The 72,089-nt window shown below is 46.2% G+C and overlaps 1 protein-coding gene and 1 long non-coding RNA gene across 2 annotated transcripts; both read right to left on the bottom strand.

Moving 5' to 3' along the window:
* Positions 1–1,982: 1,982 nt before the first annotated feature.
* Positions 1,983–17,312, bottom strand: LOC126537447 (uncharacterized). Its single transcript, XR_007600768.3, has 4 exons — positions 16,888–17,312; positions 15,076–15,181; positions 12,522–12,591; positions 1,983–5,167 (listed from the first exon to the last, which is right to left on the bottom strand). It is a non-coding gene; the product is annotated as an uncharacterized lncRNA (long non-coding RNA).
* A 13,400-nt stretch (positions 17,313–30,712) lies between these two features.
* LOC126537492 (major facilitator superfamily domain-containing protein 6-like) lies at positions 30,713–39,121 on the bottom strand. The gene is made up of 4 exons (XM_050184517.3): positions 38,973–39,121; positions 33,182–34,468; positions 32,579–32,731; positions 30,713–30,970 (listed from the first exon to the last, which is right to left on the bottom strand). The coding sequence occupies exons 1-4, from the start codon at positions 39,058–39,060 to the stop codon at positions 30,861–30,863; spliced, it is 1,638 nt and encodes a 545-aa protein (XP_050040474.1). The 5' UTR covers positions 39,061–39,121; the 3' UTR covers positions 30,713–30,860.
* Between the last annotated feature and the right edge of the window lie 32,968 nt (positions 39,122–72,089).

Below are 72,089 nucleotides of genomic sequence, written 5' to 3'. Positions count from 1 at the left end.
GAATACTATAAACATCGGTTTACTGAACAGGCTAGAGAACAGATAGTTTAGAACAGCGTTTCTCGCCTTACATCCGCTCAACGCAAGCACCTTTGCAGTATCTCACGGTGCGCGTCCCTTCAAGACAAAAGAGAGTTATAGCTCAGTGAGCCAGCAGGCCAGCGTACCCAGTGGGCTAACGTAGACGCCAGTGCGCATGCGTGGTACAACATCCGCAGTGGCGTCTACGCTGGCCCGCTGTGCCCGGTGGCTCGAAGACGCGAACGCAAACATAAGAGCGCGTTAGAAGACAGGGTGCCGTCTCGGGCCTCATGCCAAACTTATCGAACAATCTATTGCAACCATGCTGTCGTTTCTATGCAAGGAGGTTACATACTTCAACTTCTGCAGTGCCAGTCCCAGCTGCCGCCTACGGGAGTTCGTAAAGCCGCCAGCGGCCATATTCCTAGAAGAAAAAGAACGCGGCTCCAGCATATATGTGGCTGCGGTGGCTTGTGTATCCGCAGCGTAGTACGCTGCGGATACTGGGGTTCAAATCACGTGGCTTGTTTGCGAAAACACCTTTCTGTGCTCTCTGGTGATGACGAAGCTCCGAATGAGGCGGCAGCCTGACGACAACGGCGTGCCGTCGGCGTAACAGAATAAGCGGGCGTGGAAAGTCGCATCTAAAGCCGAAAGTGTATTCAGAGGTAATACAGTATGCTCCTATCGACAAAAAAAAGTCATGAATTACGAGTGCGGTTGCTGAGCGAGGTTGTAGACCGATAATGTCACCAAAGACCGGGTAGCGCTCCTATCCCGGTAATTAGAGGGAATGTACATCAACAGCATGTCAACTAGCGTGAAAGTGATACTTCATTAAGGGCGTTGCGTGTTTGCGTTGTGTGTAGCACTAGCGAGTAGTGTAAGAGATGGCAGTGAAGAGAAAGCGGTGAGTGAAGTCCGCTAAAGTAGTTGAGGATAGCCATATTGAAAGTGAGCGCCGTGTTGAAGAAAGTCTGCGACTTCACTTGCTCAGGTCGCCACAAAGCCTTGAGTGGTAGCATACCATTGGGCGTATTTGGTAACCACAGCGATAGACACACACTTTGCGAAAACGAAAAGAGGAATAGGGCAGAGTGAGTTGAAAATTAGAATAATGAGCAAACTCGTGTGGTATATAAAAGATTGAAGAAGACAATCAGGTTAGAGGGACGGACTTTTCAAGCTAAATAGTATATGCCAAACCAAACGTATCAGCGTAGTCATACACTGTAAACAAGAAAACACCCAGATGGGCGTTTTTTGCTTGTCCTCTAGCGCATTCCCTTTTGTACATCTTTTTGCTCCCATTGAAAGGGCGTACGACAAAACTCCCATTGAAGTGGGCATTAATTGGGCACACAACGGGGGTACCGTAATACGCCCACTTCACCCCCCCCCCCTATTTGACTGGGAGGTACAATGGGAGTATTGTGAAGGAATTAAAGGCATTTTAGTTTAGGTGCAAGCTCGTAGCGAAATGCATGGTGGCGCGGGTCACGCGCTTACGCAGTACCAGACGGAACACCGCAGGCCGAAATGTCGAACGCCGGCGATCAAGGCTCAAGGGAACTCGGCCGTCCGTGAGCTGCCACCCGAGCAGGCGTCGCACCTGCTCGGAGCGAACGCCGGCGTCCGACACCTTGGCCTGCGGTGTTTCGTCTGCTGCTGCATAGGCGCGGCGTACCGCCACGAAGCATTTCGCCGCGGGCTCGCCACACGTGGTCCAATCGACGGCACAGGGCCACCGCTGAATCGACCAAGTCACGCGCACACGTGGTCCAATGGCGAGTGAACCCGTCACCGCACGTCTTCATTTTTTTTTCCCTTTCGCTGATCACAGAGCCCCTCTTTGCAAAGCTTTGATACAGTCGTCCTAGCTTGGCAGTGCCTCCGAGGCCAGCAAACGCCTTCGAGAGCAGTTGCGACTAGCTGAAAAGAAAAATGCACGAGACACACACTGACAGTGAAGAAAATTTATTTTACACCAAATGTAAGAAATATATGTTCACTTCCGGGCCCAAAAGAAAGCACATTTCTGCCCCAGTAAAACAATTGTCTGGATTTTAAAAAAGAGCACTGTACATTGTAAGCATGCCAGTTGCTAGTATTCTACATGTCCTAACACAATGAAATTAGTAAATGAAAGAAATGCTAAGAAATCTTATCTCCTTTCATACTGAACTGTAACTACAGAGCCATGTGTTTGAACTGTTACTTTGTACTGACACTCCACACTTTTGCACAGACTATATATTGAGCTCGCTTGACTAAGAGTAAAACTTCATTTATCCTAGTTGGTACATAATTCTGAACTTAAAACTTACAGCGCAAACACCTAAGATGAACCGCAAAAGGCAGATATGACACACGCTGGCGCTAACTGACAACTTCTTTATTTCTCCGTCGTCGATGCATATATATGCCCTCGGCCACACAACTGCACAGGCGCACACATTACATTACAGAGATCGCCCAAATTATCACATATGGAAACGTAGGAACTCAAATTCAGATGGGTGCAGGGACAAAGCTATGTCACTGATGCAATTATCATTTTGCCTTTTTATGTGGTAGGCCTCTAAGGCAAGCCGCACAAGCTCATTCATGCTTTTGCCAAGAGTCGACGTCCCATCAAGTCGTGCCTCACAATTTTTGCAAGAGTTTATATGCGCAACAATGTGCACTCTTCTATCTACATTATCGTTTACTTTTTGTGCATGTTCCCTGCGCGGTCCCTTAAACACATAAGGTCATCTATCAACTCAAGAAAATTGCTTGCAGGCATAGTGTTCCTTTGGCGTTTTCTGCACCGAACAAGCTTCTAAAGCTATGCTCCCGCACCTGCGGAGAGGGCAGAGGAGGATGCCAAATTCGGCATGATGCTTCATACGTGTTGTGCGCGGTCGGCGTGGTTTATACCATTCACTCTCATGTGGTAAGACATAGCTTGGCTAGATAGGGCATTGCGTCAATGAGCGACTCAGGGAACATGCACTACAAGTAAACAAAAATGTAGATAGAGGAGCGCACCTTGGTGCGCATATAAACTCTTGCAACAATTGTGAGGCACAACTTGATGGGACGTCGATTCTTGGCAAAAGCAAGAATGAGCATGTGCGGCTTGCCTTAGAGGCCTACCACAAGAAAGGCAGGGCGATAATTGCATTAGTAAGATATCTTTGTCCCTGCATCCATCTGAATTTGACTTCCTACGCTTGCGTATGTGATAATTTGGCAGATCTCTGTAATGTAATCCGAGTGCCTGCGCAGTAGTGTGGCCTAGGGTTTATATTGCATCGACGACGAAGAAATAAAGTTGTTAGCACCAGTGTGTGTCGTATCTTCCTTTTGTGGTTCGTCTTAGGTGTTTGTGCTGTAAGTTTAAGTTGCTTGACTAAGCCATTCCTAATTAACAGTGGCTGGTATAATGAGGCCGATCAGTGGTAGTTTGCATGGACTAGCACACAAATATGATAAATGTCAAAGTACTAAATTAAGAAATTGGGACTCATCACACAAACAAGCTACATAATTTAGTGCTGGATTTCTGAGCAAGCTATTAAAAATTATTGTATTTTACGAACCAGAACCCACCTTCTGATTATGACACATGCCATAGCGAGTAACCCCGAATTAATTTGGACAACTTGGGGTTCTTTAACATGCACCTAAGTACACGGGTGCTTTTGCATTTCGCTCCCACTGAAATGCGGTTTTGTTTAAAACTACATTTACGAAAGTTCCAAACACAATCCCCCCTATATTTTTACAGTGGGTGCTCTTTAAATGGAGCCTCAAGGTGCCAGGGAAATTGGTTCCATTTACCAGGCATTATATTTACTGAGAGACATTGCAGAGAGCCAACCAATTACAGGATGGTGTCCTATTTAAGCGGCAGTTTCGAAGTGATTTTCGTTTATCGAGATTCCACTGTAGTCCATAATAGTGGATGAGTTGTGTTCTGCATGGACACATTAGCATGGCTACCATGTTTAGTTGAATATTGTGCAAGCAGCAACATTTCACTGTACCCAGTGCAATATATAAAGCCAGCAATGTAACATGTTGCAAATGCAGCCACGAACAAGTACCTTCCCTGATCATATCCAATAGCAGCATCTTTAGACGAAATTAGTCATGCTTTCTCCCATTTAAGTGCCTTGTTTTCAGAAATCAAATCCTCCTTATCACATTGACCTCCAATTGTGTCATTCCCCAAGCTGAGGTCATTTGAGATTGCATTTAATTGCCCTTCAAATAGCATATTGGTCTTATTTAATAGCACATGGCATCACAGTGACCACCTAGACATAGAATTCGAGCTGCAACACAGTAGCAAACATTCTGAGGTAGAAGCCTAACTATTCTTTTGAATTCGGATGCATGCTAAAAACACTGCTATGCAATTCCAGACAGGGCTGATAGTGTAGCAACCAGGACAGATTTAACAGACATAAAGGAGCAAAATTGTGTGAGCTTCGAATTATTATTCTCTCTGAGGAACCATGCTGTCCAATTATAAAACGGGGATCAAAATAAAGTAATTGGATAGCAAATCTGCATTTCATTAAGTAAATAAAATACTGTTCATGCTACCTTCCAGGGTGCACACTACATTCCCTTTCCTTCAATGTGAATTTGCTACCTTTCCATGGGTTGCCAAATGTATAGGTGTATTGTCGGTCAAGGGTGGTGGAATGGATATAGGTCTCAGGCTAGAGGAAATATTTCGAGAAGGAGACTTGCCAGGTTGCACAACGAATGTCTCAGGCTGGAGCCATTTGGTTCTCTTGCAAAGATGTTGCCTCCAGCTTGAGACTTCCTTTGTTGGACAACTGTTGACGACTAATTTCGCCATCTTTTCATTTACCCTCGTCTCATTCAACCTAATGCTCCACGCAGGAGCTGCACTTTCTTTAAAGAATAAAGATATTAATTAGCTCAAAGGCTTTGTGCATGGCTGCATCCCCAAGTGCAAAAATTTGTTTTCAATGAATGACAGAGTTGGTACCTTTCTTGAGAATTCAATAGGAAGAACCAAAAATTAAGCTAACAGACTGGTTATGACGACAAGTAAACATGAATTGATGTGGAGTGCCATTTCTTCATTTTGCACCAGGCTTGGGGCCAGCCAGACTTCTTCCTAAAATTGAGAAAATTTTTCTAATGAAATACATATTAAGAGTATTTTCTTCATAATCTGAAAATTTAAAAACATGGTTATTTGGTTATTCATATTTAGTTGGGAACAGTGCGAAGGACACTGACGAAGTAAGGGCTTATGCAGTAATGCCACATAGTGCTGGCTGAGAACAGATTCAATTCTAGAACAGACAAACAGTTAAGCACTTTGGAATGCTTCCTGAAAGCCATAAAAAACCAAAGCAGGAAGCAGTTGTACAAAATAATGTATGTGCATGAAAAATGAGTCTGATTATCGGTTCGCAGACATGTATGCCATTTGCTTGTCAGTTAACAAAACATGTGTTACAGTGAAACATTTCTCCTACAATTTGGCAATTCTGTGGGCTTTCATTATTGCTTGGGTCAGTTGGTTGCTGTTGTTACTGCTACTAGTGTACGGTGAAGTGTAATGTAGATGGGGAAGTGCTACTGACAACTATGAACATTGGCAAATTTTGCTGCACCAGGATAACGCATGCATTGTCCCGCTGCAGCGAAACTTTCCAGTAAACATTCACAGTTGTCTGTAGCACTTTCCCATCTGTCTCGCCTCACACTGTTCCATCTATAGCGCTTCACCATACTGTAATATGCGCCACCGACACAAAATTCTACCCTTCTGAAGTTCTTACTGCTACTTCGCAGTCGTCACATTCAGGCCGCCAGGCGTACTGAGCCCAATGTAGTATAACTGCATAGACTGGCAGCTCCTGTCATGAACTTATTCTGGTGTAATGGCACCACAGAAGCAAACGAAGACAAAGACATGCAGGACACAAGTGCCTAACCTCAACTCTCGCTTTAATAAGAAAACAGACATCATATACAACACATAGTGACAGGAAGTGATGTCATTAATTCAAAAACAAATTCTTTGTGCAATGTAACTGAGAATGACTGATGCATTTGTCCTTTTCGTGCTAATCTGCCAAAGCTTAATTATCTTATGTACATCTGCTCATAATTTCTGGCTACGAGTTTTGGTGAACACAGGAACAAACCAATCTATTTTGCAGTGCATCACTATGTGCGAATGAGAGTTATTCCACACAAACTTCATTAGCCGCAATCTCAAATTAATACAATGTGTGTATGCAATGCAAGCATGACTGGAAGGGAATGGCTGACTGTACATAACCTCCGTTGCACAGTGCACCGCCTGCAAATTGTGCTGCACGCAACAAATTAATTTGTTTTCCTGGCTTGTCTTTTTTTCTCATCAGAGCAAATCTCTCATCACGTTTCATACAGAAAAAAAAATTTTTGCCCGTAGAGACCAGCTACACAATTACCGATGAAAATTACAAATGCATACGAAACAACTGCAACCACGTTTTTACTTCATCTCATTCATTATATTCCATATTCATGCCTAATTTAGTTGTGCAAATCATTGTTTTCTCAGACCCTTGTTAGGAGAGTTTTGTGCTGTAATAAAAGGCAGAAGCCAAAAAAAGGAAAAGCTTGGTTGTGGTTGAAGCACAATATGCATCTAGTGAGCTAGGCCGCAAGCGTTGTGTAGTCTGCTGCCATGATAAGGCCGTGCCTACATTGGACAGATGGGATGCTCTATTAATGCGAAATCAGGGAAATTGAGGGAGTATGAGTCATCCGTGTGAAACAATCCTCCATCAGACAATGTTAAATACTGCAAAGAATGTGACTGCGGTCCTGTGTTCCACAAAACTGCGTTGTAGCCGGGTATTACGACCTGACAACATGCAAGGTAATTGTGGCTTGCAATATTTAAAAAGAATGACGAATGTATCAGTGATCCATTAGTTGCACTGCATAAAGAATTTCTTTTAACAGATATCATCACATCATGTCTCCACCTGTTATTAAATATTGCCTGTTTCCTTATTTTAAAGCTTGAAGTGAGATCCGGTGCTTGTGTCATGTGCGTACCTATCTTTGTTTACTTTTTGTGGTGTCATTACACCAGAATTTATATAACCAAATGGCCACACACTGCTTTTGTCACGTTATAGTGGTGCTTGCAAAGCCTCCCAAACAGCAGCCTATTTGGTCAAAACATGCTTTTGTACATATGCTCTTCCAAATAGAAAAGCTATCAAGAAGGTAAGAAGAATCAAGAGCATTAAGTTAAATCCACTGCAATGCTTTACTTTTTTGCCTTTATTCCTTACACCTAAGTGGATAAGAAAGAGTGTGAATGTTACAGAAATGCACTAAATAAGTTGTTGAAATTATGCAAAAATGTTAACGCAACTAAGCATAGATTTATGTGCAATAATAGACACCAGTCTCAGTTTCTTTCCTTCTGACACAAACATAGTATATCTTTTTCCTTTGGCATGAAGGACAGCATATGTAGACCAGACAAGCTTATATTTGAATGAGAGCCTTGACAATTAAGCACCACTATAATGTGACCACAAGAGTACATACACTGTAAACAGTGCAGATGACAGCCCAAATTTCATAAGTGCAACATGTTAGCGAAAGCAGCAACCATTAAACCAGAAACTAATCAAATCCCACAAAATAACAACAAGAAAAAAAAAGAATAATGTGTCAGCGCAGCACCTGTTCTCAGAAGTTACAGAAAAGTGGTATGCTTATTAACAAACCTGAAACCACGGCACATTTGTATCTGACCACCCCCTGCCTCTTTATGAGCTTTCGTGCCTTTGACAAGGCATTACTGGATATTTATTTGCTTGTCTGTTGCGAAAACACATCAATTATTAGTCAGTGCACAGTGCACCATGCCATTTATCCATGTGGACTCACTTTGTGTCCTTAGCACTGCTCTCACCTATTCAGAACTAAGGATTGCAAAAAGGCTTGTTCTACTTAAATCTACATGCCTTAATATGTGGGTTCTGCAGTTGAAATAGGGTAATTATAAGTAAAATGCATGACATGTTCTGATGAACTTTTTTATAATCTAATTGTTTATTTGGGCACATAACCAGTCAGATCATTTGTACTAAAACAAGAAAACAAATTCAACACACTGGTTTATACTGGTTGGTGCTCTATTGACTTTAGTACACACATTGAACAAACGACAGGCAGTGAGAAATACCAACAACCACTAACTTCCACACGGCATTATTGGTCCCATGTGCACGATATAGCTACAAAAACCCAAACGAAAGTAGACAAAGAAAAAAGTACATTTTAACAGAAAAAGAACAAGACAAAAAAACTTCTTTTGGTAGCTAAGTCACAAGCAAGGTGTAAATGACAGCTATAGTTTGGCAAGCACACATGTAGTTACTTTGCTCAGTTCCTCGATATCCCAATTTCTTGTTTGACAGCAACACCAACGGGACATCTACGCATATCTATTGCACATGCCATTTTTGCTCGCTCCAAAATCCTTTCGTGGTTATTCATTTAGTGCCTGCTTCGCCTGTACTGGCATTGCAGGGGGGGTATGCATTCTGTGTAATGTAACTTACATTCAAATCAAGCACACAAAGCAGGGAGGGAATTATCTTTGAAAACTATGCAAACAATTGCAGGCTGAAAAACCTTGCAGTCCCTTTGGTCCAAGGAAAAAACAATGTGAGGCATCACCTATAAGTAAAAGGAAATTAATAAACCTTTTTAGTGTAATCTCTTTCTTGTGAGGTATGACGATAGCCTGATATGAATTTCTCTATCTCTAGATGTTTGGAACAGTATATGCTTGAAATAATTTTAACTGAAGAGATTTCCCAGTCTTTTAAATCCTGCCATTGCAGCTTACCCTTACTCTCAGTAATACAAAGCCTTTTAGTATGACTTCCTATTACAAATCTAACTGCCATATTTTGAACATTTTCAAGCAGACCAGCTGACTCAATATTATGGGGATTCTAGCAAACATGTACTTATTTGATTAGTGAATGCACATAAGCAAAATACAGCTGTTCTTTGAGGTTTTCGGGAAGCCAACAAAATGTGTATGGGTGGACACACGACAGCTACTACACCGATAAGCATCGTGGCCAACCAAAATTAAGTTTATTCCTATGTGGGTGGGCGCGGCGGAGTGTGAGCAGACAATGGTTGGCTTTTTCTGGAGTCATATACAAAGGAACCCCCACATAACAAATGCATTAAAATCAGCAATTTGGTTTGTTGTACTCAGATTCGCCCGTTTAGTCAAATAAGTACATTTGCAAATGGATTGTTTTCCCACGGAAAGGGCTGCAGTCAGAAAACACAAATCTGAGTGAGAAAAAAATTTTGAATTTGAGAGTCAGCGACCAAAGATACGGTTTCACGGTGTGTTAACGATACCTTCACATAGGTAGCATGAAGCAAACCCAGCCTTGCTTTCGCATCCACCCTGTCCTCTTTGATACTGCCACACACAGTGGAATGACACTATCATGAAAAGTGCTGGCAGTGGAGGCGAATGCTTTGTCTGTCTCAAACTTCAATGCATCTCTGAAACTACAGATTATGCAACCCCGTGTACTAAACACGTGGGAAGACTGCACACAGTACCACGCCATATCAGCACGTCTAGTCTTTCCACACGCAGCAGGTCACCTCTAGAACAGGGTGTGCAGGCTGCAGATGTGCTCAGCTGCGCTCACAGCCATGGCGCTAGAAAAGAAGACGCACGAACTGGGCCCTTCTGAGGGCCCCCTTAAAAGCTCAGTTTGTCATTTTTTGTTTCTGTAATAGGCTAGTGATAAAAGTGAATTTGCTTCATGCCTATTAAGAAATGTTGTACACATGGTAGAAAAATTATGAAAGTAGAACATTTTATTACTTTTCACCCCTCTCAGTTGGAATATCGTACAAATGCATAAGCAGCCATTTTTGCCTTGTTTCATCTAAAATGTTTTTTTCATGCTGAAAGAAAGGCATGTGTTTGAAAAATAAGCTTGGTTGCAACATGTAAAGGAATTGTGTAATGTCACAAGGGTTCCTGAAATCAAAATATATTTGTGATTTCTTTGCGACTGGAACACTCAAAAGGAAAACGACCTTTTAAACAGACTAAAACAAAGCCACAGCACATGCACCCATACTAAGCCAGGGACTGTATCAAGCTGATATGAGAAGACTTTCAAGAAAGAATCTTTCCCGGTTTGGTAAAATTCTTAAAACAATGGTTAATACCTGGCCCCACGCCTTAAATCTAGAAGGAATAAAGTTCTTAAGCTACTCTGTGTTCTTTCTTGAACTTAACAAATGTGCCTAGAAAAATGGGTCAAGTCTACATCTTGCCGCATCTGTGGCAAGGTGTGAACAAAAAACTCGCTTTAGCTGGCTGCAGTGCTCCCTGCGATGAATATTCAGGCAGAAAATTGTTACCCTAGTGTGACTGTGCACCCAAGAAAACAAAATGTGGTAGACTACATCAATGCAAACGGAAAAATCTTTAGTCCATGCTTGCTGGCAACCTGTGTCTGTATTGGCCTCTAGGAGAATTGTGGCCCCCACGTGCTGGAATATTTTCGTGGTATAGAAAACATTGTGTGATACCAGCTATCAAGTGCTACCATCAAGTAGCTACCAGCTATCAAGCTATCAAAAGAGCTATAGGCAATTTTGCTGCAATAACAGTACTGTTTTTATAGCATTCGTTGTGGAGAGTGCGGCTTGCCCCTTTTGCCGGAGTTCTTGCTGAACGGCGATTTATTATCAGTTTGTTATATGTGGAACTTGAACAGCTTATATTTTTTTCTCCTCAATCCACACTTCTGCTGCATTTTTGCCAGCATCTCTACACAGGGTGTCTTGACTGAGGCCATACCAAGTAAGCACGCTACAAGCCTTGTGTGCATCGTTTTCATGACTCTTTCGATGACCGAATTTCATTTTCAGTGACTTTATCAACTAAGTATCTAGCGGCAGCTTCAACATGGGTACTCATGAGAACTCGCACCAGGCTTGGTCAAATACGTCCAGCACTGCAGCACTGAGCAGTGAACCATGAGTTGGCAACTAAATTGCCACCTTGTGATTGAAACTTTTCATCCTTACAATCAAGGCTTCAATTGCCCAGCCAGCGAGCTGCAGCAAAGGTGTGAACTATAGTCATCTGATGTCACATTCTATGTCATAGCGATAGCAGGTGATCCCTCCAGTGGTGGCCCTCAAGGCCAACAGGCATCCCTTTCTATGCACGTGCTTGTGTAGGACTGGGGAGATGGTGCCAGTTTGTTCTTCAGCATTAACACTGTTCACGCTGTATCAGGAACACATTTTCTTACTCAGTGCAATAGCCCTTGAACCTACATAATTGCTAATGAGTCCTTTGCCGACCAACCTTTCCTTTGCCATGTCATTTGCTTCTGCCTTGATGTCACAGCAACTTCAGCTATATGAGGCAATGATGGTGTTTGAGTACCCACACAGCCTTGCAGCTTTCCAACCTGAACACTGCTTCATTAAAAGCTGACATGATTTGGTCTCAGCAGACAGATCAGAGTTAAAAAGAAGCCTTAAACTTCTTTCAAAGTCATTCTAACCTTGTCAATAATCCCGTGCCTTTTGATGTGTTATTCAGCATTGTCCAAAGCAAGTCGGCTCTTAAAAATCAAAATAACAACTTTGTGAGGCCACCTACTAGGCTACCACTGTCTCTTCAGCCAGCCTGATGTGTCTTGCAGCCATCAAAGCTGGAGTGCAAAAAAAAAAAACGACAAAGAAAAGTGTGGCAGACAAAATGCTCATGGAAATCCATATGTTTATGGACTGTTACACTGACTGAAAAAAATGGTGGCTTCCCAATACAGTCTTGATGTACGTAGCTGTTTCAGTCACGAATAAACAGCCAGTTGCGCAGTCCTGCACAAGCACAGTGTACAGATGCCCATGGATTAAAATTTGTTGTGTGTGCATGTGGTACAGTGTACCACATTTCATGTTCCTGAGGCTGCAGTACACTGGGAAGACTGGTTGCAACTTCAATAGTAGGCCCTTAGAGTATTGCAGCCCTTTGTTCATATTTTGCTGCAAATTGTATCAAATGCGAATGCAAACCGTTTTGCAGGACACGTCAGTTCAGTTCAAGCAATTAGACAGAGTAACCCAAGAAGTAGTTTAAGCCTCGAAAAGGTCTTAATACAGTCCCTAGTTTAGTACAGGTTTTCGCCTGATGTTTTGGCTTCTTCTAAGGTATAATGCTGTTGCTTGCTAGGTACTGGTGGTGTGATGTGCACACTCTCTTGTGTTGCTATAACGACAACTTGTAAAAAAGATTTTCCTTCCTAACAAACATTTGGATAGAGTGCCTGTGAGCTTATCTTTTAACCTGTTTTTCATTTGATCTGTGCATTTACATTGAACGTAAACTAGAAAATATCAGTACTGAGAATCACAAAAGAACACACCTGTGTAACGATTCTGCCGAGATCGTTGGAGTGGTCCAGCCACAGGATGCAACGCAGGTAGAAAGGCCTCCTGAGTTAAAGCAAAATAACAATCGTTGTAAGATGCGAATAAAAAATTTTATTCTGTGAGGCTTTCGGCATGTATACTAATTGCCACATTTGTATGTAAAATAGTTTTGCATAATAGCTGAGCAAGGTTAATGTCTCGCCCTGTGACTGTCAGCCAATGCTACTCATGGCAGTGGTGGCAAATATGGCACATCCTTTCAAATGGAACTTTTGTGGGCTACATGAATTTAAAAGAACTTAGGTTTACATAATACATAACACCTGTGGTTAGAAGGATGTCTTGCATGCAGCACCAATGCCACAAGTGGCACTGCTTAACACTTCCAGGGCCAGACTTAGTATGTAAAAAATACAAATGTGCAACAAAGTGAACAGGTGGTTAGCTGCTGCTATAACTCAAAGATTGCATGCATCATGTAGATGTGAATGCAGCTCCCATCAGGAGCGAGTTGCCCTTTAGTGCACTTCACTTCTCTTCCTCTTTTGTCTTCCTTGCATGTTGGTGCCATATGGTAATAATGAACAAAAATTAAGCACTTCAGTTCCCATTCTTGTTTTACTACATGCTGTAAAGTCATCTAAGTTCGCTTAATACTCTTAAGAATGTACTTTAGCCATTTTGTCAATATTTTTCGCTTGGCTTCACTACATTTTAATGTAGTGCAAATTCTAGACAATGCTTACAAAAAAACCTACTCCACACAATAACACCTCCAATTAAGAGTACACAGTCTATGGCTTCGTGATGTGTACATACATAATTTATACATGGTTACAATGAAAATATAAGTGGCTGTTCTAATACGCACACTTAGCATACTGCATAACAGTCACCTGATTCCAAAATGGCTTTTTGTTATCACACATAGGACGGCCAGAACTATATATTTAATTCTGGCAGTAACTTAAGCCACGGCCAAAACCTTCATAGTGCAATCAATGAAAATTTTCGAATTTAGAGCAGTTAGACATAAACAGGGCAAGTAGTTTTAAAGTGTTAAATAATGAACTGTTATGGAATATGGCGGTAGAAGGCCATGCGCCTGAAACATAGGTACTGTTTATCATATAAGCACATTCTTATATTTTTGCTTACTTTCCTAGGCATTGCATCAAACAGTTTGCTTGCGTAAATATTGCTACATGGCTGTATCATATTAGCCCTTATCTTTTCACATTTGGCTTACTGCAGCTTTATGCACATGCATAAAGCTACTACTGCTACCACTTTCTACACTACTACCTTCAGCTGAAGGCCAAGCACTATGCTGTCCAACATACATGCATTTAACAACACCGGACAGTAGACAGAGAATGAGCAACTCTTTTAAAAAGTGCAGTTCTTTGGATACACATTGATATATATCTGGAAAACAGATTTTTGCTAAAATTATAACTGAATATAATTGGTACTGAGCATAATGCATCTTGCAATAAACTTGCATTTACCGGACACCACTATACACACTGCGACCTCTGCAGCTTCTCCACAATCTGGCACAATGTGCTCAAGCTGCCTGTAAACCCTGGAAGGGGTCTATGATAGTTTAAGAAGCTTAGCAAACATGAGAAGGACCTAAAATGAAGGTCAGAGAAGCAAAGCAAATTTTTAACCATTCCTCTCTATGTTGCTATGAATGTCAAGGTTCCAGCAAATGATGTACTTGAACTGTTTTTAATCGTGCAATACTAGAGAGCACATTTTTGCAATAATAATGTGACAGAGAAGAATGACAGAAACTAACTTAATGAATATTTTTCTAAACTTGCATGAGGTTTTCGTCATTATGCTGATGCACACACCTGCATACCTCTACTGTGAAGTCTTGTTTCAGTTTATTTCATTCTCAAATAGTAATTTACACCATACACTTGTCCTGAAATACATCACGTTGGGCTCCTTCAGTATTTTTTTTCTTACTGGAAACACACATGCCTATACAGGGCAAGCACTCAATACATGCAAGACTGCCACGGGAATGGCCACTCGAGGTCGACTGTTAGTACAGCGCAAAAGACGAGGACTGAAGGAAGAACACAACACAGGCACTGTCACACAGAAACATACTCAAGGCACTTTGCGAGATTCTCAGGCTTCTTTCATGCTCTAAAAACACATAATGTAGCACATATTGAGCCACAGATAGCTGTACTGGGAAATTTTCACGATGCTCTACAATTTTATAATTGAGACTTTTTATCTAATTACATTTGAGAAGTTGATTAATTGATTAAGACTAATTAGGTAATTAGGCAAAATGCAGCAAATCCAAGTATTTCCAAGAGACAGGAAACAACATTACATAGGTTCTGTGCAGCTAGGTGCCATATCCATATTTTTAAAAGTTTGCTAAAGTTACGTGGGATAACCTGCATACCTCCTATGGAACAGGTGTCACACCAATCACTCTAAGTAATGCCGCTAAACTAGCCATTGCACTCAAAACATACAGGGTAAAAAAGCAAACTCTAGGTAAGAGCATACCAAGGCCTCTATTGCTGAAAAGGGAAACTGATGGGAGGCGCCCGATCTCCGGCCATGAAGCTGCTTCATCCTCATAGTTGGCAATGAAACGACCGCAGCCGCAGTCCTGAAATAAAAATGAAAAATTTGACACTACAATGATCACACAGAACACAAAAAAGCTGGTCACAAGCTTATCTTGGAGAACATCTGCTGCTACATTAGGTTTTGTATATTCGTCAGCTTATTGTTAAACTAAGCTTGCCAATATTTTATATCTTAATAGCTTTGCTCTTTACAAACCAATACCTTTGCCCAACTCATGCACATATGCACTACTTAAGCTATGAGATGTTTACTGATCCCTTACAATGAATGGCTTCTAAGACAAATTATTTCACACAAAAGGATGCATAACTTATGAGTGTTACTGACATTGAATACCAAGGTAGTACTTTTTTTATACACAATGGCGGACTTGAAGCACATTTTTCTCACAGATACAGGTTACAGGTTGATCGGTCTGCCTTTTTTTTTTCTCACCAGCAACAGAAATTTTGTTATTAATACTCGTGCAATATAGGATGACGCTGTGATGTGTGATATGACCCTGAGTTGAAAAGCGCAACTTCTTTGTGTGAATTTGGCACCTAGAATTGAATACTATATATCTGTACTCAATACGCAATGGCACAGCAGCAAAGTAATTACACATTAAACAAGTTCAGGTATCCAGAGCCCAGCTGCAGCTGTTGAATAACAACATTGCACAAGCATCGACTATGTAGATATAGCGTAGTAAGTGCACCGCAGGCGTAGTGGCGGCCTCAGCAAAGAACACAGGCATGGAGCGACGCGCCCGTATGACCTATCACCGGCAATGCTACCGCGTAAATTGATATATCTCGTCACGGCACGGGCACCGTTTTCTGCCCGCCAAGGTGCCGCCGCCACTGGTACTCACCTGCTCCGGCCGCCGAGGTTCAAGTGACGGCGTATCCAGTAATCTGAACCCAAGCAGGACACCTGTTACCGCCAAGCAGTACGCTAACAATAAAGAGGTTCTTATACTATGACCGGCAGCTCATGCGGCGTTGACCCGTGGTGCCGTTGGAAGCTCACCACACGCTTTTAATACCACAAACGCGCCGCCGACATTTCACGCCCGTAGATCAAAGTCGACGGGCGCAGGCTCTACATGCTACGTGCCGCAGTCGCGCACTGCCTGCACAATCAACGACGTGGGCGCGAAGAGACACAGACGATAGAAAGGAGCGTACTGGCAAATCTGCACAATGCGCGCTAAGTGGGCGACCTACTGCACACAATCACACGAGCTAGGGGATTGGCGCCACGTACGCGCCAGCTAGCAGATACCGCGCACAAAGAAGCGCCGCCGGTTCTCGCTCAAATGATCGCTGTACAAACACTCACACACGCGCACCGCAGTAAACCCTTAACGAGCCGCCACATTTTCAAGCCGCGGCTAGGCGGCGAAGCTTAGCTCACCTCGCACTGCACGTAACTATTATGCTAGTGGCTTGCGCTTCGGGGATCATGTCGAATGCTCACATCCGCCCAATTAAAGACGCGGCAAAGTCCCTCATTATATAAAATCCTAATTTTTAAGTACACTCGCTTGACTCTGAGCACTCAAGTCGCCTCGATTACGACAAAGCTCGAAGAAACACAGTGATCGTGCAAAATGGTTCTGGACGGCCAACTGTCGCGCCATGTTGTACCGAGACCTTCAATAAGTCATATCAGCGCGTCTCCTCACTTATAACACATGCACACTCATAGAACATGTAATAATCGTTCAAAGTCACTTACCGTGGAGTCTTGGGGGTTCAAAGCAGTTAGAAACATCAACCACGGTAGAAGAATGTCCCGTCGCTGGCAAATGGCTGCTCGACCGCAGCCTTCAACGCGCGCGCGCGCGCTCCGAAGGCTGGTGTTCCTCCGCGCGTAGTTCCGACTTCGGCGTCCTCTGCAGCACCAAGGCGCAGCTACTCCGAACAGAAAAACAGCGCCGACACACATTGCGCGGGATATTTCGAATCTGACTGCAGAAATAATCCTACTGAAATTGTCGCTGCGGCTGACTGCCTTGTTGGTCATGGCTGAGTTATTCTTTTCTCTGTTTGGCTCGTCTCAATTTCCCCTACGCCACCGTTATTCCTTGAAAACCCCCCTTTTACAACCACAATGCCCCTTCAAATGGGGTCGGGGGTACAATAATGGTTCTAGCTTATTTTACTTCTTCTCGTGGGAGTACTCATTTTAAGCTAGGGGGGGAAAATGGCATATCAACTGTTAAAACGCCCATATGGGCTCATTTGTGTTTACAGTGTACTTGCGCGACACGCCATGGTTGCCTGCCACCAGGACATCATGGAGTTACGGCGATGACAGTTTGCAATGGGTGCATGAGAATGAAAATGAACACGTCAGAGTCGTCCGAGGGCGTTTCTACGGTACAAGATCACATTCTGAAAAAAAAGGAGCTTGCGAACAGGGAGATCAGGAAATCGAGTACTACGGCCCTTGTTGATTTTGTTCAGCATGACGTCAACGTTTTATTCAGCGCTATCTTTGAGAAAATGAGTTCAAGGTATGTTTATTTGCATTACAATGGCGGGCGTAAGGAAAGCATTACAGGGTGCCTGAGTACTCTGTGTAGATTACGTTCGACAATGATAGCAAGAGAACATTATAAGAGAATATAATTCTAAAACAAGTTCACTTCTTATTACAGTGCAGTAAAAAGCAAGTGCCTCCACAGTATACCTGTGGATGACGAAAATAATGTGCATACTGAAAAAAAAGTCTTGTACGTGTGTAGTAAACGGGATCGACCAATCCCGTCTTGGCAATGGGACACTAGTTACTCCTGAAGGCGGAAAGTCTAGTGGGCAAATCGGACAGTTGGCGCTCGCAGTGATGAAGCCCCGCAAAGGACGCGATAACGCCACGACGACACGCGACATTACGCCAACAAAAAAAGCCTTTTTTTTAAAGCAAGGCTTTCCGTGCCTCCTCTTTCGACTTTTCCACTGCTGCTGCTGCTGCCTAGCACACCACGTTGGGGGGCGAGGGGTGCATATACATGGAAGGAACGGGGCAGGGAGGAATGGCGACGCGAGAAATCCGTTTGAAGCTCTTCATCGCGTCACACGTGCATAGTGCTCTCTGGAGCTCCCTGTACGTCGTTACACTAGCCTCTTTACAGCTGTAATTATATGTGACCCCCCGCAATAACATAAACTGCAGCGCTTACCGGTCTACTAACGTGCAAGTCCTGAGGAGAGCTAAATAGAATGGTAGAGAGGGAGCAAGGAGATGAGGCAGAGAATGGGTAAAACCGGCGCAATCGCGAAATGAGTGAATAACAGCCTTGCCACTATTCGCTCGCAGTTCCCATACAGGAGGGAAGGTCGTGACAGGTAAAAGGTTACGTTAAGGAAACAAAGAAAAGGAAAGGCTGCTATTAAAGACACGACAACAGTTGCGGGCCAAATGGAAGGTACGGTACTGTACGTCTCTGCTTTTTCTCAAGAACAAACACCATGCAAATTCGTCCAGCGGACTATTCACGCAGCGCGTGCTGATGCAAAGCCACATTAAATCACCGTAAGGTCTATGAAAGACTAAGGAAGAGGTCGCACGTCAAATTAACGTTTCTGTGCCCGCCGCGGTAGCTGTGCGGCTATGGCATCGCTCGACGTCGTAGTTTCGATCCATACCGCGGGAGCTGGATATCGACGAGAGCGAAATACAAAAACAGTCGTGCACTTAGATTTAGGTGCACGTTAAGGAACACCAGGGTATGAAAATTATTCGGGAGTCCGCCACTACGGCGTGCCTCATAATCTTATTATGGTTTTAGCACGTAGAGCCTCATAGTTCCGGCAACATGTCTGCCGCTATGCGATGTGCCATGTGAAGCAATGACAGTGCTCAACCCTCTCGTATATTATAAACAATGGCGCACAACAACGCCTCGAGCGAACGCGTCTCACTGTGTGTTGTGTACTACGCAGACAAAAGATAGTGGTGAACGCAAGGTAACATTTTCCATCAACTGGCTACTCTCGTATTGCACTAAACGCTGAAGAAATTATACATTCGCAGTCAGCATTACCGCTAATTATCGTCAATAAAAGCAAGCAACACAAAAGCTTCGCTTACATCGATTCCCACAGTGCTTGCGATCCGCGTAATTTTTTAGGCTGTGAATTTATATGCTTAAGAATGGCGCTCATTAATACAATATTTTCATTCACAGCGAGGAAAAGCGGGCTGAAGTGTTCACGGTAGAACGGCTTCAATCCCATGGCTATTACATCATCGCCAATTTCCGTGGGATCGTAGTTGTCAAAATGGGATATAAGTGACAGGGAAATCAGGAAGTTGATGAATGGCAAGAAGATTGAAGCTTGCACAACACCCCAGCAAAATAAAATGACTTTTTAAGCAGCATAGTCAGGGAGCTGTGCTTAGGTTTCAACGTCTATTAAAGATCTCCCAAAATATGACCAGAGGCCGACAAAACTGCAGGCATTTTGGGAAAGGTGAACCCGCTGGCAATCTCTGCACAGTACTAGCTTACATATAAAAGATGACTTAAATATAAAAAAACTATAAAGTTGGTAGCTGAAATTCCGGGCAATTAAGTTGACTGTTGAAGGAGTTCAGCCGAAACCCGATGGTGCGAAATAAGGCGAGAATGTCGGCAAGTGTTGTAGAGAGGTCAAGTAGGTCCTTTGGGACTTTGGGACACCAGCGCCCGGCAACTGTCAGGCGACTGCCCATATAAGCGAGATGTCAGGTCGTCAGTCATTGCATGGTGATTCGGGTATAAAATTTTGGGCGCGGGCTATATCACATTAAACACAATGCACTCTACGGTCATTCTCCGACGGCTCGTACCGATTCTCGCACCATGACGATGCAGTCAAATTATGTCACGCGCCGATGGTCACCTTCCTTGAACTGCCAACATTCCTTACCCGCCGCAGTTGGACGAGGTTGTAGTGGATGTAATGTTGGGCTGCTAAGCACGAGGCTGCGAAATCCAATCCTAGCCACGGCGGCCGTATTTTAATGGGGAGGTAATGCGAAAACCCCCGTGTACTTAGATTTAGGTGGACGGTAAGGAACCCCAGCTGGTCCAAATTATAACGGAATCCCCCACTACCGCATGTCTCATAATCAGATAGTGGTTTTGGAACGTAAATCCCCATAATTTATTATTAACCGTTGCTTAAGGATGTCCTTGAGAGTCGCACAACTCTTGAATACAAGTAAGTGTCAGGAGTTGTGCGCGAGGTCTTTGAGTATGTGGGTAAGCATATGGCGTTCGATATGTGCTAGTCTACATTGCGGCTATATTATATACAACAGACAAATCCCACATATATTACTGCACAGTAATCTTAAATAATGGTCTTCTTTCACGCACATGGATAACCGTGCAGGACAGTACTTTCACAACTAAACGGAGGTACTGAATCTCTAATGCCCAAAGGTGTACCTGGCCCAGTGGCCAGTAAATGGGACGTAATATTGTGAGCAGCTTCGGCCATAGCATGTTAACGGACGACCACACAGACAGTTTGTACAATTCTTGTGTCGTGCCTTTTGCCTAAAGGTGCAAAACCAACTTATCCATGTATCAATCTAAATAGTTATCGACATCTCGATTTGCAACTGCTGCGGTAGCCCATGAGTGCGGATAGCAAAATCGCTAGGGAAATAATTGGGGGCACCTTAACGAAATCGCGAAGTCAAAATCAAAAGCAGTTCACAACGGTGTCTCTCGGATACGCTGTGCAATGTTCGGACGTTAAGAATGTGTGCCAACTGAAGAAAGGCTGCTGCGGGGTGCTTCCGACGATTACCCTATAGCTTGTTTACTCCTTAGTATCAAAAAAGAAAGGAAAAGAAAAAGAAAACCGTGTCAAAAGCCCCGAATCGATCGTCGCCCTTCACGACTAAACGCTCTTAGGATGATAAGATATTTCCAGGTGACGAGCGGCTACGCTTTATCAAGAACACTGATAACGCCGGCGCGACAAGCATTGGGGTGAAGTTCAATGCGCAGGGATAGCTTCTAATTATTTTATTTTTGTTTTGTTAACGTCATCACGCGTCACCGCGGGAAGTTTGAAAAGTTTAAGGTCAGTACACCACGGGGTGGCACTCAGACTAACTAAACCCTCGTGTCCAGAAAAGCTGGATACGTTTACGTTATTGCTAACACAGAATACTTGCAAAATCGCGCTTTGCGATTCACTCTAAATACTCAACTTTCACTAGCGTCAGCGCTCTTAAAACACGCGCTGAATTGTCTCAATTATACAGGGTGTCCAAGCTAATGTTATCCAAGCTGTGTAACGGAAAAAAAAATTATTAGAAGCACGGCGCAAGATTAGATTTTTAGAACTACTGTGTTCGGTTGTCACACCTGTGAACGCAGTAGGTTTTATAATTCTATTTTGCACCGTCTGTTCTACATTTTTTGCCGCTCAATAGCATGGCTAACATTAGCTGGGACACACAATGAATATCGTGTCGCCACGAGATTGCTCGCATTTTACTCCTTCACAAGCTTTATCATCATCTAACTATGCGTTACGAAACCTACAGCCACGTTTCCACGCCAACATCACCCTTTTAGAATCAAACGTGCGAGGTACAAAACATTTCACCTTCGCATGTCATATATTCTCGGCACTATCACTGAATGGATAATCTGCCGCCACACATCGCCACTTAGCCTAACTTCATACGATTTCAGCGACTAACAGACGTTGTACGACGACTAGCAAATGTTTACCCATCAATCTTCAAGCTTGAGGCGGCATCGTGCAAGTTTGCGTTGTCGTAGAGCGTTTTCTTATACTTGTACCGCATTTTCCCCCCAAGTACACGTATAGCTGTACGTCATGGCTGGCTGGCCCCCATCGCCGTCACTCCGTCGATAGACGGGCCAAGCCAAGCCAGCTCAATGAAAACGAAGGCGAATGCAGCGCCACTTTTCTACTCACTACAAACGAAGGCATATCAGCGAAAAAGTTATAACAGAAAAAGAGTGTACCGCGTTTCAATACTAATAAGAAAGATCAGGAATCGTGTACTCCAATTGAAGGTCACGTGAAAGACCTCTTATTCATCGTCATGTTCTTGCCGCGTGGGACGCCCGAGATCATTTTTCGCGACGTTTAGTGAAAAATAAAAAAAGATATTTATATAAATTCACCTTTAAAGAGAAAAACATATGTCTCATTTTATTTAACCAGTACGATAGACAATCTTTTCCACCATCGGAGTTACCTTGTCTGTCCCTTCAAATTTAGTCAGCTTAAATATTCGCCTAACACAATCGTAATTTGAGTTACAGCCACGCTACGTTCGAGATATTCTTGCAACAATCTCCTGAATGATGCATGTTACTTTGGAGCACACGTATACATTCCCGAAAAAAAAAGGCCCTGTTACAAGCAAAATATAAATATTCAAGCGGAGACACAGATATGCAAAAGGTAACGCTTGAATGTTCAAAAACAAAAAGGCTATTGAGTGCAAAATCTCCTCGGCACTCATACCAAAATAGATGCACTCGGGAAGAAGATATACATGGTGTAAAATTCTTTGGGAAACGAAAACTATAGCTTATTGTAGACACTGGTCGCTACGTTCACTGTGTTAATACTTTAAGACGGTGCTACTTAAGAAGTAATTATCCGCGGTAATGTGCCTACGTTTCGCTAACAAGTGTACATGAGCATTAAAAAAAAACAGACTCCTGTAGAGCTCGAAGTATATCACAAATACGTATTTTCAAAACAGTATAAGAACAGTAAAAATTGAGTTAAAGCAATATCCAAACATGTGTTTGTCGTAGAACCAATACAAAAGCTGCTATTCGCAGTCAAGATCAGGACGAAAACAAGTAAAACAGTATCTAGCTCAAAAATGTAATAAACGATCCAACTTGGGTCATTTTCGTTTTTTATATGTAGCTCAAGAGCAAAATGAGTAAAGTGGCTGACACTTCAGGTATACCACAAATCGACCCCACAATAATTGTAAGCCCAGATTTCACGGCGACACATTTTGAAATACAACCGTGCACTAAAGTGCTCTAATGAAAGGATAAGAAAAACCGTATGCACAAACTCCTGTTTTCTTCTTAAAGCTGCAGGTATTGAAAAAACAAGCGATAGGACAAATGAGATTCTGATATCGGATCCTGTCAACCACCTCTGACCAAGGCAAGAATATTTTTTTCCTCAATCTCTTTGAGATCACCTCGCCTAGAACAGTAGCTGCTCTGAGAACGGTAGTTGCTCTGCTGTACAACAAGCCCGACGAATGTAACACACGACGCGAGACGAGCTCAAGGCATGCACTTATACGTGCGCGTTTCGTAAGCTTCATCGCCTCGTATGTTTAACGATCCCACAACGCCGGCTGCTTGGCCACGCGAAATGCAATCGGGAAAACTAAGTCTTAACTGCCACTTGTGCCACTTGAAAACACACATAGCCTCACTAGTCGCGCAAGAGCTGCGCGCTTTTATATGGGAAATACGCGCTTAATGAAAACGCGCAGTGTAACATTGCGGTGGCCAACGCTAAACAAGTGACAGATCGTGCGCAGCATCGTTCTTAAGCGCATTTGGGCTCAAGCAAAGGTGACAGCCGTTTCTTAAACGAACTGTGCATTTCTCTTGCGCACATCAGTTATGTCAAAGGACGGTTTCACTTAACTTATGCTCAGAAGCACCATTGTTCAGGAAATACGATTGGAAGAAGATAAAATGAATTTCAGTATCTAGACATGGAAAGACATCGCTCATTTCGCGGTGCTAAGTTAAAATATGTTGAAGATGCTTAGAGTAGGTGGCACAAGCTTTATGTGCGCGGAACTCTAACGAGATTTTAAATAAAGCACTTTCAGACAGTGAAGATAACCATGCCTGACTCAAGCCGCAGCTACCGATATTTCTGACGCTTTCCGCAGAGTGTTCTATCGACAACGTTGATACACGGCACCTTCACATAGTACGTTACGCCAATACTTATCAGCTTCGCAAGGCCTGTCTTGAAGAAGCACGAACACATGGCACATACACCAGTGCGGAGTTACCGACGTTCAGTCTACAGGCCTCCCAATGGCTAAAAAAGCCGTGAGATCCCAGTTGAAAAACACAACAGGAAATTTTAACAGTCTGTCGTATTTTGGGACGTTGTTTCTGTAGTTCTGTTGCCTGTAGTTCTGTTGCCTGTAGTGTGACGTCCTGTAGTAGAAAGTTCTGTAGTTCTTGATCAATATTTAATTAAAAATTGACAGAGACGTCCGTAAGGTTATGTAAATTTGTTAGTACAAAAAAGAAAAAACATAAAAGTAAAAAAAATTTAAAAAAAAAAAACGTCTTTGCCTAGGCTTCGAACATGCGACCTCACGATTCCGAGCCCGACATCTTACCACTGTACCACCCCTGACTTTTTTTTTTTTTCTTTCTTTCATGGTATTTATTACAGTAGCAACCACCCGATATTCACCAGTTGTGCAAAGTCAGAGAATGGAGAGCACACTGAAAGTCACTCAGAGAAAAGGCATCGTGCATACTGTGGGTAGAAATGTGGTTCCACTTTAGAAGGGTGGTAAGGATAGGCACCTCACCAAAATGGGGTACCAGTCCGGCTGGGTATCAAGTTCATCATAAACCTGCTTTAGGTGTAGGGTCATTTGGATGAAATTCACCCTTGTAGGTACAACCGTTTCGGCGTTTCTGTCCATCATTCGCGTTTTCCACAAACTGTGCATTCCGATGAGAAAAAACATATCAAAAGGGGCACTATTATCAGCGGTCGGCAGCAGGTATCGCACAGTATGAGCGTTGATGTCAAAGTCTTTTTGTAAAGTCCGTTGGAGGACATCCCAAAATAGTATGGCGTCAGTGCAGCTAATAAAACAATGTTCAATCGTCTCTGGCACGTCACAAAGGCGACAGTTAACAGAAGAGACAAAGATACCCTTTTTCTGTAGCCATGTTTTAACCGGTATGGTTTCACTATGTAGTTTATAAAAGAACGTTTTGCAGCAAGGGGATACATACATTTTACGAACTAACTTTAGAACATCGTGACCTGGCCATTGAATGTATAGTGATCGGTAAAATGGAGGCGGAAAAAGCATGCACAATAGATCTTTGTATAACGTTTTACGCGACGCAGAGTACAAGTATTCAGTGGAAAACCGAACTGTCAGGAAACGAATCGCCAAGTAAACTTCTTGCATGAATCCCCACAAGCATAAACGCGAAGAAAAATTCGAAGAAACAATCAAGTCGGGTAACGCATTAACAAGTGTGACTTGCATGAATGACCGAAGTATAGGATGCGATGTATCGCGAAAAAAGAAGAAACGAGACACTATTTGCCGCACATAAAGATGCACTAAACCCAGCCCACCTTCACTAACGGGTCTGAAAATATTGTCTCGCCTCATGGGCTCAAAAGTTGAAGACCATACGAAGGTTGCAAAGATTCGGTGAAAGCGTTGGATGTAGAGCCTGGCACAATGTATAACTTGCAATACATAGTAAATTTTTGTTGCCAAGAACTTATTGCAGGCCTCGGCTTTCCCAAAAATAGAAAGTCGGTGTGGAACGAATGTCTGGGCGTAACTTTGCAGGGCCGAAACTTGTTCTTTCCAATAGTGTGCGCTTAATTTATATGCGTCTAGCGGCACGCCGAGATACTTTGGCGGGACACCGGTCCAATTAACGCCTGCAAACTGTTCTGGTGTATAGCACCATGAGCCAAACCATAAGCCTAAGCTTTTTGCGGAGTTCATTCGTGCTCCTGATACGCTGCCAAATTCCTCTATTGTTGATACTACCTTTTCAACACTCGACTTATCCGTGCAGAAGAACGCTAAATCATCTGCATAAGCTAAGACTTTTACTTCATGACCCAGTATATTGAAGCCATGGATGTAACTCGACTGAATAACACTTAAGCATAGCGGTTCCAGATAAAGGGCGAATAGTAATGGGGACATAGGGCAGCCTTGTTTTACCGAAGAGCAAACGGAAACGGGTTTAGAGAGTTGGCCATTAATAACTAAACGAGTAGTACAACACGTATAACAAAGCTTAACGCCTTTAAGCACAACGGAGCCAACATTGGCATGCTCCAGAAGAGTAAATAAATAGGAGTGACTGACACGATCAAAAGCTTTAGCAAGGTCTACCTGGAGCATTGCAAGCTGCTCAGTGGAACCGTAACAGTATTGAAGGAGTGTACGGGCGATATGTATGTTGGTTTGAATGGATCGGCCCCTAATTCCACACGTCTGATGGGAACCAATGAGAATTGACATCGCAAATTGCAATCTATTCGATAAAACTTTTGCAAAAATTTTATAATCCACGTTTGACAATGTTATTGGTCGGTAGCTTTCAACAGAACGCAGTTTCTCCTTATCTGCACTTTTTGGAATTAAAACTGTGTGGGTTTTGCAAAAAGATTGCGGAAGGGCGTCTACCTGTAAACTTGTAATAAAAATGTCCAATAATATGGGGCTGATAATTGGTTTGAAAGCTTTGTAAAATTCACAGGAAAGTCCATCAGGGCCGGGTGTTTTCGACATAGGCAGCTGATCAATAGCTAGTTCAATTTCTTCGATCGTAAGGCTACCACTCATAACTGCACATTCATCATCCTGTAATGGTTTTACAAGAGATACAAAACTCTCTAAAACTTTTGCATCGTGATCATCCGGAGGGGCACTAAACAACATAGTGTAGAAAGTTTCGAACTGAGAAATTATGTCATTAGTATTTGTTAGAAGACTACCTTTGGAGTATATTTCCGGAATTACTTTGGAAACAGCGTGACGTCGCTCGTCAAGTAAAGCTTGACGTGTTGGTTGCTCAGATTGCAGAGCGCGCATGTTTCGAGATCGAATTCGCGCACCTCTGTAACGCAGTGCGTCATACTTTTGCAACTCACATTTAAGATTTTCTATGTCAACAATGTAAGTGCCTGGCATTTCGCATTCCATCTGATAAAGGTTGTGTAGGCTTTTAAGAAGTATTGTTTCTTCATTCTTTCTATGGAATGCTTTCAGCGATCCAATTTCTATAGCCACTGTACGAACCTCTTGTTTAAAGAGTTCCCAAGCTGCAAATAACGGCAAGTCAGTAGAAAGAGAATTTTTTAGGGTCATGCGCACGCGATTAATAAATTCCTGATCATTTAGGAGCTCAGAGTTAAGCTTCCAGAGTGCCCACTGTGGTCGGAAATTAGTTACAGATTTCTCACCAATTTTTGCGATAACCATGCAATGATCAGAGAACGAAACTGGGATAGTAGTGCAGGACAGTTCCCGGGAGAGGAGGGATGAAGAAACATAAATCCGATCAAGGCGGGCGTAAGAGCGACCTTGAATTCGTGTATAAGAGCGAGCTCCCTGTCCCGACACTCCTATATCAATGAGCCCTGCACTTTCTAATAGGTTAGATAAAACTTCACCACTCCTGTCCCGCTGAGTGTTAATGCCGCTTCGATCGCACGGATCACATACACAATTGAAATCTCCCATTAACACAATGCTACGATCACAGTCCATTAGACTACGCACAGTATCAAAGAAGACAATTCGTTTTGCAGCGTCATTAAATGCATAGACGTTGACTAATCGCCATGGCACACCCTGCAACACAAAATCACAACATATATATCGACCTTCAGTGTCTACATGGTAACTAAGTGCTGAACAAAATAGGCTCTTTTTCAGAAACAGGAAACAGCCCGCGGATAAACCAAGAGCGTGTGAAACGCAGACGTTATATTCAGACAGAAAAGGTCGCAAAGCCCTTTCTGTCTCGTCATCACTCTCAATCTTCGTCTCCTGCACGGCGACGAAGTCGAGGCGCTTTCTAGACAAAAGCCGGCGAAGCTGCGCCTGTTTCTGCAAAGACCTAAGGCCTCGCACGTTCAAAGTTGCGAAGAGAAGTTGCTGGGACAGGGCCATGGTGACTACCCACTATTTAGACTTGATTCTCTATGCGGTCGGTCCTAGAGGTTAACGGCGAGGCTCCCTCCGAACTCTCACCAGGCCTCCTGGACCGTGATCGCCGGCACTTTCCTGAATGTGTCGATGTTTTGCGCCGACGTGCTTTTCTTGTGGTACTGGCCGTCTGGTTGTCCGTGCTTGACTCTGATCTGTTAGTCGCACGGCGCTTCGGAATTGACGTATCCGCGCTACTTCGGTTGTCCTCTGCCAGCACAGCGCACGTGTTGAGGTGCTTCGGTGCAGCAGATGAGTCATCAGCGGCTGTCTCATTCGCTGGCTGGGCGGCAACTGGCTGCGTGGTAGCGGGCGCTTCTTTCTCTTTGGTACTTTCCTTTTCCACGGGCAGTTCTGCGATGTCATTCTCTTTAACATGTAGAGGGGTCTTACTGGCACAGCTGGTATCCGCGCAAGAGGGAACGTCTACCGTTGCATCAAGAACCTCAGTAACATCCATTATGTGTTCCTGCAAGCTTTCTTCTGGAGGCCTTGTCCTGTGCCGTAACTTGTCGGCGTATGTCAATACACATTCTTCATCTGTGTGACCAAAGCGTCGGCAGGCTTCACAACGTGGGGTTCTGCAGTTTCGACGAATGTGTCCAACCTTGTTACAGCGGAGACAAAGCGGGGGCCGGCCTGGGATCAATACAAGGCTCTGCACTCCACAAACGTGTAGCAGATGTGGAACGTCGCCCACGCCGACTCCATCGGCAAGAGTCAACACCACGTCACGATTGAGGGTACGCATTTGCTCCATTTCCGATACTCTCCAGCTTTCTACTGATATGGACTTCACTTTCCCGTAAGCCTGGAGCGCATCTCGAATGTAATCGTCTTCCAAACGCTCAGGAAGCCATAAAAGCTTCATTTTTACTTCCGTGGGCTGACATGCTTTTCGAGTGTACGTTTTGGCCATGTGAATAGTACGACGTGCTGATGCGCTGATGTTTACATCTGCATTTTGAGAGCCAAGATCCGCTATCACTCCACCGCGTCAAGTGCCGCATCTCTAGAAGAGCAAGTGTGTTCGTACCATCGACAGGTACATCGTGCAGTGCTAGAACATCGATTTTGATGTACGATATCCATATTAAATAAGGAATCCAGAAATAGACAACGTTGACTTTTAGGGTTATTAGTGCTACTTTCGACAGTTGTCTCTCGTTCTTTACACTTTTGAGCGCGCATATATTTCGTGTGTTCAATGCAAAATAGCCACATAAACATTCGTGGATGAGAGTTCTTTCTGACAGCATACTGGCTTCTCACGGCAGCACTGTACCAGATTAATGAGACCCGAGTGAGACAACAACCCAAATCTTCTTTTCCGCTTCGCATAAGCTTGTGAAATATTCCTGGGAAATTAACTAATGTGTCAGTGTAACAGCACATGTAAGTCCGCAGGCCTGTGTGCCACATCTTACCAAAAAAAAACGGATACGCAGCCATTCCCGCAGATGGTATGATTTTGATGAGCGGCCGATTTTGAGGAGGCCGGTAGGGCGTTGCTGGTGCCGCGTCGTCACGGCACAATTATAACTATTCGCCACGTCGACTTTAATACCGGTGTCGGTGCCATCAGCATTGCCGGCTTCAGAGAAGCGCGATTGAATACCGCGCAAGAGAAAAGTACAGTGTACACCACCGATGCGAAAACATACAATATTAAAGGACCGCGACGGAAAGCGCTTCTGTTGCGACTTCGGAACTCTTGGCCGTCGCGACCGAATGTTTCTGCTGCGACGTCAGAATTGGTGTCGTAACGTCGGAGTCGCTGTCAGGATATAAAGCTGTTGTTCCGACTTCAGAACTCTTGTCGCGGCAGAATGCTTCTGTTGCGAAATCAGAATTTCTGTCGTAACGTCAGAAATGTCTCCCAATTACGAAATGTCAACAACTTCTGTCGTACAACAGAATTTCTGTAGTTGCGACAGGAATTCCTTTTGTCTTTTTCAACCGGGCACTACAGAAGCTTGTCGCATCACACAATTTCAGTGCACTTCTGTTGTCATCATTGGGTACATGCTGCGGCGATAGGTTTCCGTTGTGGAACAGTTCTCTGTAGTACAACAGAAGTTTGTCCATTACTTCAGGAACACTTCTGTTATGACAACTGGGGGCCTGTTGCAATGATAGGTTTCTGTCGTACAACATTTTTCTGTAGTACAACAGAAGTTGATCGCATTACTTCAGGAACACTTCTGTTGTGACGATTGGGGGCCTGTTGCCACAATAGGTTTCTGTAGTATTTCAACAGCTCTCTGTAGCACTACAGAAGTTTTTCGGGTTACTTCAGGAACATTTCTGTTGGGACAACAGGGTGCCTGTAGTGATGACAAATTTTTCTGTAGTACTACAAAAATCTGTTGTGGAGCTTCAGCTTTCTGTTGTAACAACAGACATACAACAGACTGTACTTCTGTAGTAGCAACAACAAATGCCTGTTGTACATCAGAAAAGTCTGTCGCTCCATCAGGAATCTGTAGTTACTACAGAAAAATCCTGTTGCACAACAGAAATTTCTGTAGTACTGAACACAACCTCTGTTGTCATTTTCAACTGGGATTGGCAGGATTGAATGTCACTGAGTAAGGGTAGGTTCTTGTGGTGTCCTCGAAGATCCGAACGTCCCTATGCGGGTGATGACTGAGCGGTCGGCGACCTCTTTGCAGCTGTGCTCCGGGAAACCAATGTGAGCAGCAACCGGGGAATTCTCAGAAGTAAGTGCACTCGGTGCATTCGTTCTTGGCAGCACTGTCACACAGCCGGGCATCCTGTTCCTTGGCGTCCGTCAGGCCGAGCTTCTCCGATCGGGGAGTAGCCCCTGCGGGAGGAATCTGACGTAAAGAAAATGCTCGTCCTTCAACGTTCGCTAACTGCGATTGGTGAACGGGTACGCTGAGCCTCTATGAGCCTGAATGCGAGAACGAAGTTCATGAAGACGTACGACTGCGATCGGTGCATTTAAAAGAAAACGTTAAAATATAGCGACTGCAGGAAGCCGACATTTTTATTTAGGCCAGCAGATTGCTTTTTTAAAAAGTCTTAACAATTGCAAAATTACTGGATAATCAAGTATTAAGTGTGAAACTAACCCGGCAATGAAAAACGATATCAATATGTTGTAAACTGCGCACCATAATACATATAAAACGGACGAAATTGATGCAATATACGCCACTCTGAAATATACCAGTGATTTGTGAGTAGGGATATTGTGAAACCCTCCTAATAAGTTTATATTAACGTAGGCTGCTTTATCCAAATATCAACTTTGTCCGCTTGACATGGATATTCTAACCGATGCAGTTTAGAGAACTGCGACATATGTTTTTGGTACATAGTTACTGCTTTGTAAGCATCGCCCTTTAGTTTTCTTTGTTGAAAATTACTCGATCATTTACGGCATTTCTAGGTTTAAGAATCGGAAATCTTAAACAGACATTTTGAATTGTACAGTTGCTAAAATACAACGTTTTCTCTGAAATAGAACACATTTCATTCAAGTCGGTCCACCGTTTCTCTCAAAAGCATGTACGCGTTTTAGACATTTGAATAGTTTACAGGACCGAGTGACTATCTGCGATATGGAACACAATTGTCAGTACGTCGGTGATATGAACAGTGGACTTTCTCTTTTACCAATATATTCCTCTCCTTTCCCCTTCCCCCGGTGCAAGGTATCCAACCGCGCCTAGTCATGGTTAACCATTGTCATTCGTTCATCCCTTTTCCTTTCTCTTTTTAATCGAATAGGCAAATTGTAGTGGCCTTCGAGCTAAAGCTTCCTCTTTAGCAGATCTCAGCGTTCTTGAGCAAGGCTCCACAATGCCTCCCGTGCAGGCAACGTTTTTGTCGAGGAAGACATGACGGAATGACTTTGTAACGGGCTAGATCTGACTAAGAATTAGGAGTCATTTGGCCTACGTCTAGGAAGACATGATCGAAATCTCACGTGAAACCGACATGAAGCTAAAGTGAACACCGAGAAAGGCCTTCAAAAATGCGTACTCGCGCAATGCTCGTGGTTTGCTCAGTTCACGGCTTTTGCTCTGACTTACTAGGTTATCTCCTGGCGTAATCCTTATATCCTGTTTGCATCGCATGCAACTTCCTTGTCCTTTCACAATGCCCGACAGGGCGTTAAGAACTTAAAAGAGGACAGCAATTATTTCCCACTGACGTCATTCGGAATTAGGCAGGATAAACTGAACAGAACAAGGACTCCCTTGCCATTTACAGCAGCTGCATAAAGCAAAACGATAAGTGTTCGTTACACGACGGTTTAGAAAGTAATTTCAAACTACAAAAGCGTGCACGAACACGTCTTCCTTGTTCATGGCGTTATATAATACCGTCTTTTTGCGAGAAAGAAGTGTCTTCATTGTGGAAGCTTACTACCTATCCACCCAACTGTTAACAGGATGCTCACCTATACGGCCATTGCCCAGGTACCGAAGACACAGGTAGGTCAGAGTGCACAAAATTGCGCATCCCGCAGACAAGTAGCCAAGATAGCGGAATGTGAGCCGGGCGCCGATTTTGTCGATGCTCATTCCGCCAAGCAGGTTCCCGGCGGCGATGCCTGGAAAAAAAAATATGACAGGTCAAGGCTTCCATTTTTATCGAGCTACATCGCTCTGTTCCTTCGAACACTAAGTAAGCTACTCATGAACTACATTTGAGTGACAGTAAAGTGATCCACCGGAACAATACAAAAACACGAGTGCTCATTTGAGCGCACTTTCTAAGAAAAGAAAAAAGAAAAACGTAGAACAATGCGATAGGGAAAGGCGCACAACGTTGATCGGCCTATTCAGCACTGTGTTGGCCGATTTCAATGATGCGAACGCTTCCAGGCTCATACCAGTACATCGCCACACAAGTGGCGTTACCAAGGAAGTGTTATACAACAATGGTGAGCCTATTTTCATATCTACGTTTGGCCAAAGCGAACATGAAAGACTAAACACTTTCATACGGCCTCTAAAACGTGCTAAAGAGAGGCGCACAAAAGAGCAAACACACCACTCACCCAGACCTTCCAAAGTCGAGCCCAAGATGCACATCATCGAAGCAGCCGTCCCAGGAGTAGCCGCCCGCTTGGCGAACACAGTCATGGCGGAGTAGGCAAGGGGAAAGATGGTGCCGCCCGGGATATCCACGATGAGCCCGTACCAGGGATTGACAAGATACGAATAGCCGATGAACTTGATTGACAACGCCAGTAAAGCCGCCGAGTAGGAAAAGTAGTACCCGATGCGCTCGAGTATTGCCTTGGAGATGAAGAAGAACGGCACCTCCACGCACAAGCTCATCACCGTGTTGGTCAGGCCGATCAACAGCTTAGAGGCGTGCAGGTCTTCCAGATACCATGTGCTGAAGGACCATACGACACCCATGAGGGCGCCAACTACGAACGTCCACACGATGAACAGCACGATCTCGGCGTTGCAGAACAGGGTCGCGATGTCCCTGAGAAAGTTCACGGACAAGTCTGCCGTACGCAAGCGGGGCATGCAGAAAATGAGGAACACGTCCAAGGCCATGAAGGCCGCGAAGAGATAGAAGCCCGGCTTGTAGTCGGTGTGGGTAGAGTCACTGGCTTCGTCGATCATGAATCCGACCAGCGGGCTCACAACGCCCCAACTGATGGTGCCCCAGAGGCGTTGGCGCCCGAAAGCGCTCACATTGTCGCCCAGCAGCTCGCAGACGGCAGCATCCGTGACGGTGTACAGGGTTACCGAAGACGTCCAGGCGACGACGATCGAAATGGTGTAGATCCAGAATTTGCCGTCGTACTGAGTGGCATCGCATGGACAGCGCAGGGCGGCGAAAATTTCACTGGCAACGCTCTCGTTAACCATCGCATTCATGCATATGTCGGACAGGCCTCTTAAGTTAACCAGGGTGTGCGAGGCACTCGTGACGTTGACGTTCACTGAATAGTCATCTTCAATCACTGTCAAGTTGCAGGAAAGTGGGGCACTTTCGCGAGCCCCGGCGAGAACGCTAGAGGCCGAACTTGCGTTCGATACCGTCAGCTGACTAGAGTTGCAGTTTATGTAACCGGTGGACAAACTATCGGCGTCGGCTTTGAAGCTGGGGCTGAAGAAAACAACCCCATGGGAGACGACCAAGACGGCTTGAAGAAAGCCAATAACGGCAGTGGCGTTTTGCGTCCGGTCGATGACAAATCCACACAGCGGCTTTATGATGACGGCGGCCAATGGTGTTATGGCGAAGATGACAGCGATCATGGCAGCGTTTATTCCTACCTGTCGCCCGATCACGGCCAGGTACGGGGACACGCATGCTTGTCCTTGGGAAAAAGAAAAGCACACGAAAAGAGAGAAAATTCGTGACATCAGACGATGTACAACTCATACTCGACGGTTAGCCAACGCGATAATTTCATATCGTTGTTTTAAACGTATCGTCGAGAACGAGGCCATAAAAGCATTCAGTAAGAGCGCGATCGCCATTCAAACTACTTAGTCTCTAGTAACAGAATTAAGTTAAGAGGTCGAGAATCTCAGAGTTTATCGCATGTTTCTCTGGCAAAGACATTGGGTCTTCTGCAGGGATTCGGTGGATATGGCGCCCTGCTGCCAAGCCCGATGTCGCGGGTTCGATCCCCGCTGTGGCATCCGCATTTGAATGGGGGCGAAAAGCAATACGCTCATGTAATCTGAGATTTAGGTGCTCGTTAAATGGCCCTCAGGTGGTTAAAATTAATCCCGACCATTTTACTACTGTGTTTCAAAACCCAACGTGAAGTTTTGGAACGTTAAACTCCACAATATTGTTATGGTGAGATGTGAAAAAGGATTTATCCGCAATATTTACACAGTGGCAGCGAGTGACACAACAACAAAGATGGCGGACCGGGGCACAGCTCGTCCTCTTTCTCGTCTGCTATGCAACATCTTAGTGGGTAGGCGCCATCCTTTGTGAACGAAACGAAACGTCTTCTTTGTCCTCAGGATAAGTAGCTCGTAACAATTTCTTTAAAAGACATTATCAAGTGCTGCTTACTACTAGGTGGATCATATAAGTGAGGCCCCTGCGCCCTCAGCACCATGCAAGGGATAAAATGGCAGAAGCATGCGGAGGAGCGAAGTGATACAGATGTCTGGGCTGTCTGGAAAACAAATAATGATAACTACAGCGAACTATCAGGCCATAATACCTAAATGACTTACAAACACTTCCAATGATATTACGAGTCTTCTAGTTCCGGAACCACTGTGCACTGTTAGGACGTCGAACTTATGGACCTTGTGTGTGAGCTACACTTCCCGATTATGATGGCACACAAAGCCAACAAGTGAGCAAGAGGTTTTGTACGAGCTTCTCACCTTTGTATAGGGCTATGAAACCAGTTGTCAATCACGCCGTCAGAGAACAGGTTACCCGGGTATGCAAAGCCTACTTTCAGGGCTACAGCGATCGGTTTAACGGAAATCTGGTTGCTGCAAATGTGCTCAAAACCATCATCTGAATTCGACTCCCGTGGAAATTACGTATCTACCGTAAATGTTCGTTTCTGAAGGTCCTGAAGACCAAGACAGTGAGTAAAACGCGGTGTTCAGTCATGTTAGTCGCACCCGCTCTCCTACATTAAGCCAATGCTTCGTAGACATTTAGAAAGCATTGGTTCAGTGTTCGTGTTGTGTCACAGAGTCGTTTTCAAAGCGCTAACTTGATGGGAAGGCACAAGCTCAACCGCTGTCATGTTCACAAATGCGCCCGGCAACCGCGTTTATCCTGTGCTTTTTTGCCAACGAATGAAGCCGAGAGAAGACAAACCCGGGGTGAGAAAAGCGGGAATGCATGCAGGGAAGTGAACCAGAATACAATCCAACCTGTCTGCGCTGAGATTGGGGAACGGGGCAAAGAAATGCAGACACAGAATTATAAAGCATGGCAGAAGAGAGAACGAAAGAACGATGATATGACATACTCGTGGGGGGCGGGGGCTCCAAGTTTCCGTAAAGGCCGCACAGACTGAAATTTGGGGCGGACGATTCTAGCCGGTTCCGTGCGCCCACAAATAACTCCGTTGTCAGAATTTTCAGCTAAGAAATTGCGTGATCTCGGTCTAGCACGTCTATAGTCGCAATATTTCACCACATTACGTCAACTTCCAAGTTAGTTCGAACACAAGTTTCAACGGAAATTCAATTAAATGCCACAAGTGTCCTTCCTTAAAAAAGAATCGAAGCGCTGCGGTCATCGCCATGCCCACCGTTTACAGGTGTGAGCCCTTTCCGTCACCACTACAGGCGTCTGTCAGAAAATAGCCGCTTCTGGGCAATAGGGGCGCCTGTAAAACATTTCGCAGACCAGCGAGTTACCAGTTTCAGGCCCACATCGAAGTCTCACAGTTTAGCTCAAATCGCGTAGCGCGAATACAGGGCCGCAAATGCGCCGCGTTAAGGGCTGTACATACGACACGAACGTCGATTGCAGGGCCGACGTATATCATAAGTCAAACAAGGAAGCTGCGCATTTCCATCCGTTGTTATCAGGAGCACGGCGGAGTTCCATTAGTGCTATCTTTCAATCGCGTGGTAGCGAATTCCTGCGAAATCGAAAGCCAACCGTATGCAGGGTTGTGCGATACGCGTTCGCAACTGTGCTGCCGTGAAAACGATCCCCTAACAGCTCTGCGTTTCTCATATAGTCACCGATGCCGCTGAAAGCTGTCGCATACCTCTAAACTCTAAGCTACCCAATGACGATGATTGGGGCTTATTGGTGCTGTAGGTTACCCAAAATCAGCAGCCAAAGATTTGGTACCAGCACTTAGTGCCTTACAGCAGATGGCACAGCTGTGAGGCGAAAAAAAGAAGCAAAACGAGCTGCGCTGAACATGGCCAATACTATGAACATTTTTTGAAGATATATAGGTCACTAGAACGCTACGCGCAGCTACATCAGCAAACTCTTTTAAAGATGAGATAAACGAAGTAAACCGTCATCGTTCGTCATTAATTCTTGAAAGGGTCCATGAAGACCTGGAGGCCTTCTGTTGATGCACTTGTGCAATGCCATATCTCACGGCTTTTTACCAAGCAACAGCAAACGAAACGCAGCTACTCCCATATCGTTTATGCGTTATGCTATTAGAAAGGTTGTGATGGAGATGGACCTAGCCGGATGCTTGATTCGGCTCAATCTAATAGGCTGACTGATGCAGAGAGCAAGACACGTGCTACTACGGCATGGACAAAGATGAGCTATTCAGGCAGCATGTGCTCTCACGTACGACTGAACAATACCCATGCGCCTTCACAAGCCAGCGAAATCGATTTAAAAAGCTGATGCGTGATCTCGTCTCTTCATCCCGCGCGACGGTCAGTGCAGTCAAGGTGACGTAATGACGACCAAGCCGTCTAATCACGATTAGAAGCTATGGAGATGCGGTCAATGACCAAGTCGACGGATGCTAAAAACAAAAACGTTTCGGAACCTGGTTTCTTGATCACGCTAAGGCCACTTCAACAAACCGGCAACGTCAGAGTGCCACAGAACCACAACGTTTGTTCGGAACAATGAGTAAATGCTACCGTTGATGAACGGAGAGGCTACCTCCGGAATATTGAATAACTCAGAAAGAAACAGGCTCTATTAAATGTACAGGCAGGAACACACGGGCAAGGCTAGACTTACAATCAATATTTTCGCAAATCCCTGCGCAAGCCGTGCCTAATGTATAACACAGTCACACGCTATATGACAGTAAAGAAGGCAGCGCGTGCCACTCGATACAGTCTGAGGAATCTGGCGAGTCAAACTACCAAGTCTTGTCTGCCTTAATCGAGGAAACCGCCGAGGCTCCGAAAGATCTCGTGGTCAGCAAGCCCATGTCATCTTGCATTCTCAAGGCCAACTTGGCCTGAAAAGCAGCTCGGGCAGCATGAAATTTGAGCGCATCGAAGATGCAACTAACCCGGATGTTGCCACAAGACCCCTCTGCCACGCTAATTACAGCAAAACGATTCGCATACAGATTGTGGAGCTTAATTGTGCTGAAGGATTAAGAAGGTGATCAGCACCGACGGAAAGCTTGGAATCAACCACTTGCAATCAATAAAAAGTCTGATCGAGCACCATGCTGGAAGTAATAAATGTAAGAACCGAAGCTCTGAGAACGATTAAAAATATCACACAATGCGAAATAGAAGACAAAGAGAATGATACATACATGTTTTGGTTAAGAGATGTCTAACTACCTTTGCGACGCGAAGGCCGCGCCAGCCGCGTTTGTTCGTTCTGGCGTGCGCCGTGTACGAGACGTCCACCTAAGCTGTCGTGCGCCGCTCGCGCGCGCCGCCTATGGCGCAGCCGGCGTGTTTCCGGTTGACCCGCACGGCGTCCTATAGTCTAGGTGAAGACACAGGCTCAAAGAAAAAAAGAAAAATGAGAAACGAGAACGCATATTATAGTTCAGCGATCTCCAAGCTCCCCTAAACTAAATGTGGGCGCTCAGCAAGCTGCATAGAAGTTCCAATTTAACCCCACATGACCAGCAACAGATTTTACGACATGAAGCAAGGCTGGGTCGATGTTAGGCTTTCTAATGTGTTCGCCATCCCAACACTGTGGACTTCATGTACAGCTCCCGTTCACTTGGGATTGCTTCAGCAGACCCGCCACTTCACATGTGCCTGTAGAGCTACGCTGACTAAGGTATCTCCACGAGCATCAACAGCAGCGTCAGCATTAGAAGCTCACACAATAAGGCAGCGACCAAAGCGAACGGCAGTGGCCCAGCATACGCACTCTAAAAGAGGAACATTACACACAACAGTGCGTACCAGCAAGGTAGAGAAAAAAGTGGGCCTTCAGCGGCAGCAGCTGCCTATTGACGGACGTCGGTAGGCATCGGGTCCAGCATGATTCCATGGCCGCGGTGTGCTTGTCTTTGGGAAGCGAATGAAAACCCGGTCTACTTAGAACATGCGCCCGCGGCGATAACACGAAACATAACCGAGAGAGAGATAGAGAGAGAGCAAGGACGGGAAAGGCCAGGAGGTCAACCAGACGAGCATCCGGTTTGCTACCATACACTGGGGAGTGGGAAAGGGGAACAAAAAGAGGAAAAAAGGTCAAACAGCTCCGCACCTGAGAAGGTAACTGTGCTAGCGAGGCTCGAACTATCCCAACTGCCCATCGACTGCTCAGGCCGAAAGCCGACCACCCTCATACATATTACGGCTGGCGCGAAAAATCTTTAGGCTTTGTTCGCCGGTCGAGCGTCAAGCATGGGCGCTCTGACAAATGCGCTTGCGGGCTCGGCGGAACGCACGTGGTCGCTATCGCTACTGCGGCTTCCTCATGCTTATCACCGCTTGCTCGCATCGCCGCGTGGTAGCTGACGGGCGCTAGGCAACAGCGTACAAATGCCATCGACAAACAATCGAAAAGATAACAAGCAAGGTATATGTAACAAGCGGAAGCCGCTGTCGGAATCGGTGAATACTCTGGTGCAAAGCTTTGTAGATGGTTCGTGTGACGTACGCGGAATCCGTTAGTCGGAAAAGGCTCTGACATGCCGCTCCGCAGCCGCCTGCGCTTAGCTGCTCTGCCTGTCGCGTCAGTATTTAATGAAAGTGATGACATACTGTAGAGCATTTCTTCATGATGCACGAAATCATGATCAACCGTTTCCGAGCAAACAATACACTCTTAAACAAATGTACGCCTTTTGGTCGTATCTTGCCACACAACGATAATCGTCATCTGTCTTGCTTGCGTTTCCTTTCTTGAAACCGCTGCGCTCGCTACTTTCCTGTCGAACATGCTCTGTCATGCTGATAACGCGCATGCCGTTTGTGACTTGGAAGTACTGGGCTCACAGCGTCAAAGAAAGGAAATGCGGGCAAGACAAATGACGATTATCGTTATGTGGCAAGATAAGGGTAGCCGCTCGTCGACAGCCGCTAGCTGTCACCTTCTTTTTTTTCTTTTTTTTCAATAAGCTCTTTTGTAACATGACTGGCCAGAGCAACAAGAATTTTCTGCTGCGTGCGCATGTTGATTAAAGGAGTGCGTGTATGCACGGCACGCTGAAGAATTAAAATAAAATTCTGGGGTTTTACGTGCCAAAACCATCACGTGATTAAGAAGCACACCGCACTAGGGGGCTCCGAATTAATTTTGGCCACCTGGGGGTCTTTAACGCGCTCTCAATGAACAGCACATGGGCGTTCTTGCATTTCACCCTTGGGGGCGAAATGCTTAAATGCATCGAAAAGCGGTCGGCGCGCACGCTGTGGAATGCAGCTACAGAAGTTGACAGCTCGTGCCAGTGCTTTCTCGAAGCGCATCGAATCAACGTGGCAAAAGCAAGCTAACAGACGCACTACGTGAAACCTTCTGGTTCCAGAAAGAAATCCTGGGCCTCCGTGAACCTTCACTTGCATGTGTAGCCGGTGGAGAAGTGCAGCTGCGTTGAGCCAGCAGCTAGAAAAGAAATTTCTCTAATTACGCGTTGAGTGAACCAGCAGGGGTAGTACCCTGGTATCTGAACTGTACCTCGTCTCAACGTTTATAGGTTTCGATTGATTGATTCACTAGCGCATAATTTCACAGCCTGCTTAGTTCATTCATTTCTACCATATTCTATACTTTTTCAGCACACAACGTGCTGAATGTCCAGTTCAACCGCAATGTAAGTGCTTCGTGACCAGGGCCTTCAAGATGGCCTCATCGAATCCAGCAGTTATAGGATGCATTAAAACTGCTCGATAATAAAATGCGTCCTTTCTGCTCAAAAAATAGGTAAAGTCATTCGACCTGCCCCTAATTTTGAGTACACGAGCGTTTTTGCATTCCACCCTCATCGGAACGAGACCACCGTGGCCGTGATCGTGAATCGAGCGTGCAACCTGGCTCTCAGCGCAGCCAGGGCGTGGCACACCGGGAGCCTACTTGACCGCCCCCCCCCCCCTCCCCTTGCCCATAACCTGGAACAGATGTCTGGCTACGCAACTGGTTCTACTGCAATACTGTCGGATCGCTTTGGTGGTGATAAACTTTATTGAAAAGGGGGAGGGGGAAGAGGGGAGCTGGCTGAGGGATCGGGCTCAATTAAGGCCCTGGGCCTGCCCAGTCCACCAGTTTAAGATGTCGGTCGACGTCCCCAGACCTGAGCCAGGTGGTCCAGTCAGTGTCGCTGTTGACCGGGGGATGAGAAAACGGGAGCGAGGTGCATTCCCACATTATGTGTGTGAGTGTCGCTGCTGTGAACAGAGCCTACAGATTGCTTTCGCTGCCAGAAACTGTTTACAGACAAGTGTGCAAGATGCACTTGCTGCTTGTAAGTTATCAAATCCAGACCAAGGATACTACTGACACTCACAAATGTCTCGTTGTTGCCGAATTGGGTAATGCCAATCGCAGAAGTCATAGCGGCCCTCCTGGCCAATCACAACTGACCAGGTTGCAAATTCGACAATATGGCGGAATTCGACAATGTCCAGAATAGTACCCCAAGGAACGATCACTTTCGCGAGATTTCGAAGGAGTCGCTACTGGGCACCTGCGCACGAGGGTTGGGCAAACGCAAGAAAGAAGCTCCGTTGGCACTCATAGGCTGAATCTCGCGAAAGTGATCGTCCGAGAATGCGCCACCTGAACGTACTGCATAGAGAGAGCAGGAAACACAACGCATATGGAGTAAGGTGGTCCAGAGTCACTCATCTGGCGGCCTCACCGCATATGTTTGAACTCGTTGCCAGAAAGTGGCGGATCATTTTCTCACCTGAGAATGCACAATTGTTACTGAGCGTCGGATCTAGAACAAAGAACTAAAAAGCCCGTTTTTGGCACGCATATCTTGGATCTGTAACCGTGTTCCTGCAAGCGAACCGTGAGTGCCGTGCTTCAAATACGGAATGTGGTCCCCGTGCCGACCGTACCGTGTCTGTGTGATGTGCCAGCGTGGCTGAGGCACACCGTCGCCGGCAGGTCCGCAGTGTCGAGGCAACGAAAAGCGACGCTTCGCGCCATAGAAATGCACGTTTTTCCGGACCGACGCCTCATCCTAACCAACTATCCTTATATTTGATATTACTAATAGCAAATTCGGGCGGTCGTTTCGGAGCGTTCCGCAGGTAGTCTTATTCGGGTGATCGAAAAAGTGCGCTCAAACTAAATTCGGTTCCTTATTTCTGATCGCTGAAATCCGACTTGGAGCATCCAGAAATGCTCCGACCAATGACGTCCGAGAAATTGCAAGATCCAGCCAGTTTTCGGTCGCGAAGCGCAATGCAGCTTTAAAAAATATAGTAATAAGTGCTTTGGTTTTACGTGCCAATACCATGATCTAATTATTAATTACGCCGTAGTGGGCGACTCCGAATTAAATTTTGACCACCTGGGGCTCTTTACCGTGTACCCAGTGCATGGTACACGGGCGTTTTCGCATTTAACCCCCATCGATATGCGACCGCCAAAGCCGATATGCGACCGATATGCAGCGCAACGCCAAAGCCTCTAAGCAACCATGGCGCGGGCTATGCGGCTTCCGTCAGCGCGTTTCTATTGGTGTCGGCCAGGCTGTTTAGGCGGTTTTGTAATTGCATTGTCGGGCTTTGTGCGCCTCACATCGATGATGGCAACGCGTTCGTCAGCGGCACCATGGCGGCACCTTCTGTTCTTTTGGGTCGGGAGGGAAGCAGTGACATCGTGTTATCATAATACCGAAAAGTTGCTGTGTTGGCGTATACATAGGACTGTCTTGCAAGCGACCACCACTGTAGCGATCGCTTTCGTAGCCCGCCAGTGTTTTTTTTTTTTTTTTGCTTGCACCCTCGCTCGCCGTGATGCTATAGTCTATAATGCTGCGTAATGCGGTGGCGGCGTTCAGTCGGCCATCACTGAAAGTTTCCCTCGGCCTTCGCTTCATCCTTTCTCGTTGCAAGGGAAAGTGACCCGCCGTTCATGTGGCGCGTGCTTTCTCGGACTCGGATCTGGAGCGTCTTGCCATCCTATTTAGAGGACCGGATCGACCACCCGACCTTACCTTAAGTTACCTATCTCCAATGACGTGCTCGTTTTGTGCTATCCATAATCACGGAGTGTAACCAAGGGCCTTGACCAGTTGCTAAAGTTTATTTCTATGGAGAGATATAGCTTCGTGTCAGCTTCAAGCGGATGCCAAGTTGTCCTTTCACCATCGGCAAACTGTGAAGTCTCTACTGCTCAATATCTGCTCTGGGTCGGTGTGCTGCGGAGATGACGCTGTGTGCTGGTGAGCTCAAGGTGACGGTATTTTAGTCCACGAAAACAAGGCTAACGAAATAAGTGGGCTAACGGAATGAACCACGAAGTAACCAGCAGTTCAGAGGTAAGTGGTGCTCTAGCTAATTCAGCGCTTTGCAAGGAGTTCTGTTTAACGCTAAAGAGGTTAACTGCTGCTGTTGCGAAAGTTATGTGTATAACGTTAGTCGAAGTGACGTGTTCCTCTAGGCGATCAACTTTTAGATCTCCAATGGCATGTACTCTCTCTCTCTCTCTCCCGAGGAAAATTATACGCACTGCAGCGATTCCGTGTTAAAGCGGAATATCTTCTGCCCCTATGAATGTAAATTGAAATTAAGGACTGCAGTTCAAACTTGACATTGCGACCTTTGTAGCGCATTCGTCAATTTTAGTTTCTGCGTGTTAATTACAAATAAATTCAACTTTTGGGGGGAGTTTGCTGGTCGTCCATATACATTTTCTCACGGGTGTACCTGCTGACTGTGCAGATCACGCGCCGTATTGTGCAGAGAATGAACTTCAATGTCGCAGTGTACATACGCATTCGTTGGCGCTTTGTGTGTTAAAGGACACCTCATCAGGTTTTATCATGGTAAGTAGACAAACCCTGGCGCCTAGATCAAGCGGTGCCAACCCTGCCTGCAAAATATTCAAGGGCTGCAAGGTGAGAAAAGAGCTGAAACTTCAAACATAAACCCGCACTTCCTCTCGAGGGAGACGTGCTTTCGGCCAAAGAATCACGGTCACAAGCAACAAATTCCTCTGCGTAAGACTCACTGCATGCAGCGTCGCTGATTATTGGACGGGACCTCGGCAAATCGTTCAATGCAGAACGTGCAATACCGCCAGTGAAAGTGTGCAGTGAAACAAGAAGTCGAAGAGAGAGAGAGAAAAAAAGGCCTGCGCTGTCCGTCAGCAACGGTATCGAAGAAGGCAGTGAAGGGATGTCGGTTGCAGACTCTTGCCGAGGCAGCAGGAGAGAATGTCCATGTTTGCAGTGGCGCTCGCCTACCTGGCTGCAGCATGGTAACGCGACATTTCAGTTTCTCCTTTGCCTTCTAACACTTAATCAATTCGAAAACTTACTGCGGTAAGACAATCACTACACGGCGCACGACAAGTTTCAGTGTATAACCGAGTAATATATGTGGTTGAATGAAGATCCACTGATGTGGCTTTTCTCAACCTTCGCAAGTTTGCAAGCTTCACCTCGACCAGACACTGAGCGCGGGAATCAGCCTAAGAGGATGTCCGAATAAAATATGTAAAACTCACTGAGGATACTTCAACAACCCCGCGTGTTCTGAGCACGGTGTAAGACACAATCTGTAGGCGTACGTGGCCAGCGCGCCTTAGAGGAACGCCTGATATATAATGTCCCCTACTTCAAAAAGGCACCCCGACTTGACTCTCCAGTTGTAGGTCTGTCCCATGAGACGCGGCATTGTTTTTCTATGGAAAAATTACCGCTGTTCTGGTGTTTTTTTCGTCACGTCCTCTTTTTTTGTGCAATGAATAAAGTATGACATGGCTGTGTTCCTTCGTCAAGCCTTCGTCATCAACGTACGATTTAAGAGCTACGAAAAATATGTACTTTTAGCACGCTACTCAAACATATCCCGCAAAATACTATTAGGCACCATCCAATTTTGCCGCTTGCGCAGACGTCGCACCCTGCTATATCGCCACGCGCTGAAGACAACGGCGCTCCGGCCACTGAGAGGGCACAAACATTCGCGCCGGTCCTGTGCGCTGTAAGCGGGCGTGCCGACTGCCAGTTGCCATGGCGACGAGGCCATTTCATTTCGTTCTACTTCTTGCTGGGACGTTGCGCCGATTTTTTCCCCACCGGATGACGCTGCAATGATGGGTATGTTTAAGGGAAGCGTGAAGGGACGTCATCGGGAAGCTCCTGTGACGGCATTCGTCGCGACGTGTTCACATCTAAAGATTACGTTTATGAGGAGTCACGAGCAACTGGTACAGGAGATAAATGATCACCATCAAGCTCGGGAGAAAGGACGCGACATAAAATTTAGGTGGGTGCCAGTACATACCGATATTAGTGGTAACGACTTCGCCGATGAGGCGGCCCTGTTCGCCTATGAAGACACCCCATGCGGTTCCGATCACCCTACCAAGAACTGATGCTGCAAAGGGAGTTTATTTCCTGGCTCATCAGGTACTCTTATTCGTCGTTTCCTAGTTTCCCGGAGTGTCGCCTACAGAAACATGAGCTTTTCTTAAAGCTTCAATTGCCATCAAGAATTTCCCGCCCGAACGCAATGTTGTCATCCGCCTCTGCATCGGGGTAGCTTTCACGAAAGTATACTCGTTCCGCGTCGGAATCTCTAACAAACCTTCGTGCGACTCGTGTGGAATCGAAAAAGATATTGAATAGCTCGTATGCTCTTGTTTTCGTTATGACGTCCAGCGCCGCCATAATCCTGTACAGCATTAAAGCAACTAGATTACAGACCGTTTTCAGAAGCAAAGATTCTTGGACCGTGGCCGTGCGCGTCGCTGCAGCTGAAAGCACCGAGGGCGTTGTAGTCGACAGGCCTCCGCGGCCGTTTCTAGACTTGGTGTGCTCCTTCGAGTGTGCGCGCGACTTGTGCTGTCTCTCCCCCTCTTCCATATTTTCTCTCTTTCCACCCCGTTAGCCTTTCCCCTAGTGCGCAGGGTAGCAAACCGAACGCTCGCCTGGTTAACCTCCTTCATTTCCTTTCCTGTCTTGCGTTCCCTCCCTCTTAGAGCGCGATTTTGGGCGCACCCACATCCGTCGTTTTAAGTTGCCCAATACATTTACCCAAACCACAATCGTGCAGTCGCGCCGTGTTAGGTCGACCCGCAAGAACATTTTCAGTGCCTTCTGGAACGCAAGTGCTCACGGAGCTCGCGAATCTGAAAGCAACCGCCCACCCATTCCGGTGCTGAAATCGCGGAGGAGAGCGCGCCAGTCCAACCCATTAATTTTTTTTGTTGTTGTTAAGCCGTGTCATGCACGGCGCGCACACTAAATGGGGCGATTCCGTACGCCGTGGCGAGTTGGCATTTGACGAAGCATTCCGATACTGCAGTATCGCATCTTTATCACTCGACCAGTTACCTATCCGTGTGATCGATATTGAAAACTGACGATTCGCGGCAATGCGGCATTGAGGGCGTCGCTTCGTCGGTTCGCTACCGTGTGCATTGCCCGCCGTGTTTTAATATGGCGACGCAGATAACAAAAGGACTAAGGGCCGCTGTTCGTAATAATTTGTCCCCTCCGACTCTATTCTTTCTTTTCAATCATTCGACGCGCCGAGCGACCGATCCCGCGGCGATAACGTCGGCGTGCGAGCAAGTGGCAAAGGGCAGGAAAGAATGGATAAATAATTGTCTCGAAATGTCGGCCTCTACAATTCAGAAACACGACCCTCGTAAGAGGACGCATGAAATTTAACGATTCAGAGAACAGTTGGCGCCAGTGGGAAACAAAACTGCTAAAACAGCTCCAGTGCGCGTAAGGGCCTGCCAGCAATTCAGCGAAGCGGAATAGTGAGGGCTGTAGTGAGGGCCGGCTGTAGCACGAGTGGCTCATTTTTTGCGTAATTCCAGAGAGGGCGGCGGAAAAGGAAATCTGGAAGAATGTTATGCCTAGGTTACAGAGCACTCACAGCGCTGAAATCACAGTGACGCGTTAGGCGCGTGTAAAGGTTCACTGTTCACCCACAGTGGTGCTTCTCCATCGAGCACTAACGTAGAATCTCGATCAATCCCAATGGACACGGCCACATGACATATTGTTCTGATCGCGGACGGTTGTGCGCTGTTAAGGGACATAGAACATGATGCGCCCAGAAAGTGCTCTCGCGATTTACCAGCGCATGGGTCGAAAGCCTATACGTGCACTAGACAGCTGCGACTGTATGCGAAAGTTCGTCCAATCTTGGGTAGACTGAATAATTAAACTGTCCACACGTGACAAAGCCGCACGAAACCTGCTGCACCCGACGAAAAATATTAGTTATCCGGCAAGTGTGATGTTTGGGAAACATTTGGAAAATATTTCAATTAGCACTAAAGTTAGTCTTCATTTGTAGACATAACGTAATTGACATTATCGTGACGTCATGACACAGAAAGATTTGCTCACGTTGCGAAACAATAAGGCTAAGCATGACGTTGTTACTCACCAAAAAAATGCAAACTAGGGTGTTATGCGCGATTATTCCGACTGCGCTCACGCCGCGATGGCGGCAACGGAGTGAGCATGTGTATCATGGCGTCATGACACATCCGTCACCGGTGTATTGAAATCGAAACTATAGACACTTAACAGATATTGCATCGAATTATTCAGGGTACTCCTACGTATTCCACTACTTCTTCTAAGCCCTTGGGTGTGTTCCAACTCGTTCCGGCAAGCAAAGCTATCTATCCTGGAGTCTTAGAAGACAGCTTCTTTTCTGCACCAATCTGCGCACTGGAGCATGAACACGCCTCGACATCGATCGCTACCTTGTGTCCAATTTCTCACGAAAAGGTAAACTGTAAAGTTGATATATTCTTTTACAAGATTCATAAAAACTAAAGAAAATATCAGTTATTTCACTCAGTTTTATGTCTGATATTATGTGGCTCCTTAAACAGCGCCACTGCAGACGGCATAACTATCCTGTGCTGTTTGTCGAATCGAGCACATCGCTTTCCCAAGCATTCGTTTTCCCTCTATAGCCTAAACAGCAATCACGTTTGCGGTTTCACATACCAACCTTCAACGGACCTCCACCGCAATTAGGTCTTCCTTAGCGAGCTCGCTAGAACCGACACCATTCCGCCACTCCCCGTAGCAGCACTAGTCTGTGTCGTCTACCCACTATAGACAGTAAAGTACCCTGCGTCGTTGCAGGCATAGATGCTGTGCCCTCGAAGCTGTCTGTGCCGTTAACATCAGGAGTGGAAAACCACTTAAGATAGCGGCTGTCCGGCCAAGACGGCTTTCTAAGCATAGAGTTGAAATGCACCCCTTAGACTCTGTGATCAGACTTTCATTTAACGCAAGCAAAGTGTGACAAGCAGAATATCTCACTTTCAGTACAACCGCCGACCTCGTCCTGAATCAGGAAGAGCAAAATGGCAAAGCGACCGAGCAAGGACTGCCGGTGGCAGAAATAAGGCATAATTGTGAACGAGCGTTCCCACTCGGCGCCGATCTTCTGCTTCGCAACCGCCCCATGCCGCCGCTCATTCTGACAGCCAACGCTGGTGCGTCTGGGCTACGAAGCGAAAAAGTTGCAGTTTCGCCCGAAAGGTGAAGCAGCGATTGTGACAGCAAATAATGGATAGCTGTACGAAGTAAAGATAGTAGATTTAACGGCGGAATAAACTTGTAAACATTCCCTTACTAACTAAATTAGCAATGATAGAATGTGTAAGCGTGACTGAACGAGGACGTAGGAAGAAACAGACACACAGAGGCAGCGTTGTCTTTGTGTGTCTGCTTCTTTCTACGTCCTTGTTCAGTCGTGCTTACACCTTCTATCATAGGCTCAAACCAAATAGCCCTCCAACGTGTTTAAACTAAATTGACAAGCACGGTGTCACGCGCGCACAGGTAAACATGTGCACATCCTGCTCGATGAGCGCGGAAACTCGCTGTCAAAATGATGGAGTGAGGAACTGCGGCAGCAATAAGCGAATTGACCTTCGTGCATCGTGCTTAACCTTCGCTTCAGCGCGAACGAAACGTCGAAAGGACAGCGCATACGAAGTCACTCTGGCACCCCCCCCCCCCCCCATTACGCGCACTAAGCAAACATCGCAGATCGATTTGAAGATGAGGCCCGCGCGGACGCGCACTTCGGCCACGTCGCAGTTCGCTTTCAATACATACGAGCGCCGGCAACGCGTCCCTACGGCGTCCGCCAAAGGCGTTTACTATGGCGTCCGCCAATCGCGTGGCCAACGCCGTAGCAGAAGCCGCGGTTATCTCCACTCCCTACGGAGTGGTGGGCGAGGAGGACGTCGACGTACGCAAACGGCCCGCCGGAGAAGAACGCCCCTCCTCCCTGGCCCGATGCCCCTGCCTTGTGTGCGACATGATCCTTACTTAATGTAGAAAGAAGCAGACACACAAAGACTGTGTGTGCCTCTGTGTGTCTCTTTCTTCCTACGTCCTCGTTCAGTCACGCTTACACATTCTATCATTGTTAATTTAGTTAGTAAGCGAATGTTTACAAGTTTATACTGCCGGTAAATCTACTATCTTTACTTCGTGCCCATTTTGTAGCACGGAAATCCAAAATGTGACAGTGACACACCTACTATGGACGTGCCCAGGACTTCATCTAAGCCGTATCCGCCACCTCCGGGCAACAGGCCTGCGGCCTGCCCGCCCACCCGACCTTGAACGTTGGATTCATGGACCACATTATCGTTCACTCCTAGATTTTTTGCACGAGTCGAATCTGTTCGTGTACTTTTAACATCCATAGTATTATGCCTAAGGGCATGCTTTCGAATTAAAAAAACGTATACCGCCATCGAGTATGACCGGATTTCTCCCATGGTTGAGTGCTTAGGACAGTGTCTTGGACTTATTAAGCCACATCGAGCACCTTCGCGTAAACGGTGCTTCAACACACGCCATCTTTATGGACGTTGCCAAAGCATATGACTGTGTGCTTCATACTGGCCTCATCAACGGACTCCAAGCCCTAAGTGTCCCTGGGAATGCTCTTTGATTCGTCCATGAATTTCACAGAAAATGACATGTTCAGGTTAAGCTCGGAAATATGAGCGAAAAGCGACACATTTCCCTCGGTGTCCCACAGAGAAGTGTCCTATCTCCTTTGCTTTTTAACGTTGCCATGGCCACCCTTCCAGACGCACTGAAGGTAGGTTAGACGGCTGTTAAGATGTTTATCTACGCAGATGACATCTGCATTTGGACCTCGGGGTACCAGCACAAACGTTTGGCTTGGATAGCCCAGGGTGCAAGCTCCGTCATGGATCGCCAATTATCGACGCTTGGCCTATTTTTATCAGTGGAAAAATCTGCCTTCATGCTTTTCCCGGGAGGGAGGCGCAAGTCAACTCGCCTGTCGCTGAATATTAGAGGCCATCCAATTCGTCGTGCAACTAGTGTTCGATTTCTGGCTATCACCATCGACAGCAAGCTACTATGGCGACGCACACGTATCCCGGGGCGATATTCTCGACACATATGGCGGCTGCACGGAGGCTATTATCCGCCATGTTTACTCTCTGATTGGCTGTCAAGAGGTCACGTGTTTTGAAATTTGTGCCGGGAAGCGGAAGTTTTGCAGAACGCAATTTTGCGTTTTCATCAATATGACGAAACGTGACGTGAAGCTGAAAATTTTATGGAATAATACATCTTTTTGGTCCTCGGCAGCTATATTGCGACGTTAGCGCTTCAAAAAGAATGTGAGCGGTAGCGTACAGAGGCCAGTGCAATGCACCTGCAATTTCGCGAATATGCGGTGGCGATCCAAGATATGCGCCATGCCAGCGTGCTGATTGGCGGAAGGAATATCCCGCGAGGAGCCTCACAGGAAGGGCTGTTACTTAAACGTCATTTTGACAATGAGTGACGTTGGGCTAGGCTGCCATTGCTGAGATTTTCCGCCATAATTTCTGGTGCGACGAGCCTCCCGAATTATGCTAGTGAGCAGCCATATGCAATGGCAGCCGAGAGGAATGCGTATCGCCATATTTCCCCGTCGTTTGGCGCCATGAAAATCTTTCGTTTAAAAGGCGCGCTCATAGTATTTGCATCGCTCTCGGGTTGGGTTGGCATTTGTGTTTAGGGCCATCATTTTTTTAAAGAACGCGTTTATACGAAATAATATTGGTAGAACATGCCAAACTTTCGGCAATGTTGTCCACTTTTCACTGCTGCATTTGTATAGTAATCAAGATTAATACCTTTCGCACAATCAAAAGGTATGACAACGGCGTCTTTCTAATTTATAAAAAGAAATGTACGTAAGGCGGCGCCTTGAAGTTTCCTTCCGCAGTGCGAGTAACCAGCGAAGTGAACAAGAGATGGCAGCGGCGACGCTTGCGTCGCGCTAGTGGATATATCTGGCGCGTGCAACGCTATCGGTGATATTCGGCCGCTTCTCAGCCAGCGAGTCGGGCCGAGTCACTTGCGTTTCACGAGATAGCGATAACGTGGCCTAGAACGTGCGCGCATCACCACTGGTAGGTCGCGTATGTTGTCTCAAGTAAGAAAACAAGCGCGGTTATCTCTTGATTATCGCTGTGGTTACCAAATACGCCAAATACGCCGACCTGAGCAACTGAAGTCGCAGGCTTTCTTCAACACGGCGTCGACGTTCAATATGGCTATCCTCAAGTACTTTCCGCGGACATCGCTCATCGCCTTCTCTTCAGTGTCATCTCTTACACTACTCGCTCCTGCTAAACAGAACACACACACGCAACGACTTTAATGAAGTATCAATTGCACGCTAGTTGACATGCTGTCGATTTACATTCCGCTGAGCACCGGGATTGGAGCGTGGTCCTGTCTATGGTGACATTATCGGTCTACAGCCTCGCTCAACAACACCGATCTTTACACATCACTTTTTTTTCGACAGGAGCATGCTGTATTGCCTCCGAGTATACTTTCGGATTTAGGTGTGACCTTGCACGCCCGCTTATTCCGTTACGTTGACGGCGACCGTTGTCGTCAGGCTGCCGCCTCATTCTGAGTTTCGCCGTCACCATAGAGTACAGAAAGCTGTCTTCACAAACAAACCACGGGGATTCGATCCCATGTATTCGCAGCATCCCGCATATGAGAGATAAGCATGCTAACCATTACGCTACCACCTCCCTTCACAACTTTCTGTTTATCTGCCTTCCCACTTCTCGTTTTTGTCGCAGACGCAGACAGAACAGACACAGAAACAAAAAAAAAGTAAGGATTGCTTGAGCCGCCAGCTGACACATGACCTTAACTTTGGCAGGTTTCTCTCATTGGAGCGCATGTAGGCTTGCGGCTGCGTGCAGATCGTGGGTCGCCTTAGCTTTATTGTAGATTTGCTTTCACCGACTCTTTTCGGCTAGAATTGAAACGCCGGACAAAAATGAGACCGCTGGTCTCATTTTTGAACCAACGGAGTGAGACTTATCAATGAATATTACCAGTAAATAGTGCGTGTTTTCCTGTGTGTAGCTGTACGGTTCATCATCCCAACGGCAACATATGACGGACTATCGGGATCGCCGAGTCAGTGTGCACCACCTGTGGTCCCCTTAACGTGAGTGCAAAGTACGCTACATCAGCGCCCCGAGTTCGCCTCCTTCGAAATGAGGCCGCCGCGGTTCTCAATCGAACCCGTGACCATCTGCGCTCAGCATCAGAACGACGTAGCGTCTGAGCAACGGCCATCTAAAGAGACGTTTATAAAGGAGACACGGATATAAAGGAGACATTGTCCATGGACATGGACGCATGAAGTAACGTAATATTTGCATTTAGAATTATTTATCGATTTCTTCTTGATACGTATGCGTAACAGAAACGAACTAGAGCTAATGGCCGACTGTACCTGACGTGCGTTCCTGGACCTGAATTATACAATTCTACGTGACAGAGAGCAATCCACGTTTGTTGGTATTGGGTGGGAGAAACAATATTAAAACAATGTCTTAATAAGCATTTTTACCCGCTGTAATATTATTATTGACTAAAGACACGGAAAGAATAACGGAATTCAGTATAAACTGGAGTTTCAATATAAGTACGGCGCATCGAATATAATATAAGGATATTGTGCAGCTTACATGAAAAAAAGAAAGAACGTGGCATTTTCTCAGGCTCCCTTTGAGATGTCTTATAACCTCAATGTCGTTCACTTGGTTTCGACAATTCCACATATTATTCATGATGGAAACTACAAGATGGATAAGCACTTATTCACATTGAAGATGTTGGTTCGTGGATTCCGTCGCGATGTATGTGTTAGATGCTGTTGTCATTCTTTAGTAGGAAAGGATTACAATTAGTAGATATTAAAAAACAGACAGTATCCTGAACAGCGAAACCTTGGTTATTATTATCTCGCGACAACGATTACTCAAGCCAGTACGTCGCTCAGCTGTCCAAGAACACTGCAGATACGCGCGCGAAGCAGTTTAAATCTAGTCAATACAGGCTTAAAACAATGTATATAAAGGCGCAAAGTAGTTAAAAATTGGACGCTCTTAAATGGCTCACTCCAGGGGGCCTACTACGTATGCGGCCTTTTTTATGCGTATCTTGCATATGCGACCCGCATTTAAACGGCCTCATCCGTTGCAGAGAAGGCACACTTGGTAAATGCCACGCATAACGCTAAACCTTTATGCGGTATTTCAGCTAAAATCTGTCCGACTTACTGCGTGGCTCAATTTGTGCGGCTCAAAAGTATGCGGCCCAGCGGGCATGTTTCATGAAAAAATAATTTTTTTTCGAAAGCTGTCGCCCAGAATCACTTTGCACGCGGTTTCATTGCATATTGCTTACAACCACATTGTAGTAAACTGCTCGCCCGGCGTCGACGGCGAGCTGCGGCTTGTCCTGCTCTCTGCACAGCGGTCTGCTGAGCCCGATGTGGCCTGCTTGCAGCCGCGCGTAGCTCTACCATTCGCTTGTTCAAGTTCATCCCTTCCGAGGAGGCGCCATAACATGTACGAAGGAGTAAACACAGGCATCAAGACTACGCGGCGCACATGTCACATCCCTTGACCCGTGGCACGGTGCGTTGATGTTGATGATGGCGATGATAATGAGGGCAATGACTTCGAAACGGGATGGTGACAGTCACTTAGCCAGCTACATTCAGTGTCAGCTGCAAAGCAACAGTTATATGCAACTGCTACATGCCGGGACACCTTGTGGAATATAAAGGAACTGCAATGGAAAGTTTGCACGTATCGGCGGTACGCGGCGCGCATGTCAAATGGCGCGATACGATGGTAATAATGATGATACTGATTTAATTGCGTTCTCTTTGAAACGGGCAGTGAAATACAGTTACCTAGCCTGCTTGAAATAATCAGGTATGTCAGACATGTTTTTCATTACATCAATAATTATACGTCTCCATAATCTTCTTTTCCTTTCTCAAGACTTCTGTATCTACCTTGCGCCGTTATCTTGTAACGCTACATGCGCATCTGCAACATGCCAATTCTACCAGATGTAATGTAACCCAGCGCAGTTGTCACATCACGTGTCTCCTCGCGTGCCAGCACGCGTTGCTAGGGTATTTTTTCCGCTTCATGCTAGCAAGCACTGCCGAGACTCAGTATTCCGTAATGGCAAACAATATTTCACGGGCGACAAGGCCAAAACACTTTTACAGATCTATTTGCAGCATTGGAACGTGATTGGAAAATACATCACAACATTCTGAAATATTGCTTGGTAGATGAATGTTCGTTGATAATCTCCTACCTTTAATTCCGCACGTCTGGTGTGGTCCGACTATAAATTTTTAAACCCCTGTAATCTCCTTGCCAAGACCCTAATGAATACTTTGTAATCTACGTTAGAGAGGGTAACTGGCCGGTAAGAACCTACAAATTCTTGCTTAAGGCGGTCGTCTGTTTTAGGAATCAGAATGATATGCGACTGCCGGAAAGAAAAGGAAAGCTTGTTGACGTTACATGCTTTTTGTATTACAACATGCAATCCCTTAGCCATAGGACCTTTGAATTTATTGTAGAACACTGAACCCAGTACATCGAGACCGGGCGACATTACGGGGCTCAAATGATCTACTGCCTTTTCAATATGTTTTGATGTAATGGAGGCTTCTAGAACTGCTTTGGCATTCTTATCTATAGTTGTGGCATTACTGGGAGAAAAGCGTTTTTAAATCCCTAGTTTACTTCTTTCCTTTCACTAAAGAATTTCTGTAAGCGTTCTACAAAAGCATCTTCTATATACATTTGCTTATCTGTGACTACGCCTCGGTAATTTATTTCTTTGATTTACTTTTTTTTCTCATTCCCGAGATGACAGCTGCTACGGACACCAGACACCGGCGGCGGCGGCGATGGCGGACACTATCGCCACTAGAAACGGCTGCTAAAATGAGCCCGTAACAGCTTCCGCTGTAAAATATTATTCACGATTTCCCCCCCCCCCCCCCCCGCCCATTTTTTATGTTGACAATCGCGCTATTATTAGTGGCAAAGTATGTCCACATCAGCAATGAACGCATCCGCAGTAACGCCACGTTCACGACAGTTAGGAGAAGCCTTAGGGTTAGAAGGAGAACCCGGTTACGTAGTGTCGTTATTGTTGCCTGAGTGAGTGAGTGAGTGAGTGAGTGAGTGAGTGAGTGAGTGAGTGAGTGAGTGAGTGAGTGAGTGAGTGAGTGAGTGAGTGAGTGAGTGAGGGAGCGAGCGAGCGAGCGAGCGAGTGAGTGAGTGAGTGAGTGAGTGAGTGAGTGAGTGAAAACGTTATTGAGCTCTGGTAATTGCGTTCTTCTGTGGCTGGGGTGGATTCTTCAGGCGAGTTTTCCCCCTTGTACCTTCACCGGAGGTCTTCACTCGCTGCTTCGTCCGTCGTCTATCAATATGGTCGGCTGCCCTCAGTTCAGGGCTCCGCTGGCTTGAGAAAGGTTGTTTCGTCAAAATGTGACTCGTAGTCACCAGTGCATGTGGCCACAGTAGATTGTCATATCTTTCGTAGTTTGCTTCTTGTCTTCATTCCTTAAAGTAATGCCCTAATCATAATTATTGCATATAAAGACATAAACATACCACACACAAAAATATGAAATACGGGAAAGCAACTGTATCTGAAAAAAACATAACACCCTTCCCACTTTTCGGAACTCCCCTTCCTAATATATTCGAGTTATCTTGCATAATTCAGCTGTTTAGGCCGATCGGCTTAAGACAGGCAACACCATATCACAGGCGCGTGCTACCGAATAAAAAGGAAGACGAAGAAGACCAACGCTTCAGTGGCTTCTCCTGCGACCACCATTCGTCGCCGGCTTTCTCAATCGACGCATTTGGCAAGCAAGAGCTGAAGCACGGTCCAGAATGGCAGGCCCCAACGCCCTTGGATCAGCCAAGTCGTACGCGGTAGCGGCAGCGCGCAAGCCCAGCTACACTGTCACCAACCTGGACACGCTTTTCGACGACGAGCCCGGGCAGCAGCAGGCCGCATTAGATGCCGCAAACAAGGCACAGCAGGAGGCTGCCAAGGGCTCCGCCGGTGCAACGAAAGCGAGGGACCGCACCCGGTACACGAGCACGCAGCTCGCCGAACAGAAGAAATTAAAACAGGACGCCCAGATGGCTCGCCAACGACGCGTCAACTTGTTGATCCGCACCGGCATATTACTGGTGGCCATGTTCTTCCTGGCCAGCTTGGGCGCGGCGCTATTCACGAAGAAGCCCACTTCGCAACCGCCGACGCCACCGTCGAATTCCACCGCGTGGAACGACGCGGACGACAGTGAGGCCATCGATAACGGCATTGACGGCATCAGTGACGACACTAGTGCCGGACTTGATTCCGAGGACGAGAAGAAAGCCTCGCCAGTGACAGTCGAGGTGGACACGGCGACTCCTGAACCTCTCGAAGGTGGCGAACGCGCCCTGGAAACGGATGCTCTCGTGTCTGGCTCAACCAGCCCACAGGATGCGCGCCATGACGCCGAAGAGATCGACGCTGTGGGTGCGAACAGCAATTCTTCCACGAATAGCTCCTTTGTGAGCCCTTCCGCATTTGAATAAACGATGTGATACCACTACAAGACGCTCTTTCATTTATTGAACATGCAGTGGGCGTTAACAGCTAAGCAATTCAGCAAGATTGCGTGGCTGTTTATTGTACTACGAAGTTCATCGTAAGATAAAAGAAGGCCCAACGAGGCGACGGAACTTTGCTAGTTTACTTTAACTGTGACTATATTATATGAAGGAGTTGCGCACTTGAAATCCTCGACTCCTTGCATGTCTGATGTCGTGCTGTTCTGCATGAAGTTTGTTATCTCTCTCTCTTTCTCTGCCAGAGTGAGGTGGTGGTCTTTCCTCTGGCTCAAGAGGCCAAGGCAGGCACGGTTTCTGATGTCACATGGCGTTTCCTACTTTCCGCATTACTTCGGTATGACTCAGATTCACAACGGCGACCAGTAGTATCTGCAACACAAACGACGCTGATTTTACAGATGTCAAATCAACGCGAAGAAGTTGTGAGATCGAGTGAATGTACTTTAGAAAACGGCTCAGTCCTGGTCTTCGATGTCGGATGCCAGCATGGTTCCCTCCGTTGGTGCCCGTCTATTTTTCCGGACATAGGATGCTGTAACGTAAAGCTACTCCAAACTTTTCCAATTCTGCAATGAGCCCTCCGCGATTCGTATAAAACTTTGTTGGGCCACCCCGACTTTACCTGCCTGTCACGCCACGTCAGGAAAACCGCGATAGCTTCTCATCTGATACGACGTGTACACACTGATTATGCATGATTTTACCGAACAAGTAAAAAATAGTTATTTCTGATTCGACGCCTTTTCGTCCTTAGCCCTCGACTATTGGTCAAAAGTTTTTGGTCTGGACCCACTTCACCTGCCTGTCACGCGACGTCACAAAACCGCGAAAACTCACCACGTTAAATTGACGTGTACGCGTTAAATGGGCATTAATATGCCGAACAAAACTGAATTTTCTTCTGAATAGCCTGTCGCGTTGCGAAAGGAATAGAAGATGGCTGCCGCCGATCGCTGTAATGGCAGACTACGGATTAATTTTCACTCCCTGAAGTTCTTTAACGAGCACCTAGACCTATGGACACGGATGTTTTCGTATTCCGCCCCCCTCTATATAGCGCTGCCGTGGTCGGGATCGAACACCCAACCTTGATCGATGCCATAGCCCTATCTCAAAAGCGGTCTTCGATGCGGAAAGTCTAGGCGTCTAGGCACACCGAATGTCTATAGCTTCGGGTGCGCTATACCCAGGTAGCACAAAAGAGATACGTAACGTTTTCGTAGCGTTTATCCAAGACGATAAAAACGGGTTAAAGAAGACACGAATGAGAGAACTTCGGCGGGAGAACGTCGTATATCTCTGCTAATGTCCGGGTTAATTACTTTCTTGAGACGATCTAGAACAGGTCTGCAAGACGTATTCGAAAAGCTGGTCTAGAAATAGGATTGGGAAAGACACAAGTAATCCCTTTGCCAAAACTATTCGTAACCAATTTCTAAACGTTTTTAAGACGTTATCAAAAAGCTGGTCTAGAAGCGGTCTTGGAAGGTTTACGATCATCTGAAGCTAATTTGCGCGGGTGACGGGCGCGATCGGACATCGTTGTTCAAAACACGCGTTTAGTTTCGCCTCACGCGACTGGCCTATGCCGCGCAGACGTCGTCAGCCGCACCCGTTGGCACGGCCTAGGCCAATCGCGTGAGGTGAAACTGATCGGGCTGTTCGAACAAAGATCTCCAATCGCGCCCCAGATGAGTAGAAGCGTCGGTGTTGACTGTAAGAGCCATGGCGCAGTGCCAAGCACTGTTCCCCGCAAGGCCGGCGCATCCTCTACCAGGTCGCACGAAAATAAGCCTGTTAGGAATAATAAATCCTTAATACCGCCTTTAGTAAGCTACAATGCTTACAACCACAATGGGAATGACATCCTGCAAAGAACAAATGGCCACGTCTTGGCAGGTGGCCACACCAAGCCCTTCATGCCAAGAGTGCATGAAATGAGAACATTGTGACAAAGCGAAAACACTTTATTAAAATGTAATGCTTATGCAAGGTTCGAACAAACTGTGTGAGAAATGCAAATAGAAGTAAAGGTACATCAACAATGACAAAAGTCGCAGAAAGGATTCGTAATGAACTCGAAAGTGAACATTCACTAGCACATAAACAAAATTCCAAGTACACATACAAAAATGAACAGAAAAACCTGGAGTGTAATAAAGTGTCTAATTTATCATAGTAAAGTGCACATGCTATTAGATGGACTAGAGTTATGCAGAAGTGACATCGGTGCGAATGGAAGAAGTAGACTGAAAAATGCAAGAGTATGAATTGGATGGTAACTGCCTCCAAGCAATGTTACCAATCAGCTAGAAGCTTGAAAAGAGCACAAAAAGAAATACCACCGTATACCATCATAAAACAATCCTGTGACAGAAATAAAAAAAAAATGGGAACAATGCGAAATTGGAAATATTGCCTTTAGGATATATCAAAGAAGGTAATGGCGAGAAAAATAGCCATACAACAAAAAAGCAATAAAGTGAAATTAGTACAGAATACTTAAGGGGATTCAGTGTAACAAGTGAACACTACTGTAGTACAGCGAACGATGAGACAGTAATGCTGCATCTTGCCACTCCAGAACGTGAGAAATGAATATGCAAGCCTCATATTAGAAACTTACATAAACATGGAAATAAACTGGAATGCACTGGAAGCTGCGTTTGTGTAACAAAGGAAGCAATGGTCATAATAAATAGTAAGTGTTTTATCTAAAAAGCCCTTTACAAGAGGCAAAGTTGTACCTCTCTGGCAAAAACAAAGTTGCAACGAATAATTTGCAAACCAGCAAATACATTAATTAGCACACTGACATGTCACACTTTGCGCACATCTCCAGTCTCCTTAAGTAAAAAAAAGCACTCTGAATGAGAAAAACGTTTAACACATGTAGCCCAGAGCAAATTCTTTGCCAGTTCACTCACACTTTCACATCCAAAAACATTTGCCACAAAGTCCAGGCACAGTTCCACTGATGTTTACCAATTCACCCCCACTTTCACGTCCAAAAATATTTGGCACACAGTCCAGGCAGAGCTTCATAGATAAACAGCTTAGAATAGAAAATAGAACTGCCGCACATGCTGGTAGTGGTTTCAATGTAGACACACTTGCTGCCCTGGACAGGTATGCTCAGATATCTGCACTGGTGCTCCATTTTGTCGAAGTAGACACGTTGATGCACTACGCTGGTAATTGAAATGTTTTGAATGCACAAGTATTGGCTTCACCAGAAAGACTTGCCCACATACCACCACTGGCATATATATGCACTTGCTCTTCACTCAGTAGCATTGAACTTAAAGTGTTCCCTATGTGGGAGCCATGTGTAAAACCGGTGTCACACGACCACTCTCGATCGCGATCAAGCCCGATCCGGATCGAAATTATCGATGCGACTGGCTCACTCTCGTAGCTTGCGCAGAGGAGCCAATCACGACCGAGAAATTCGATTTGTAACGGACTGGATAGCGGCTAAAAGAGCCCCATGTGAAACCGGTATCAAATAATGCACAGACGTACGCTAGGAAAATGTGTTGCACAAGGACAAAGAACTGCGACATGCCCTGTTGTGCGAAGCGCGCGAACAGAATACATGTATATATATATATATATATATAAAAGAACTGCGAGAGCGCTTCGCGAACTCCATGCGCACACATGGCATCCGCACGAACTCGGCAGGCCGCCGCAAAGTGAGAAACGCGCACAGCGTGCATTCCGACACATGTCCCAAACTGCAAACAATCGTACTACCTAAAGCATACAAGTTATTTTATACCAAGGGCATACTCGACTCACGTATGCAGTATCCACAAGCGAGTTATGCGGCGTACTATCGGGAACAAAAGTCTCCGGACCGCCGCGCACGGCCGCCGGAGCAGCAGCGAGTGAAGTCCCTTGATAATTTTAAGGTAGCGACACTCTTTGAACTCTGCCGCCGCCGCGCGACCTCCTCGCCTCCTCCTCGCCCCTTGCGCGTTCCCCCGCGGCAACCAGTTTTGCCCCCGTTTTTCTGCACGACGGTTGGTCTCCCTGCCGCTGCCCTTGGAAACGCGCGGATCTTGAGTTTTGCTTGTGTTTTTCTTTTTCGTTCGCGCCATTTTCCTCCTGAGTACGGCTGGCTCGGCGCTTTAGCTCGGCGTAGCGAACGTTGTACGCTGTGTTTCTGGTCTATGTGCTAGCGCTATGCCGGGCTGTTGCGCATATAACTACAACAAGAAGCCTGAAGATGGTTATGCCGTTTTTATGATACCACAATGAAAGCGTGACGGCTTGAGTAGGAAGCAGTGGCTGCATGACATTGGCCGAAAGAACTTTCTTCCCACAAAGAACAGCGTTGTTTGAGAGCTGATGAGTTACTTATAGCTCGTAGCAAAGCATACCGTAATGCGGCATTATTTTTTTCATTCTTCCGGCCTGCTCACCAGCGTTTTTGTTGCGGTTGTCCTCAGTATGCTTAATATTCTGGGGCGGCTCCATCACTTCGCCCGTCGCTAACTGTTGTTATTCAGTCGGAAGTGCAGTATTATTGATTCTGCTTTGCGCCCTGAAAAAATTTATGGCAAGTGTGCCCGTAGTATTGGAGGTGATGCGCGTTAACTAGTCAAAATTGAGCTTTTTTTAAGTTTTAAGGCGAAAGCCTTTAGATCTTTATGTTTCAAGGTCGCGTTGTAAACTGGAAGTATCACGTGACCCAAGGAAGGCCAGAGGGGACCCAAAGCATGTCCACCCCTGTATAAGAGAATTATTACCCAAGTTAATGAATCATTAGTGGTTGACATAAGGTGGATTAGGGAGGATTAAAGTTGATTAGAGTGCTAATAAAGGAGATTAAGGTGGATTAGAGTGCATTACGAAGGATTAAGATGCATGAATAAAGGTTAAGGAGCGTCGAGGAGGATTAAGTCGGATTATGGTGGATTAAGGTGAAGTGTTGATGAAAGGGTATTAAGACCGATTAGGGTGGATTAGAGGGCCAGAACAAGGATTAAGGTCGATAGAGGAAGAATAAGGTTGATTAATGTGGATTAAGGTGAATTGGGGTTGATAAAGGAGGATTAAGACCGATTTGGGTGGACTATGGTAGATTAATGTGGATTAGGGACCATGGAACTGGATTAGGTTTGATAGAGGCGGATTAAGGTGTATTAAGGTAGATTGGGACCATTAAGCAGGATTGAGTGGGATTAACGTGCGTGAATAAGGATTAAGGTGGATGACGGATGATTACGGTGGATTATGATGGATTACGGTTGATAAAGGAGGATTAAGACCACGTAGGGTAGGCTAAGTTGCATTAGGGGTGATGTAGGTTGATTAGGTTGTATTAAGGTGGATTTGGAGTATTAAGGTGGACGAAGGAGCATTAAGGTGGATTAGGGTAGACTAAGGTGAATTGGGGTTCATTGAGTATTAAGACCGATTAGCCTACCATAATCCTCCTAATGCACATTCATCGACCTCAATCCTCCTTCATTCACTTTAATCCACCGTAATCCATGAAAGTCCTCCTTAATGCACCCTAATCCACCTTCATCGACCTTAATCTACTCTAACCCTGCTGAATGCACTTTAATCCTCCTTAATCAACCGTAATGCTTCCTCATTAACTTTGATACACCCTAGCCCACCATAATCCACTTTAATCCCTCTTAATCCACCCTTATCCTTCTTTATGCACTTTAATCCACCATAATCCACTATGATCGTCCTCAATGCACATCAACGCACCTTCATCCACCCTAATTAACCTCATCGACCTTAATCCAACCTAGTCCTCCTTTATGCACCTTAATCCACCTTCATTCACCCTAATGCACCTTCATCGACTTTAATCCACCTTAATCATTCTTAATACACGCGAATTCATCTTAATCCAATCATTAATCAATCATTACTTTGCTAACTATTAATCATCTCTTATACGCGGCTGCATATGCTTTGGTTCGCTTCCCGCCTTCCTTCGGTCACGTGATATTTTCTGTAGCTCACAACGGAACCTTGAAACAGAGGTCTAAGGCTTTCGCTTAATAAGCCACACACAAAGGGATGTGTCACAAGCAATACTAGATCAGACGCACGAAGTAAAGCGTCTGATCGTCTGACAGAAAAATTGTCTGGAGTATAGAACTCGCCTCAAAGCTCCCTTTAAACGAGTATACCCCGCTCATACGGCTTTAAAAAAAAACCAACCTCCTCATAAACGTTGCCTCCAGCATTATCGATGCTGTTATTAGCAATTCTCAAAATTTTCAACCCCACTGGGGAGCGCAACTGGCCCAAAATAAGACACCTCCATAGAATCCTTCAGCCCGTCCGCGGGAGCCGAGGAAGAATAGCGTGCAGTGCGCAGCCGGCGGGCGAGGAGAATCGAGGAGGAAAGCGCCGAGAGGAGGAGAGTGTCGCTACTTTCAAATTATCAAGGGGCTTTAGGACCAACTGTGTATGGCGCGGCCGCGCGCCGTCGCGCGTGCTTTATCTTGAAAGCGATCTGCTTTGGCGAGCACAATCTAGATGGACCAACGGCTTGTAGCTTTACGTGCGCTGTGTTCTCCCCACTCACTTTGCGTTGAGTCGATAGAAACCACGAAGGTCACTTTGCTCACTGCTGCCGCCACGCTTCCTCACACCAGCGTTCTGACAGCGAAGGTTCGCGCTCTTGGAGTGCGATGTGTGCATGTTTGCTTGCGCATGCATGTTAATGCCTGTGAATTTAATTAGTAAGAGAGCGTTTAGAAGTATATACGGCCGATAAAACTATTATACTTACTCATTACGACTGTCTAATAATTTCGTATCTCAATCGAAGTCTCAATCGAAGCCTCGCCTTTAGGGCAACAGTGCGTCTTGTTGCGTCATCTTGCGAAATTTTTTTTCACGCGTAGATATCGTCTCATCATAAGGATTTTGCGCGGAACTTTAAATGCTTATAGCTCCCAAGTTTCGGCTATGTCATGGCTAGCATCAGAATTGGTGGGAATTTTCTCCTTCAAACAGTTATATCCTAAGAGCACAAGCACCTGAGTATTGCTATGGTTACTCTGAAAGGTAATGTGTAGCAACCATATACATATTAAGGGAAATACTGTGTCAAATTGGATATAACCTTATTATTTCTGTTGATGACACTGAATTTTTATTGAAATTTATGTTGCCAGCTAGCATTAATAAGAAGCATGGACAGCATATATTGCTCACCATGATGGCGTGTTCCCGAATTTCGTCCTTCTCTGAATTCTGTTTTTCATACCTTTTTCATAAATCATAGTAATGCCGTGGTCGCAGGTTACACAAGCAGCTAATTCCTCCATTCTCCAATTACACAAAGTGCTTTCTTTTTTTAATGTCGACACGAGTCATAAAGTCATCGTACCCATTTCGATATGTAGCTAGTGGTACATGTATGCTAATTAATTGGTCACGTTTTAACCAACTTTATCCCATCAAGCTGTTCTAGTGACCTGAAAGCCGATATACGGTGATCAATGCCTTGTCTTCTGCCGATACATTAAGTGACATGCCATGATTATTCCATTCGTTTCAGAAAGCTATATTCGACGAACGTAATATTGTAAAGCGTGTTGAAATCTTTGACAGATAATTCGCCAAGTTTTTTAGTGACCAAGAATTTGCGTTTAGCCGCTTTTCATCTTTCTTGGAAACATCTATAGACGATTGAATACCATCGCAATAAAAAAAAAAGAATACCATCTATAGACGATTGGATACCATCGCAATAAAAAAAAACAAAAAAAAAGAAAAAGAATACCATCGTTAAATTTCACAAGAATTTCACAAGAAGTCATGGCTTTCAGCAATAGATTCATGAAGCACTTGCGCCCCTCGGTTAACCCCCTTTCTTCTCGTTTTTCACATAACGAGGGTCTCGAATCTGGCAACATTGATACCTTCAGGTATCATGTGTGGGTTTATTGACCGGTTTCTTTCACGCAAAAAAGATCACGCTCTCGTGACACCTGCCGCAGGAAGAATGTTCCACGCCCGCCACCAAGGTCTGTGAGTGGTGGCGCTGGCTAACACTCCCCGGGTTCTACAAGGAAACATAAATACCCAAGATAGTGGACGGGGAAACGGCGCCGCGGTAGCTCAATTGGCAGAGCATCGCACGCGAAATGTGAGGGTTGTGGGAGCGTTCCCCACCTGCGGCAAGTCGTATTTTCATTAATTTATCGCTTTTTATTTCATTTATTAAGCACAAGTGATTTCCCCTATGTTGTCCTTGGTGTCAGTGTTTGTTGGCTTCTTATGATATGACTAATAAAAATCGGGCCCCTCGGTTAACCCTTTTCCTTCTCGTTTATTGCGCAAAAAGGATTATTTGTAGAAAAAAGACGAAAGGAAGTCGTTTTTAGTGTTATTTTACCCTTCAGTCTCGCCTCATAAAGGAAAAATACTGCAACATTAAGCAAATTCATAAAGTGAGGGAGGTTCTGCAGCCTTCTAAGCATGTGGGCTGACGCTGCCGCTATACGAGTCTGTATCGCGCACGGTGAGTACCCGTGACAAACGGCCAAGCTCGCCAGCTATCATAAATGTTAACGCACACAACTCCCCGTTGTTTTTTCAGCAGTGGCAGAAGTTCTATTTCCTCTGGCGGCTGGCAAAGTTGTTTTCTTCATTAGCCTTTCCAAGTCGCACGAACCTATTTTCAATCACGACGTTCAGATACGCCTAGACTGGGAGATGCCAGACGCCGACCGCCACGGTAAAGAGGCGGTCCACGCATTGGTTAGCCCGTGAAACCGCATCCATGCACCGCTAGATTCCCCGGCACGTACTTCCGGTGCCATCGAGGATCAACATAAACCCATTGAGCATAATAGGGCAAGAGCATAATAGGGCAGGCAGGCAAGCAGACACGCCCTACGAGAAACTATATGCGAGCGCACTCTTCCCTGAAAGGCCAGCGCAGAGGGGAGCGCAAGTAGCCATGCATAAAGCCCGCCTCGAGCAGAGCCGCTCTAAGTTTCGGTGAACAGTAGAGATGGCGCTAGTATGTCGCGGTAGCTTAGCGTCACAACGTTGGCAGGAGTACTGGCACCTCTACACGCGCCAATTTCCTGCACCGACGCCTGCACACTATACAACGACGCCATCAAGGGCATCCGCCTACTCCTAGACAAACATCGCATGAGACATGGATGAAGCCCTCAGGCTGCAGACGCGCCCGAGGAGGATCAGTGAATCCCGCATGTCCAACAAAGTTTAACAGTAACATCGATAAGCCTTCCGCCGCCTTTCAACCTGCGCTAAATGGCCCCTTCCGCGCTTAGGCCATAGATTAGTCCATACTTGCAAACAAGATTCATTCATTCGTTAGCCCTTCCTCCATAACGCCAGCTCTGAGTGACCGAACGTCAGAAGGGCGCGACGAACTAATACTCTCGGACCTTCCGGTCATGTCGGCACCGAAAGTTCTCTGTTTTGCGCGGTAAAGAGGACACTTTACGCTAAAAGGTAGAAAACAAAGCTCGTGAAGCCTGGCACAAGATACCGCGTTCGTGTAGATTATAAACGCGGTCAATGCACCAAAAGAACTGGCAACATTTGCGACCTTGCAAAATCATAACCGAAGCTCTTTCGCTCACCACTGCCTCTTGTGCGAATACGACGAGCTCTCCTGAGCCCGCTCGCTGCTGCTGCAGTCGGCAGACATTGTTCTGACGCCGTGTGATTGCATCAAAAAACGATGCAATTGAGATTTATTTATCAAAATAATATATTTTCCACAATGCCGTCTACACCAAATGCAAATTTAAAGCCGTTTGAAGTTACAAATGGTCAGTCTCACTAGATAGGAGCCGCTTTTTGCGATGTCCCCACGTTGTACTCCAGCCTCGGTTTTCTTCGTCCATCCAAGCCTGCCCCTAGGCGACCAACGCGTAAAAGAAGCGCTTAAATTAAGCCTATACTACTACGATGTTCGGCAACGAAGAAAAAATGGCCTCCTGCTAGGACTGCAGTGTCCGTCGTTTTTTGTCACTGTCCGCGCGGAGTGCTTAAGACTCTTAGCCTCGTAAATTGCCACGCAGGGGCTCGGCGGCAGTTCTATGGTGAGCCGTGTTGACCTCTGTACTTCCTCCTCTCTTGTTTGGGCTGTCAGGGACCAGTGACCCCGAGCAGGCTTTGCAACAATAATTTCATTGGAGGATATAGTTAGAGACAAAGAAAGCTTTTGGGCCGACGCCCTCCTTGTTATCTTTGGAGTGGTTTTCCGACAACCGGATGTACAGAGTGGGAAAGCAGTGTGCAAAGTGCATAATATTATTACGATATCATCGAGCGATGCTCAAGGGACGAGCCGCCGTGAGAACGACGAGGAAGTGGGTCTGTGCCCTTGGCGCGGGCGAGTGTCGGCCCGGTGGTCTGGCTCCAGTGTAAATACCCTGTATATAGCCTCTTTCATCTGTGTTTTTCCACACGCAACATTCTGGTGGAGGTGCGGGGTAGACGTCCTTCTTAGTAATGTTGTTCAGATGGCGGTAGTCTACACAGAAGCGCCACGTGCCATCCTTCTTCTTAACCAACACTACCGGTGACGTCCAGGGACTCAAAGAAGGCTCAATGATGTTTTTGTCTAGCATTTTGCTGACTTCACTTTGAATTGCTCGGCGTTCCGACGCAGAAACTCGATACGGTCGTCGGTGAATAGGAGTAGCATCGCCAGTAAGAAACCGAAGCTTGACCGCGAGCGTCGGGTCTAAAGGGCGATCGTCGAAGTCGAAAATATCTCTGTAGGACGATAATACTTGGTAAAGGTCTTCAGCCTGCTCAGAAGACACGTCCGTCGCAACCATTTTCTGTTTCTTGGGATCGGCGGTCGATGCTGGAACGATGGGCCTGCTAAGCTCGCAAGAAGCATCGGTCGATAAAGGTGCCACGTGATGGTCGCCGAGACAATCAACGTTGGCAAAGGCAAATACCTTGCGGTAGAATTTGCTTTGCCAATTCAAAGTTAAAGATAGGCACGAAAGTGCGGTTCGCAGTAATAGTAAGTATACTGTGAGGCACGGTAACGTCATACTGTAGTGGAATGTCGGGCAGAGAAGTGACGAGGTACTCGCCATCAGGGACTGGTCGGGAAGACAAGAGTTCAATATAGGCTATTGATTTTGGCGGCAGGCGAATAAAGCTGGTGGGGCGTAGGCGGCACTGGGGTGTGTCAGAAGGTTCTGCGAGAATCGGCAACTCAAGGCGAAGGGTACTGGAAGAGCAGTCAATAAGAGCAGAATGCGCGGAGAGAAAATCGAGGCCGAGAATGAGGTCGTGGGGGCAATGAGCAATCACAGTGAAGAGGAGAGGAGTGTGGCGGCCGGCGATGCTGACACGTACCGTACACATGCAGATGATAGGCACAGCACCGCCATCCGCAACGCGGACGACACGTGCCGATGTTGGGGTGAGGAGCTTGTTCAGTCGTCGTCGGAAGGCAGCACTCATAATGGAAAGATACGCACCTGTATCGATGAGTGCCGTGACAGGATAGCCATCAATGTCAACGTCAAGAACGCTTTCGTTCGTGTGTAACGTAAGCAGAGGATTTGAGGGCAGGGTGGACAACGCAGCTTCACCTCCAGAAGCTGCAGTGCCTAGTTTTCCGGCTGGATCCGGGAGGCGATAAGCAACGGAGAGAAGCGACGGGGTTGGGGCGAACGAGACTGATGGCGCCGAGGTGAGGGAGAGCGGCTGTAGCGAAGGTTTGGGGCAGGAGCATTAGCGGCAATGGGTTCATGACGGGTGCCATAGGGAACAGAAGGTCCAAAGGGGCGGGAATGAGCGGCGCTGTATATCCGAGGAGGTGGTGGCCATCGTTTGCGGCAGCGACAAGCGACGTGGCCGATGCGACAGCAGTGGAAGCAGATCGGCCTGGCATCAGGGGTACGCCAATCGGACGGGTTGCGGCGAGATGTGGCAGAAAAGGACTGCCGGGGACGAGGAGGGCTGCTAGAGAACTGGGGAGCCGTGGGTGGAGACGATGAACACACGGAGTTGAGACCCATGTTTTCAAATTCCTGTCTGACGACGGCCTGAATTAGCGCAATCGTGGTTGCTGGTGGATCGGGAGGCGTCGCGGAGAAAGCTGGCAAACAGGCGGCCTCGAGCTCGCGGCGAACGATACGGGTTACATCGTCACAGGGGGCAGTCTGACGCAGTCGACCCTCACATGTCGACGTAGCAGCAGTGTTGGGTAGCCGCGTGATGTGATGTGTGATACGGTGGCTCTTAGCTTGTTCAAGGCGACGGCATTCTTTGATGATGGCGTCGATAGTCGAGACGTGACCGAAAACAAGCAAATTGAAAGCATCGTTGGCGATGCCTTTTAGCACATTCGACACTTTATCTGCTTCAGACATTGTATCGTCAGCTTTGCGGCAGAGAGCCAAGACGTCGAGGATGTACGAAACGTACGGCTCTGTAGATGTCTGAACACGAGACGAAAGAGCCTTTCTCGCGGCAGCCTTGCGCCCAATGGGGTCGCCGAACAGTTCCCTGAGCTTTTCTTTGAAACTGTCCCAACTGTTTATCTCGTCGTCATGCGTTTGGTGCCACACGCGTGGGGTGCCGCCGGGGGGTAGTATTACGATATTATCGAGTGATGCTCAAGGGACGAGCCGCCGCGAGAGCGATGACGAAGTGGGTCTGTGCCCTTGGCGCGGGCGAGTGTCGGCCTGGTGGTCTGGCTCCAGTGTAAATACCCTGTATATAGCCTCTTTCATCTGTGTTTTTTCCACACGTAACAATATGAACTCCTCAGTCAATAATAAAATATTATAGCTGTAATATGTAGGCCAGACAAGCAGGTGTCGTGCGTGCGCGCTTTCGCACGAGAAAGACAAAGACGATTATAGCCGTGGCACCTGGATTCTAGTCTTCGGCATTAACTTCTACGGCGAGTCATCCCTCCCCGCCGCTGTCACCACTACGAACGCTTCGTGGGCGAGTACTCAACCAGGCTGCACCATGGCTGCGAGCACCCCGCCGCAAGATGGCCCCAAGCAGTCGCTACCGCCGACGTCACAACCGCTGCCAGAGCCGCTGGCGTCGGAAGAGCCACCGCAGCAGAAGCACCACTTAAATTTCACCAACCTCGACACACTGTTCGACGACGAGGGCCCCAAAGCGCCCCCTGTAGAGCAGCGCATCTCAGCAAACAAAAGAAAGGCGTCGACGCAAAAGAGCCAAGCGGGCAATCCGGTCCGCGAGAACCCCATCCCGCTGACCCAAGACCTGGCCGTCGATCGGCATCGTTTGAAACTTGAATCCGAACGCAGACACCAGCGGTGTGCCAGCCTTCTTTGCGGAGCGGCTGTCGTCCTTGTGGTCATCTCGTTGATTGCTACCGTGGGCTCGGCCTTGTTCTCGAGGCACCAAAACACAGGGATCGTGACCCCCGATGAATCAGCCTACAATTCGAGCTCCGAGGACGAGGAGTACGAGGTTTCCGATGGCAATTACGCACGTGTGATGCCGGAAATGACCGATGGAGACTCCTTTGAAACGATGGCCGAGAATGACGTGACCAGTTCTGGCACCTTTCCGGACAGCGACATCGTTCAGGCAGCGGCCGATCCTGTAGGTGTCTCAAAGCGCTCACAGCAGGTGCTCCAAGCAGCCGAAACCACCACAGCTGCAGGCGTGACCTTTGATGCAAGCGAGGGGTTGGCATCTGGTGGAAATACTACGTGGCAGTAAACGAACGAGAGGATGCCAAGTATATTATTAGTTGTTTGGTGGGGTGGGGGCGGAAATGAATACTATAAGATAAATTACAGAAAACTGCAGTAACAAGCTCTGAACACGTCGAGGAACCTTTGTTTCAAAGGTGACGTCTGTGCATCATAAGGCGATGTTTTTCGTCGGACACGAAAATAAATAATTTCAGTGCCCTGAGTTTCACACGGAAAGTCTATGCCTTACTTTAAAACGTTGCGCAAGCTTTGAGCAAATTCGGTTCTTTGCGTTTTTGTTTTTCTTCGTTATCCTGAGCTCTAGGCAGCACATTACTCGCTCATCGTATTCCTAATGAACTAGTTACCGCTGCAGCAAAAGGACTGCTTTAACACGGAAAGTGTATCTTATCCTACAATATCATGAAGGAAATGGACGATAATACAGTGAGTAATTGGGTACCTTATCGCGCTGCACATTGTATGGCCGCAGGCCACGGTAATTCTCGGTATACATAAGGAATGCAATTCCCAACTAATCCGTTATCCGAAACTATTTCCCCATTAACTGGGAAAATAATGCCACTCTGGCACAATAAGCAAAATCTAGGAATACTTGGTAGCGCGCTAGTTTGTATTACATAACTAAAACTTGAAGCGCAAAGAAGAAACAGTGAGAACCGGGCGTACAATGACAAGCATCGCAGCGATTTTCTGCTTCCTTCTTCAAGTTCATAAGTAATATCTTCCTTCTATTGCTCTAACTGTTGTCTCTTCCGTTTCCTTGATATCGGGAAGGGGCACATAGATACCCTGCCTCAAGCATTGTTTATCCGTAACTCGGAAAGTAGTAACTGTTACGACAGCGAAGCAGACTCAATCTCCTGCCCCCCTTCTCCTATGGCCTTTTATCTCATTCGTCCCATGCCCTGCAGAGTACCATTTAGGCGAGAATGCGCGGCCTAATCACCCTGCTTTTTGCAAGAGCTTTCCCTCCATCTCTCCTAATGGCAGAACAGCCTGCCTTTTCTGCTAAGGTAGACTGAAAACAAACAGGGATTTTCGGCATTGCTCCCGCTTTCTTTGCTCTTTATTCGTTTGTTGTCCTTGATCGTCGGTATGGCTATGTGCCATACCGGCGAAAGAGGCGTCACCGGGTCACTCGATGTA

The sequence above is a fragment of the Dermacentor andersoni genome, chromosome 4 (genome assembly GCF_023375885.2).
Source record: "Dermacentor andersoni chromosome 4, qqDerAnde1_hic_scaffold, whole genome shotgun sequence".
NCBI lineage: Eukaryota > Metazoa > Arthropoda > Arachnida > Ixodida > Ixodidae > Dermacentor > Dermacentor andersoni.
The sequence above is the reverse complement of the archived record's forward strand: the minus strand, read 5'-3'. Positions and strand labels throughout refer to the sequence as shown.

Excerpts from the sequence above, each read along its gene's own strand:
- LOC126537492 (XM_050184517.3), bottom strand. The coding sequence starts at position 39,060 with ATGGAATCATGCTGGACCCGATGCCTACCGACGTCCGTCAATAGGCAG. Across the intron at positions 34,469-38,972 it reads CTTTTTTCTCTACCTTGCTG|GACAAGCATGCGTGTCCCCG; the intron begins GTACGCACTGTT and ends CTTTTTCCCAAG. Across the intron at positions 30,971-32,578 it reads CCTGGGCAATGGCCGTATAG|GGGCTACTCCCCGATCGGAG; the intron begins GTGAGCATCCTG and ends TTCCTCCCGCAG.